General features: G+C 43.9%; 2 protein-coding genes and 1 non-coding gene across 3 annotated transcripts; 2 read left to right on the top strand and 1 right to left on the bottom strand.

Moving 5' to 3' along the window:
- Nucleotides 1–17504: 17504 nt before the first annotated feature.
- Nucleotides 17505–17576, top strand: TRNAP-UGG. Its single transcript has one exon. It is a non-coding gene; the product is annotated as a tRNA-Pro (tRNA).
- A 16956-nt stretch (nt 17577–34532) lies between these two features.
- Nucleotides 34533–46655, top strand: LOC124684857 (jasmonate-induced oxygenase 4-like). Its single transcript, XM_047219109.1, has 3 exons — nt 34533–35002; nt 35294–35615; nt 46316–46655. Exons 1-3 carry the CDS (start codon nt 34533–34535, stop codon nt 46562–46564), a joined length of 1041 nt encoding a protein of 346 aa, XP_047075065.1. The 3' UTR covers nt 46565–46655.
- Nucleotides 46656–48945: 2290 nt separating this feature from the next.
- LOC124666638 (putative 12-oxophytodienoate reductase 5) lies at nt 48946–50564 on the bottom strand. The gene is made up of 3 exons (XM_047203979.1): nt 50469–50564; nt 49951–50396; nt 48946–49594 (listed from the first exon to the last, which is right to left on the bottom strand). The coding sequence occupies exons 1-3, from the start codon at nt 50525–50527 to the stop codon at nt 49011–49013; spliced, it is 1089 nt and encodes a 362-aa protein (XP_047059935.1). The 5' UTR covers nt 50528–50564; the 3' UTR covers nt 48946–49010.
- Nucleotides 50565–72089: the final 21525 nt, after the last annotated feature.

Raw genomic sequence — 72089 nt, 5'->3', positions numbered from 1 at the left:
TGAATAATACTTTCAAGACAAGCATCAATAAGTCTTGCATAAGAGTTACTCATAAAGCAATAAATTCAAAGTAAAGGCATTGAAGCAACACAAAGGAAGATATAAGTTTCAGCAATTTCTTTCAACTTGTAACATATATATCTCATGGATAATTGTCAACACAAAGTAATATAACAAGTGCAATAGGTAAACATGTAAGAATCAATGCACACAGTTGATACAAGTGTTTGCTTCTAAGATAGAAAGAATAGGTAAACCGACTCAACAATAAAGTAGAAGATTGGCCCTTCGCAGAGGGAAGCATTGATTACTATATTTGTGCTAGAGCTTTTCATTTTGAAAACAAGAAACAATTTTGTCAATGGTAGTAATAAATCATATGTGTTATGTATAAGACATCCTATAAGTTGCAAGCCTCATGCATAGTATACCAATAGTGCTCGCACCTTGTCCTAATTAGCTTGGATTAACATTGATTATCATTGCATAGCACATGTTTCAACCAAGTGTCACAAAGGGGTACCTCTATGCCGCCTGTACAAAGGTCTAAGGAGAAAGTTCGCATTGGATTTCTCGCTTTTGATTATTCTCAACTTAGACATCCATACCGGGACAACATAGACAACGGATAATGGACTCCTCTTTAATGCATAAGCATTCAACAACAATTAAAATTCTCATAAGAGATTGAGGATTAATTGTCCAAACTGAAACTTCCACCATGATTCATGGCTTTAGTTAGCGGCCCAATGTTCTTCTCTAACAATATGCATACTCAAACCATTTGATCATGAAAATCGCCCTTACTTCAGACAAGACGAACATGCATAGCAACTCACATGATGTTCAACAAAGGTGAAATAGTTGATGGCGTCCCCAGAAACATGGTTACCGCTCAACAAGCAACTTATAAGAAATAAGATACATAGCTACATATTCTTCACCACAATAGTTTTTAAGGCTATTTTCCCATGAGCTATATATTGCAAAGACAAAGAATAGAATTTTAAAGGTAGCACTGAAGTAATTTACTTTGGAATGGCGGAGAAATACCATGTAGTAGGTAGGTATGGTGGACACAAATGGCATAGTTTTTGGCTCAAGGATTTGGATGCACGAGAAGAATTCCTCTCAATACAAGGCTAGGCTAGCAAGGTTGTTTGAAGCAAACTCAAGTATAAAACGATGCAGCAAAACTTACATATGAACATATTGCAAGCATTATAAGACTTTACATCGTCTCCTTGTTGTTCAAACACCTTAACCAGAAAATATCTAGACTCTAGAGAAACTAATCATGCAAACCAAATTTTAACAAGCTCTATATAGTTCTTCATTAATGGGTGCAAAGTACATGATGCAAGAGCTTAAACATAAGCACAACAATTGCCAAGTATCAAATTATTCAAGACATTATACCAATTACCACATGCAGCATTTTCTGTTTCCAACCATATAACAATGAACGAAGCAGTTTCAACCTTCACCATGAACATTAAAAGTAAAGCGAAGAACACAAGTGTTCAAATGAAAAAGCGGAGCGTGTCTCTCTCCCACATAAGCATGAATTTATTCAAACACAAACAAAAATAAAAGCAAACAGACGCTCCAAGTAAAGTACATAAGATGTGACGGAATAAAAATATAGTTTCACTAGAGGAACCTGATAAGTTGTCGATGAAGAAGGGGATGCCTTGGGCATCCCCAAGCTTAAATGCTTGAGTCTTCTTGAAATATGTAGGGATGAACCACGGGGGCATCCCCAAGCTTAGACTTTTCACTCTTCTTGATCATATTGTATCATCCTCCTCTCTTGACCCTTGAAAACTTCCTCCACACCAAACTCGAAACAAACTCATTAGAGGGTTAGTGCATAATCAAAAATTCACATGTTCAGAGGTGACACAATCATTCTTAACACTTCTGTACATTGCACAAAGCTACTGGAAGTTAATGGAACAAAGAAATCCATCCAACACAGCAAAATAGGCAATGCAAAATAAAAGGCAGAATCTATCAAAACAGAACAGTCCGTCAAGACGAATTTTAAAGAGGCACCAGACTTGCTCAGATGAAAATGCCCAAATTGAATGAAAGTTGCGTACATATCTGAGAATCACTCACGTAAATTGGCAGATTTTTCTGAGTTACCTACAGAGAATCATACCCAAATTCGTGACAGCAAGAAATCTGTTTCTGCGCAGTAATCCAAATCTAGTATTGACTTTACTATCAAAGACTTTACTTGGCACAACAATGCAATATAATAAAGATAAGGAGAGGTTGCTACAGTAGTAACAACTTCCAAGACTCAAATATAAAACAAAAGTACTGTAGTAAAATAAACACATGGGTTATCTCCCAAGAAGTGCTTTCTTTATAGCCATTAAGATTGGCTCAGCAATTTTAATGATGCACTCTCAAAAATAGTAGTTGAAGCAAAAGAGAGCATCAAAAGGCAAGTATGAAACAAATTTAAGCCTAACCCACTTCCTATGGGAAGGAATCTTGTACACAAATAAATTCATGAGGAGCAAAGTGACAAGCATAGGAAGATAAAACACGAGTAACTTCAAGATTCTCAACATAAAGAGGGGAAACTTAATATTATTAAGATGCATATAACCGTGTTTCCCTCTCTCATAATAACTTTCAGTAGCATCATTGATGAAATCCACAATATACCCATCACTTAAAACATTCTTATCATGGTTCATATGCATAAAAGTATCATTAATTTTGGCATAAGAAGAGTTCTTCTCATTAATAGTAATTGGAGCAAGATTATTATCAAGAATTTGAACATGGTAAACAAGTTGCATATTAAGGGAATTGTTTTTAGCAATCCAATCATAACTATGACAAGTTTCATAAGGATAGTTATAACCTATATCATAGCATTCTTTATAATAATCATCAAAGATTGGAGGCATAGTGTCATCATAAGAAATAGAATAGTTATCTTTCACGAGTATGCTCATCCGTGACCATACCATCGTTGTTACTAGAAGGAGATGTATCAAACATATAATGATCAGTAGCAAAAGGATTTTCAAACACCTCATCCCCAAGCTTAGAGCTTTCTATATCATTATGGGAGGAAGCATGGATAGTACTGATACTATGGTAATTATTAACATCGTCATTTTCAGAATTAGTTTCCCAGAGATTTCCAATATGAAAAGTAGTGTGCTCTTTCAAATCATGATCACTAATGTAGGTAAAGGGCATAGGAAGATCATTGTACTCAGATTCATTATCATAATAATCATTAGGAGCAACATACTTACGGTTACCTATCGTTACCTCATGCACGCAGGGATATGCCGTTACCTCTTTCTCTTTATTCCCCTTCTTCTTCTTCTTCTTCTTCTTCTTCTTCTTCTTTGTTCCCTTCTTCTTCTTCTCATTCTCTTCCTTCTCCTCGTTCCCTTCTTTAGGAGGAAGAGGCTTGAAGGGAGGCTTCTCCACATAACCTGATTTATTTCCAGAAACAATAGAAGAAACTTGGGAGGATTCCTCCTTTTCATTAATAAGTTCAAAACACACAGAGGTCCTATCATATTTTGGCAAAGTGTCATCTTCTAAAATATTTTGTATGTAAGTATTTGTATGGCAATTATCAATGCAATAAGAAAAACACCCACGCAGGACATCATCAATATCAAGATCACTCATATGTAACAAAGAGATTTTTCTTGATAGCTCTTCACACCACAAAAATAAAGTAAGTTCGTCATGCTGATTAGGAGTAATTTCATCATCACAATACAAATTTGCAGCACTCACGGGGTTCGAATTATCATTGGAGGAGCATTGAAAATTAAAATGACCCACTATATGGCAAAGTTCACAAATAAAAGGATAGCGGGCACAAACTTTTTTACCAAGATCATCTAGACCCCTAGACCACTTTCTAGTTTTTTCATTCATATGGTGGATACAATATTCATCTTCGATTTGATTAATTCCACAGGGTCTATGCATTCCACAAAAATTAACATGCTTATAAGAAACAGAAGTTTGGGCATGTTCATTGCAATCATTAATAACAGTTTCATCCTTCATGCAAGTGTCTTTAAAAGGTTCATGATACTTATCAAAATTCTTCCTAGGCAATTCAAAATGAGAGGCAAAAGCTTTATAAAGATTTGCAACAACTTGAGAGTCAAGACCATAAGTAGCACTCATACTTCGAATTTTATCAGTATCCATAAAAGTTTCAATGCATTCATAATCATAATTTATACCTGACTCTTTACCTTTGTTGTTCTCCCATCCTTCGAGTGTTCTCCCGAATCCGATCAAGAAGGTCCCTTTTAAACTCTTCTTCATTGCGTGTAAATGATCCGAACAAGTAGTATCCAGCAAGGTTTTATCTTAAAAAGAAAGTCTTGCATAGAAATTATCAATGATGATATTACCAGGAAGCTCATGATTGGGGCATTTGAGCATTAAAGACTTCAATCTCCCCCATGCTTGGGCAATACTCTCTCCATCATGAGGCCAGAAATTAGATATGCGATTCCGGTCTTTGTGAATTTCACTCGGAGGATAGAATTTAGAGTAAAATAGAGGCACAATATCCTTCCAATCAAGAGAATGCCCATCCTTCAGCAGTTTGTACCAATGCGCCGCTTTACCAGACAGCGACATAGAAAATAGTTTCTTCTTCACTTCATCCATAGAGATACCTGCACACTTGAATAACCCGCATAATTCATGCAAAAACAGTAAATGATCTCCGGGATGGACAGTTCCATCCCCTTCATAGCGGTTATCCATAACACGTTCAATAATTTTCATAGGTATTTTATACGGAATACTTTCAGCGGGTGGATTTAAAATATCAGAAGCATCATTAGAGTTATCGCATATGGGAGATAAAGTATTATCATAGCAAATTGTCTCCCCTAAAGATGGGAAGCTAAAAAGATCACAAAAACTAGCTTCCCCAAGCTTAGACTTCTCCATAGCATTAGCAGTAATTGCATTCATACTAATAACATTGCTACTATCATGCAAATAAGGTTCCATAGGTTTTTTAATTTTCACATCAAACAATTCATATATTAACTCAGGAAATAGATTAAAAAGCTCATTGTTGTTTTCCATTATGCCTAACTAGTGAAAAATAAAAACAAGAAACAAAAAGATGCAATTGCAGGATCTAAAGGAAATAGCTTCGAGCACTTACAACGGCAACAGAAAATAACTTAGTTACCTGGGACCGGAGTGTGAGTGCCTTTTACCTTTCCTCCCCGGCAACGGCGCCAGAAAAGTGCTTGATGTCTACGGGTGCTTCTATTCTTGTAGAGAGTGTTGGGCCTCCAAGAGCAGAGGTTTGTAGAACAGCAGCAAGTTTCCCTTAAGTGGATCACCCAAGGTTTATCGAACTCAGGGAGGAAGAGGTCAAAGATATCCCTCTCAAGCAACCCCGCAATCACGATACAAGAAGTCTCTTGTGTCCCCAACACACCTAATACACTTGTCAGATGTATAGGTGCACTAGTTCGGCGAAGAGATAGTGAAATACAAGTAGTATGGATGTATATGAGTGGCAATAGCAATCTGAATAAAATATGGCAGCGAGTAAACATGCAATAGAACAGTAAATAAACGGAGATTCGATGTTTGGAAACAAGGCCTAGGGATCCTACTTTCACTAGTGGACACTCTCAACATTGATCACATAATAAAACCACTCTACACTCTCTTGTTGGATGATGAACACCACTAATTGTGTAGGGCTACAAGAGCACCTCAATGCCGGAGTTAACAAGCTCCACAACATTCGATATTCATATTTAAATAACCTTAGAGTGCATGATAGACCAATGCAGTTACACCGAGTACTAACATAGCATGCACACCGTCACCGACAGACTATGAAAGGGGGAATAGATTGCATCAATACCTTCATAGTAATAGTTAACTTCATAATCTACAAGAGATCACAATCATAAACTACGCCAAGTACTACACGATGCACACACTGTCACCATTACATCTTGGAGGAGGAATAGTCTACTTTAATAACATCACTAGAGTAGCACATAGATGATATTTAACTAGATCACAAAGAGAGAGATGAACCACATAGCTACAGCAGATCCCTCAGCCCCGGGGTTGAATTACTCCCTCCTCATCATGAAGACAGCGATGGCGGTGAAGATGGCGATGGAGATGGCGGTGGAGATGACTCTGGGGGCAATTCCCCGTCCCGGCAGGGTACCGGAACAGAGACTTCTGTCCCCCGAATTGGAGTTTCGCGATGGCGGCGGCGTCCCTGGAGTCTTTTTGGAGTTTCGTCAATCCGTGTCGAGTTTTTAGGTCTCGAGGGATAATATAGGCGAAGAGGCGGCGTCGGAAGGGCTGCGGTGGCTCCACACAATAGGGTGGGGTGACCACCCTCCAGGCCGCGCCGGCTTGTGGGGAGGAGGCCCTGGGCCTCCTCTGGCCTGGCCCTTCTGGCTTCGTAAGTCTTCCGGCGAAATAGAATTTTCGTGATTTTTCTGGATTTTTCCGAGCACTTTGGTTTTTGGGCCTTTTCTGCAATAAACAGACATAATAAACAGAAACTGGCACTGTGGCATCTTGTTAATAGGTTAGTCCAATAAATGCCATAATATGATATAAAGTGCATATAAAACATGTGAGTATTGTCATAAAAGTAGCATGGAACATAAGAAATTATAGATACGTTTGGGACGTATCAAGCATCCCCAAGCTTAGTTCCTACTCGCCCTCGAGTAGGTAAACGATAACAAAGATAATTTCTTAAGTGACATGCTATCATAATCTTGATCAATACTATTGTAAAGCATATGAGATGAATGAAGTGATTCAAAGCAATGATGAAGATAATGAGTAAACAAATGAATCATATAGCAAAGACTTTTCATGAATAATACTTTCAAGACAAGCATCAATAAGTCTTGCATAAGAGTTACTCATAAAGCAATAAATTCAAAGTAAAGGCATTGAAGCAACACAAAGGAAGATATAAGTTTCAGCAATTGCTTTCAACTTGTAACATATATATCTCATGGATAATTGTCAACACAAAGTAATATAACAAGTGCAATAGGTAAACATGTAAGAATCAATGCACACAGTTGATACAAGTGTTTGCTTCTAAGATAGAAAGAATAGGTAAACTGACTCAACAATAAAGTAGAAGATTGGCCCTTCGCAGAGGGAAGCATTGATTACTATATTTGTGCTAGACCTTTTCATTTTGAAAACAAGAAACAATTTTGTCAATGGTAGTAATAAATCATATGTGTTATGTATAAGACATCCTATAAGTTGCAAGCCTCATGCATAGTATACCAATAGTGCTCGTACCTTGTCCTAATTAGCTTGGATTAACATTGATTATCATTGCATAGCACACGTTTCAACCAAGTGTCACAAAGGGGTACCTCTATGCCGCCTGTACAAAGGTCTAAGGAGAAAGTTCGCATTGGATTTATCGCTTTTGATTATTCTCAACTTAGACATCCATACCGGGACAACATAGACAACAGATAATGGACTCCTCTTTAATGCATAAGCATTCAACAACAATTAAAATTCTCATAAGAGATTGAGGATTAATTGTCCAAACTGAAACTTCCACCATGATTCATGGCTTTAGTTAGCGTCCCAATGTTCTTCTCTAACAATATGCATACTCAAACCATTTGATCATGAAAATCGCCCTTACTTTAGGCATAGATGCATGCTGGATAGCGGTCTATGTACTTTGTCGTAATGCCCTGATTAAATCTCATAGTACTCATCACTATATATGTATGTGCATTGTTATGCCTTCTTTATTTGTCAATTGCCCAACTGTAATTTGTTCACCCAACATCTGCTATCTTATGGGAGAGACACCGCTAGTGATCTGTGGACCCCGGTCCTATTCTTTACATCTGAAATACAATCTACCGCAATTGTTCTTTACTGTTCTTTGCAAACAACCATCATCATCCACACTATACATCTAATCCTTTATTTACAGCAATCCGGTGAGATTGACAATCTCACTGTTACGTTGGGGCAAAGTTCTGTGATTGTGTTGTGCAGGTTCCACGTTGGCGCCGGAATCCCTGGTGTTGCACCGCACTACACTCCGTCACCATCAACCTTCAACGTGCTTCTTGGCTCCTACTGGTTCGATAAACCTTGGTTTCTTTCTGAGGGAAAACTTGCTACTGTACGCATCACACCTTCCTCTTGGGGTTCCCAACGGACGTGTCGACTGCACGCATCAAGCTCTTTTTCTGGCGCCGTTGCCGGGGAGATCAAGACACGCTGCAAGGGGAGTCTCCCACATCCAATCTCTTTACTTTGTTTTTATCTTGCTTTATTTTATTTACTGCTTTGTTTGCTGCATTATATCAAAACACAAAAAAAATTAGTTGCTAGTTTTACTTTATTTACTGTCTTGCTCTCTATATCAAAAACACAAAAAAAAATTAGTTATTTGCATTTACTTTATTTACCTTTAGTTTATTTCATCATGTTTCCTCCTAAGTTCACTCTGAAAGACATACCGGTAGGACGAGGGTCTATAATTGGGAGAGATAATATAGAAGATTTTTTCACTCATGTTAGTACCGCTGAAGATTTTGAAGATAGACACTTGGTAGAACTTGCTCCTACTTATGAAATTGTTGTTGCTTCTTTAGTACACATGTTGGAAACTAAATTTGTTAATCTCAATCCTATAATCCAACACATGTTTCTTACACTCAGTGATATGGAGGAAGGGGAAAAGAAAGATTTTGTTTTAGAAACCCTTCTTAAAGAATTTGGTGGTGTAGCAAGAGAGGCTAGAAAGGTCTTTGTTAAATATAAGATGCTTGGCTCTTACACCAATTTTGTTAGTATCCTTGAAAAGATGGACATGGAGAGAGTAAGGTACACTAATAATATTAATGATGGTGGGGAGATTAAGACAACAATACCTTGTAAGCTCCTAGGAATGAATGACGCTCTAGAAAATAACTATGGTTGGCTTGTACCTGAAAATTTGTTTGACGAGGATAGCAAACCTAAGAATAATGAAAAGGGAGCCTCTGAAACTCACATAGATAAGATAAAATGCATAGTTGAGAAAACTCCCAACACCTATGTTGATGCTTCATCTCTTGATAATACTTGATACACACTTTCCGCGCCTAGCTGAAAGGCGTTAAAGAAAAGCGCTTATGGGAGACAACCCATTATTTTACTTCTGCACTTTGTTTTATATTTGAGTCTTGGAAGTTGTTACTACTGTAGCAACCTCTTCTTATCTTTATTTTATTGCATTGTTGTGCCAAGTAAAGTCTTTGATAGTAAAGCCAATACTAGATTTGGATTACTACGCAGGAACAGATTTCTTGCTGTCACGAATTTGAGCAGTAGTCTCTGTAGAAAAATTAAAAAAATCTGCCAATTTACGTGCGTGATCGTCAGATATGTACGCAACTTTCATTCAATTTGGGCATTTTCATCTGAGCAAGTCTGGTGCCACTTTAAAATTCGTCTTTACGGACTGTTCTGTTTTGACAGATTCTGCCTTTTATTTCGCATTGCCTGTTTTGCTATGTTTGATGGATTTCTTTGTTCCATTAACTTTCAGTAGCTTTGTGCAATGTCTAGAAATGTTAAGAATGATTATGTCACCTCTGAATATATGAATTATGCACTGACCCTCTAATGAGTTTGTTTCGAGTTTGGTGTGGAGGAAGTTTTCAAGGGTCAAGAGAGGACAGAGGAGGATGATACAATATGATCAAGAAGAGTGAAAATTCAAAGCTTGGGGATGCCCCCGTGGTTCATCCCTGCATATTTTAAGAAGACTCAAGCGTCTAAGCTTGGGGATGCCCAAGGCATCCCTTCTTCATCGACAACTTATCAAGTTCCTCTAGTGAAACTATATTTTTATTCCGTCACATCTTATGTGCTTTACTTGGAGCGTCTGTTTGTTTTTATTTTTGTTTTTGTTTGAATAAATCGGATCCTAGCATTCTTTGTTTGGGAGAGAGACACGCTCCGCTGTTTCGTATAAACAAATATGTTCTTAGTTTTATCTTTAATGTTCATTGCGAAAGTTGGACTACTTCATTCATTGCTATATGGATGGAAACGGAAAATGCCACATGTGGTAAATGGTAAAATGTCTTGAATAATGTGATACTTGGCAATTGTTGTGCTCATATAGATCTTGTTTAAGCTCTTGCATCATGTACCTTGTACCCAATAATGAATAACTACATAGAGCTTGTTAAAATTTGGTTTGCATGATTGATCTCTAGAGTCTAGATATTTTCTGGTTGAGGTGTTTGAACAACAAGGAGACAATGTAAAGTCTTATAATAGTTACAATATGTTCATATGTGAGCTTTGCTGTACCTTTTGTACTTGAGTTTGCTTCAAACAACCTTGCTAGCCTAGCCTTGTATTGAGAGGAATTCTTCTCGTGCATCCAAATCCTTGAGCCAATTACTATGCCATTTGTGTCCACCATACCTACCTACCACATGGTATTTCTCCGTCATTCCAAAGTAAATTACTTGAGTGCTACCTTTAAAATTTCTATCCTTTGCCTTTGCAATATATAGCTCATGGGACAAATAGCCTTAAAAACTATTGTGGTGAAGAATATGTACTTATGTGTCTTATTTCTTAATAAGTTGCTTGTTGAGCGGTAACCATGTTTCTGGGACGCCATCAACTTTTACCTTTGTTGAATATCATGTGAGTTGCTATGCATGTTCGTCTTGTCTCGAAGTAAGGGCGGTTCTCACAATCAAATGGTTTGAGTATGCATACTCGTTAGAGAAGAACATTGGGCCGCTAACTCAAGCCATGATTCATGGTGGAAGTTTCAGTGTGGACAACTAATCCTCAATCTCTTATGAGAATATTAACCGTTGTTGAATGCTTATGCATTAAAGAGGAGTCCATTATCTGTTGTCTATGTTGTCCCGGTATGGATGTCTAAGTTGAGAATAATCAAAAGCGAGAAATCCAATGCGAGCTTTCTCCTTAGACCTTTGTACAGGCGGCATAGAGGTACCCCTTTGTGACACTTGGTTGAAACATATGCTATGCAATGATAATCAGTGTTAATCCAAGCTAGGATAAGGTGCGAGCACTATTAGTATACTATGCATGAGGCTTGCAACTTATAAGATGTTTTATACATAACACATATGCTTTATTACTACCGTTGACAAAATTGTTTCTTGTTTTCAAAATGAAAAGCTCTAGCACAAATATAGTAATCAATGCTTCCCTCTGCGAAGGGCCTATCTTTTACTTTATTGTTGAGTCAGTTTTGCCTATTCTTTCTATCCTGAAGCAAACACTTGTATCAACTCGTGTGCATTGATTCTTACATGTTTACCTATTGCACTTGTTATATTACTTTGTGTTGACAATTATCCATGAGATATACATGTTAAAGTTGAAAGCAACCGCTGAAACTTATATCTCCTTTGTGTTGCTTCAATGCATTTACTTTGAATCTATTGCTTTATGAGTAACTCTTATGCAAGTCTTATTGATGCTTGTCTTGAAAGTATTATTCATGAAAAGTCTTTGCTATATGATTCATTTGTTTACTCATTATCTTTATCATTGCTTCAAATCGCTGCATTCATCTCATATGCTTTACAATAGTATGATCAAGATTATGATAGCATGTCACTTAAGAAATTATCTTTGTTATCGTTTACCTACTCGAGGGCGAGTAGGAACTAAGCTTGGGGATGCTTGATACGTCCCAAACGTATCTATAATTTGTTATGTTCCATGCTACTTTTATGATGATACTCACATGTTTTATACACATTATATGTCATATTTATGCATTTTCCGGCACTAACCTATTGACGAGATGCCGAAGAGCCAGTTGTTGTTTTCTGCTGTTTTTTTGTTTCAGAAATCCTAGTAAGGAAATATTCTTGGAATTGGACGAAATCAACGCCCAGGGTCCTATTTTTGCACGAAGCTTCCAGAAGTCCAAAGAGGAGACGAAGTGGGGCCACGGGGCGCCGCCACAGTAGGGCGGCGCGGCCAACAGGGGCCCGCGCGGCCCTGTTGTGTGGGGCCCCCGTGACGCCTCCTGACCTGCTCTTCCGCCTACTTAAAGCCTTCGTTGCGAAACCCCCGAGCATCGAGAGCCACGATACGGAAAACCTTCCGGAGACGCCGCCGCCGCCAATCTCATCTCGGGGGATTCGGGAGATCGCTCGCGGCACCCTGCCGGAGAGGGGAATCATCTCCCGGAGGTCTCTTCATCGCCATGATCGCCTCCGGATCGATGTGTGAGTAGTCCACCCCTGGACTATGGGTCCATAGCAGTAGCTAGATGGTTGTCTTCTCCTCATTGTGCTATCATGTTAGATCTTGTGAGCTGCCTATCATGATCAAGATCATCTATTTGTAATCCTACATGTTGTGTTTGTTGGGATCCGATGAATATTGAATACTATGTCAAGTTGATTATCAATCTATCATATATGTTATTTATGTTCTTGCATGCTCTCCGTTGCTAGTAGAGGCTGTGACCAAGTTGATACTTGTGACTCCAAGAGGGAGTATTTATGCTCGATAGTGGGTCCATGCCTCCATTAAATCTGGGACAGTGACAGAAAGTTTTAAGGTTGTGGATGTGCTGTTGCCACTAGGGATAAAACATCGATGCTTTGTCTAAGGATATTTGTGTTGATTACATTACGCACCATACTTAATGCAATTGTCTGTTGTTTACAACTTAATACTGGAAGGGTTCGGATGATAACCTGAAAGTGGACTTTTTAGGCATAGATGCATGCTCGGATAGCGGTCTATGTACTTTGTCGTAATGCCCCGATTAAATCTCATAGTACTCATCATGATATATGTATGTGCATTGTTATGCCTTCTTTATTTGTCAATTGCCCAACTGTAATTTGTTCACCCAACATCTGCTATCTTATGGGAGAGACACCGCTAGTGATCCGTGGACCCCGGTCCTATTCTTTACATCCGAAATACAATCTATCGCAATTGTTCTTTACTGTTCTTTGCAAACAACCATCATCATCCATACTATACATCTAATCCTTTGTTTACAGCAAGCCGGTTAGATTGACAACCTCACTGTTACGTTGGGGCAAAGTTCTGTGATTGTGTTGTGCAGGTTCCACGTTGGCGCCGGAATCCCTGGTGTTGCGCCGCACTACACTCCGTCACCATCAACCTTCAACGTGATTCTGGTTCGATAAACCTTGGTTTCTTTCTGAGGGAAAACTTGCTACTGTACGCATCACACCTTCCTCTTGGGGTTCCCAACGGACGTGTCGACTGCACGCATCAAAGACATTCGTACAGGAGCTGATGGATTGGTGAGATTGGCTGGTGTTACTATTGCTCCTGGAGGTAATTCAGCAACAACAGATGGCCACCGCCCTCTCCGTTTGAAGGATGTGGTTAGAGAAGAAGAAAGCGCCAGGAGGATGGAAAAAAGATGATCAAGATGGTGGTGCGGCGTGATTATTGCCTGTCTCATCTCTTAGAGCATCTCTAGTTGCGTCCCCCAAACCGTCCCCAAAACGGCGCCGGATTGAGCGTTTGGGGACGTGTTTTGTTTGTGCCGCGTTTGGGGGACGTCGCTCCCCAGTCGTGTCCCCCAAACGTCAATACAACAAACAATAAAACAACTAAATAAATGTAATAAATAGGGCAAGATTAAGGTGCCGCAGCATTTGTTGATAATCCTTTGATCCTCCACAAATGCTCAAAGAGATCAGCTTGAGTTGATCATGAACATTGCTATCACGGATCTCTGCGTGCTGCATGGCGAGGAAATCAGCAAAATCTACAACGTCGTGCTTGAGCATGAAGTAGAGGGTTCAACTCTCGAACGCCGTGGAGGATATTCATGAACAGACCCTTGCTCATCCTATACCGGCGCCGAAAATTATCGGCATGTGTTGCCTCATCTGTAAAGTAGTCGTTGTGCAGCATGGTATGCCCCTCCATCCTCTGCCGGGGCTTCGACTTCTTTCTCCCCGGCCTTGATCCTCCGCGGCGCGGCCTCTTCCTCTTCTCCGCCTCGGCGTCAAGTACGTCCTGGAGGGACGCGATGATCAGCAAATGCTCCCGGAGGTCGTCGTCGAAGGCTTGCTCATCCTCCAGTAGTAGGGCAAGCATCTCGTCATCGCTTTCCATGTCTGAAGCAAAATCAATGGTTAAAATTACGCCGCGGCAGACGATACAACGAACATCGACCAATCGCGCGTACCTAGCAAGTCGTCGAGCACCTTGTGTGCGCGGAGGTGGGGCGGATTTGACGCCGCGTTTTGGGACGCGCTGGCGAAGCGGCGGCGGCGGCGGAACGACTGGCGAGAGTGCCAGCCGCGATGATGGTGATGTCTCTCAGAAGAGATCAAACGCCGAAATTGCCGGCAAATCCAGCGACGGCGGAGGGGTGGGAGGCACGGGAGGGAAGGAGCGATGAGAAAAAAAGGCACGAACCAACGGTTTATGGAAATAGTCGTGGACATGTGTGAGCCCGCCTTGCTTTTCGTTGTGTCTGGCGTGCCTGGAGCATCCCCTGTGGGGCGGGGACGGACTCGAGGCGCCGGACACCGTATCGGGGCGCGCCGGGGACAAAAATAGGGTTTGTGGAACGCGGCTGGGAATATTTTTTTGTCCGGCGCGCCCCAAATCCCTTTAGGAACGGTTTGGGCGTCGCGAGTGGAGATGCTCTTAGTTGTCTGGCTCATGCTTTTGCTGTTTGCATGTAATCCGCTGAAGGAGTGTTTGGTTGTCTTTACCTTGGTAGGATAGTGGCCTTTATCTTTCCTTTGGTGTTGTAAAGTTTAAACCTCTAAGTCCTCTTGAACGCTAGCTAGCAGTAGGTGGCGCCCCTCCCCTGCTTTTTGTTTTGTTTTGTTTTGTGTTCTTGCTCGTGAGCGCTAACGATGTATTTCGTTATCTAATGATAATGCGATCCAATGGGATCGCTTGGAAAAAAAAGAAGGTCATTTATGCACGTATTATTGTTTTCTTGCATTGTACATTAGCTATTTTTCTTGGTATTATTAGAATAATTTATTTTGCAGAACTGTGAGGTTTAGATACATTGTGATCCTTAACGTTGGCGAACTAAGAAAAATGGAAAGAGAGGGATTCGAACCCTCGGTAAACAAAAGTCTACATAGCACTTCGATCAAAATTATAAGAAATCCTATCGAAGCTACAAGTGCAGAATTTGTACCCTTCCAATTTAGATTTGTTCTACTATGTAAATAAATTGCAAATATGGTCCAAGTTTTTGTGTTATAAATTCTTTGGGTTAACTTGCTATTTTCATGAGAAATAAAATTGACAAGTCGAGGTTGGAGATTATCTTCTTCTTGCAAGAGATCTTGCGGCAAAATGTTGCTATGGAAATGGAAAATAAATGTAGCCCCAGTTCCTTAGGAAATGGTAAGATTTTTGACGCATGAAGAAGGGGCGACCCATAGCATCTTGACTTGGTTCTGCTTCCCTTTTTTTAAGAATACCGAGTCGGGTTCTTCTCCTGCCAGTATCGAATAGAACATGCTCAACAAGAGATCTTCTTCACAGAAACCCTGGAATCAGAAAAGGGCAATCCTGAGCCAAATCCGTGTTTAAGAAAATATAAAATTTCTAAGATTTCCGATCCTAACGGGAAAAGAAAGGGAATAGATACCCAATACGATTTTTTGGGGGGCGCTTTTTTGTTTTGTTTCCATGGATCTCTCCGACCTTGAAAGAAGATCAATAGAAATTTATCAAAGGATCTATCTACAGAAAGATCTAGATCCCTGTCATCATCTACCTCTATATCTAGATATGGAAGAACCCTCGAGGATTAGGAAAGTCCTATCGATTGCTACTTTCTCCAGACCGCCGGGAAAAGCATGAAAAAAAGGCTCTCACAAGATCTTCTTCAGTCTTACTCAGAAGGTCCAATAGCGAATGTATATTGGCCCTTTTGAGACAATTATACGTTCTAGAAGGCAATTCTATTTGATCAGTAAAAATACAATTCAATACAATTCCTTTTTTTTTGTAGTTTTAGATCAGGTAATCTTTTTTGAAAAGTAAAAAGGGGTGGAGTAAACCTCTTTTTATTTTCTTCAAAACTAGTGCCCTCTTCTTCCGCATGGCGAACGACGGGAATTGAACCCGCGCATGGTGGATTCACAATCCACTGCCCCGATCCAATTGTGATCTTATCCGCATATGTTCGGTAAAACAACAATCCACTATACCCCTCATCTTCTAATTCCTTCCATTCGACCAAGGAATTCTTTTTTTTTGAAGTAATTCGACCAAGGAATTCTCTATAATGGTTGTTCTGCTTCGAGTGATCTTCTTTGGCAAGAAATACATGTTGGTATTCTAGAACTGTCTATGCAGAATGAAGTTACTTTAGATACTATTTGATGTATGGACATGATATTTGGAGTCTTGACTCAGTGGACTATTATTCTTATTGTGAATTTAACAGTCTTCTTGGAAAGGGTGAAGAAACATGTCATAAGTGGCATATTCATATTTGCACTACTGTCCTTTTCAAATAGTCTAGTTTGTTCATTTGGTACAGTTTACGGCTAGTACGAATAATGGGACCTAGAAAACCAAACCAGCTCAGTCATCTCATTTCACCCTCGTAGAGATGATACTAATTATCCGATACAATATGTGAACGGAATTCAGGTTGTATCCCACAGTAGTACATCAAAGCTTAATTAGTTTCTGCACATCTTTTTGCGAAAGTAGTTTCTGCACATTATACTATCTTCAGGATTTATCTTGTTGATCTTGTTATTGTTTTTTTTGGGTTTGTTTTGCAAAGCTCTTAGAATTGAGGCTATTGATTTTCTGTCTAACTGCCTTACTGTGTTATGCTAATTCAGCCACCGATGAGTTGCGACACCCCAGACGTCGAAACAGCATAGAGAAAGATCAGAGCGGATCTTGACAGTTCGCCTCTTCAGAAGCTTCGCCTCCTCGGACATGACACCAACAGAAGTGGGCGCCTACTATTTCATATAGATGGATATAGGTTCAGAACACTTAGCAGCTAGCGTGTTTCCTCTGCCAGCTGACTTAATCTACTCTCCTGTCAGGAGGATCCAGGCTGTTTTGGCCTCGTGACACTAAGATTTAGAACTTCTGAAAGCGTTTGGTGCAATGGCTGAACATTTTTGTAGTGGGACTTGTTGTAATTGCTGCTGCGTTGATGTTCTGGCCTCCATCTATGTGATGTGGTTGCTAGCTTCCTGGATGAAGCATTTCATTGCAGGGGTTCTTGCAGCGATTTGATGATTATGTACTACCTATGAATGAATTATGTGCGGCGTCTACCAGTGCGTAGATTATTGAGTTCCCAACTACTGTGTTGAGTTTTGGCCAAGGAGCAGGAAAGAATTTGTTATGCATGCCATTTTAATTGAAACTTTGTTTATATAGGGAAGACAGCAAACTGTACCAAACGAGGGCGTTTGGTCTAGTGGTATGATTCTCGCTTTGGGTGCGAGAGGTCGCGAGTTCGATTCTCGCAACGCCCCTTTCATTTTGTTATTTTTGTTATATAAAATCACAAAACTTGAATTACTAATACTGGAAGAACGCAAGAAAAACATGCAGTAACTTACCAAAGATAACCATTTTGGAGTACTTGCAAATAATTTTAATCTCTTACCTTGCTGTGATAAAGTTGAGTCATCCTCTACTTCAACCAGAAACAAAAGAGATGACTTACGGTACTATACAGGAAGAACACCTTTCATTTTGTTAGTTTTGTTATATAAAATCACAAAACTTGAATTACTAATACTGGAAGAACATAAGAAAAACATACAGTAACTTACCAAAGATAACCATTTTGGAGTACTTGCAAATAATTTTAATCTCTTACCTTGCTGTGATAAAGTTGAGTCATCCTCTACTTCAACCAGAAACAAAAGAGATGACTTACGGTACTATACAGGAAGAACACAAGAAAAACAGAACTTACTAAAGGTCACTGCTGAATTCCCGTGTTTCAAACAAGACTCGGAGTTGCACATATTCTATCTCTTGTATGTTCATCGCTGAATGCTAATGAGCTGGTGGTATATGTTTTGTACAATGTTTGCTACACGCGGTGGCATCCTTCGCCTTGTTGATGAGGACGGCTTGCGGCTTGGTCGATTGCCTGGTAACAAAGATCCCTTCTCCTCTTCCGGCGCTCCTGTCTGCTTCCAGTGCCACCAAGATTTCTCTGGATGCTTATGTCGCTATTATCGATCAAGTATGGTGAATCCCCCGCGTCTACCGGCGGAACAGCTATTGTTGGGATTGAAGTCCTTTCCAAACCTGGCGCGCCTGAGCCCGAAAGTCAAAGGAAACCTCCAGAGTCGATGAAGAAGTGAACACCGCCGAACGTTGTGTCCATGTCGCCGCGTAACCCCGAAGGAATTGGATGCGATGCATCGTTGCGTGGAGTAAACTCGAAGGATCCGCAATGGACCGGGTACCTTGAGCCTGAAAGCGTAGGTGACGATGGTGTCGGTGAGGTCAACAAGAACGCAGTCGATGTGACTGGAGCAGCCGATGACATGCCTTGTGCCGACATATTTCCCAAAGACAGCGTCAATTGTCGGGGGTGCTCCCCGACAATGCCCAACATGAGGGGCTTAGGGTTGATGGAATCCTGCAGGCTAGCATGAGACATCGATAACCACACAAATGGAGAGAGATATCGATAACCAAACAAACAGGGAGAGCTATTTACCCAGGTTCGGGATCCTCGATGAGGTAAAACCCTTACTTCCTGCTTGTCTGATCTTGATTATCGAAAGTATATTGGGTTACAATGGGTTAGTCGATGGGCTATGGTGGTCTCACCGAGAGGCAAGGGCTCTATGTTCTGGTTTTTGATCTTGCGGTGGTTCTACGTGTGTAAGTTATGTTCCGGCAGATCCTCTCCTGGCCTTTATATAACAAGCCAGGTCCCAAGAGATCTGTCCGGACTCGACTATGGTACAAAGAGGTATAGTCTAACCTTTCCTTGTATCGCATCTTCTTCCCTTGTTCATCAAAAATCTTCCTTCGGATGAGTCTCCTTTTCCAACATCGACGCATGGGCCCACCTCGGATGTTAGGCAACCTTCATGGGCCCCAGTTGGGCCGGTGGAGGTAGCCTAATGTTGGTTACCCCAAGGGTAATGCCCACATCACCGTGGCTCCGACGAATGTTCTCGTTCGGTGGGACGCGTTTCCTACACAATTGCAAGAGGAACATCCTGATTTTGAGATGGACATTGACATGCCAAATCACCCCATAATCCTTGCTTGGAATGACCGAGCATAGCTTGCGGTATAGGGAGCGCACCCAGAACCCCCTTAGAGGTTCTAGGCCCAAGAGACCGGTCTATCAGCGAGTTGGTTGCCATTAGTATATGTTGGGAGGTTATTCCACTCGACGCGCTTAACCAGACCGAACTAGCTCCCGTCAGAATGGAATGTTTCAACCATCCCATGTTTTAGCCTGCACCATGGGATCATCCGACTCCACAGCCAAAGCAAAAAAGGATGGGGAAATTTGTCTTTCGGAGGCCCGAGCCCCTGCCACTAGTCTAGCCAAAACTTGGTGAAAGTATCGTTCCGCTATGAATGTCCCCCCATGCAGAACATATGTTTTACTCTCTAAATGGTGTTCCAGAATTGGGATCCATGCCGATGGTTGTCCACCAGAAGGCCCTTATACCAGAGGTACTCGTCCTAATGATGCCGGCCCATATACCCTATGCTCAGGAGTAAAGTTTCCAAGTCCACTTGTCCATTAAGCAAGTGTTCATATGATTTGTGTCAATGATTCCTAGTCCCCCCTAGGCTCCAGGTTTGCACATTGACCACCACCTTACCTAATGAAATTTACGCTTAGCCCCATTGGCCTCCTAGTAGAAGCGGGGCCAGGGTTTGTCTACAATCTGGTGGACACCATCCCCTAGCATGCAAACTCCCATCAAATGAAGGGGCAGGCTGGCTAGGCATGCATTCATAAGCGTGAGTCTTGCCCCCGAGTACAAGCCATTTCCCATCCAGGGGTCTGCCCGTTTAGCCACCTTGTGTGTCACCGGACCCCAATCCAAAGCAGACGGCCAAAACATTTCTTTAAACACCTATCAAATAACAACCTTGCAGAAAGTACTTAGGTTGAACAAACTGGGCACAAAGTCTGTGTCTAACCTCAAGCTTATCATGAAGCACCAGTTGATCAAAGAGTTGTATATATCTGAAATCCCATCCGACCATGAGACTTGGGCATGATCATCTTATCCGTGGGTATTCGATGCCCACAAGTATAGGGGATCGCTGAAATCTTTAATGGGAAATATTACCCAAATTTACAGTTCGACTCAATGGGAACACACGAATACCAATAGACTAGCAATTGAGACGTCACTCTCAACCACAATTGTATATCAGTAAACTCACAAAGCAAGTGGTGATTTATAGCAGTTAACTCAAATAGTAAAAAAACAAATAGTAAACAGTAGCAGTAGATTTCCATGTTTCACTGGAAATAATATTATGTAACTTTCAGTGGCTAAAATCGTAGGCATGGGTAGTAGTAGGGTGTTGTATGAATGATATTGACCATATAATTTAATTCAACTAACATAGCATTCATCTCTAATTCAGTTGTCTGTAGGTGTGTGCTCCAAACATAGTTATGCATACTAACAAAGAGAATTTGCATAACATGTTTTATCCTGCTTTCCCATTTTACCGGGGCCAACTTGGAACTACAAAAAATTAAGTTCTATCCATTCGAATAGAACAGAACAAAGCATTAAGATTCACGAACACACAATATTCTCGAACTATCACATATTCCCCTTGTTTTCCCCTATCTGTCACCTTAGGGATTCGTAGGGTCAAAATAATAATAAGCAATAAACCTTGCAAATAGATATCAACCTCATATATATGATAAATTCATATAGGTTCAGTACTGAAATCATGTCACTCGGGCCCTAGTAACAAGCATTAAACTTAGCAAAGGTGTACCACTCATACACGAATATCTTCAAGACAAACACCTCAAATCTCAATACATATGGATGATTACATGATCAATCTCATCCAAACCCCGCCCACCTGTTAAGCCTACAGAGAACTACTCATACATGGTGATGGAGAGTGAGTCCATGGTGGTTGGTGATGACGTTGGTGGCGGTGATGATGAAGAAGGTCTCGAAATACTGGCTTTTTGCAAGTAGATTTGAAATTCTGCACTAAGACCCTCTCGAAAGTTTCCCAACCATCTATCGACTCCTTCGGAAATTTCCTCATCCATGAGCGTGCAGCTCCGCTAAGGTACGCTTGAATGTTTTGAATCGCCGTTGCTTTTGTGCCTCCCATTAGTTTTACTGTTTCCACGTAATCGACCAACAAATCCTCTGGGTCCTGGAGCCCATCGAATTTTTTGTAATTATCGGGTAGCTTGAAACTAGAGGGTGCTCGAGTCAACCCTACGCGTAAAGCAAGGGAGCCCGCAATATTCTTCCTCACTTTCTTCGATTGTCTGGAGATGTTCTCGACCTCTTTCTTCTCGTGCTCTATCGACTCGTGCTTGTACTATATTGTTTCTCGCTTTGTCTTCTCTATGATTGTTTCGGGTTGTCGCTGCTGTCTACCGTGGGCTGCGTTGCCGATGTGGTGACCTTAATCTGCGGTTCGCCACTGGCCTTGCACTATTACGACGTGGAGATCTTGCGGGTTCCGGGGCAGCATCCCTGTCCCTATGACACCGATACCTGCCATAGCAGTTTCATACAAAGACACTCGAGGGTCGCCAGGAGGTGGCCTGGTCGCCGTGTGTCGCCATGTAAGCTGCTTCGGGCGTCTTGGGTGTTATGTGCCCTCTCGAATCTATGGATATGAAAGACATGTCGAGATTTTGCACCAGATGCTCTTCTCGTGCGGCTTCGGGTATTCCTGCCATCCGAGACCTGACTCTTCCTCCGGGTGCTCTGTTGTTATTTGCCGAATTCCCCGACTGTGCGCTAAGATTTGCTCTACGTTCGCTAGATGTGTGCGCCGCGCACTTTGTTTGATCTAACTTCTCATGCATCTTTTCTAACTCACGCCTCGTGCGATTTAATTAGTTTATACTGATACGCTGTTAGCTCTTCCCCTGATGCTTGCGATGTCATTGGTTCTCCGTTTAGATCCCTTGTAGCTCTGTCCCATGTAGTTTGAGACAGTTGCACCTGCTCTCTTGGCTGAGCTCGAGCATACTTGTTTCCCGTTCCTCTAGTAAGATCTGCGGGATCGACCAATGGATTACCCAATGGATCGAAAGCCTCAGAATGCTCATCTTCTTGTACCTCGCGACCCGATGCTGTGAGAACGCATATATAATGATATATCAACTCTATGCTATCTCCAAGCTTAGGATCCTGAATCCTCGGGTTCCTTCGTGGTACTGGGCTTGACACCCTCATGTTGTGCAAAGGATAGGTGACACCATCATATAGATTGGCGAAGACCTCCTCGCTCTCACTAGAAACATCACTATTGGTGAAGTCAAAATGGGTGAAGCTGTCGGAGACGTTCCTCCAACATAGGTTGGCATCAGCAGCCGACCCGAAGGTTAACCCGCCGAATTGGTTGGCGACCTTGCCGCTGTCAGCGGGCTTGGTGATGCGTGGTGGCGAGACCTCCTCGTCGCCTGACTCAACGGATGACGCTGATGATCTCGAGTAATCAGGCTCGGCCGCCAACGGTCCCGAAAAAATCGGTGCCGAAAAACGGTGCGATCCCTCTTTCCCGACGAGGAAACGGAAGCTTCCGAACATCATCTTCATTGCTTCTTCCAAGTTACCATATGCATGCAAACGGGCAGGAACAAAATCGACAAGGCCAGATTGGATCTATTTACTGATGTCTACGGGTGCTTCTATTCTTGTAGACAGTGTTGGGCCTCCAAGAGCAGAGGTTTGTAGAACAGCAGCAAGTTTCCCTTAAGTGGATCACCCAAGGTTTATCGAACTCAGGGAGGAAGAGGTCAAAGATATCCCTCTCATGCAACCCCGCAACCACAAAGCAAGAAGTCTCTTGTGTCCCCAACACACCTAATAGGTGCACTAGTTCGGCGAAGAGATAGTGAAATACAGGTGGTATGAATAAATATAAGCAGTAGTAACGGCACCGTAAAAGTGCTTGCCGGCGTGTAGTTGATGGTGGTAATATTGCGGACAATACAGATGCAAGAGAACAAGAAACAAGCAGCGATAGCGTATTTAGGAACAAGGCCTAGGGATCATACTTTCACTAGTGGACACTCTCAACTTTGATCACATAACAGAATAAATAGATAAATGCTAGACTCTACACTCTCTTGTTGGATGATGAACACCACTAACTCGTGTAGGATTACACGAACCCTCAATGCCGGAGTTAACAAGCTCCACAATATTCGATGTTCATGTTTAAATAACCTTAGAGTGCACGACATGATCAACACGACTAAACCAAGTACTAACATAGCATGCACACTCGTCACCTTCACACTATGTAGGAGGAATAGATCACATCAATACCATCATAGCAATAGTTAACTTCATAATCTACAAGAGATCATAATCATAGCCTACGCCAAGTACTAACACGGATGCACACACCGTCACCATTACACCGTGCGGGAGGAATAAAACTACTTTAATAACATCACTAGAGTAGCACATAGATAAATTGTGATACAAAACACATTGCAATCATAAAGAGATATAAATAAGCACTTCACTATGACATTCATAACAGTGAATAAGTATTCTGTGAAATATAGCCTAAGAGACCCACACGGTGCACACACTGTCACCTTTACACACGTGGGACGAGGAGTCTCCGGGAGATCACATAAATAAAACCCACTTGACTAGCATAATGACATCTAGATTACAAGCATCATCATATAAATCTCAATCATGTAAGGCAGCTCATGAGATTATTGTATTGAAGTACATATGAGAGAGATGAACCACATAGCTACCGGTACAGCCCCGAGCCTCGATGAATCATGGCTTTAGTTAGCGGCCCAATGTTCTTCTCTAACAATATGCATGCTCCAACCATTAAGGTGGTAGATCTCTCTTACTTCAGACAAGACGGACATGCATAGCAACTCACATGATATTCAACAAAGAATAGTTGATGGCGTCCCCAGAAACATGGTTATCGCACAACAAGCAACTAATAAGAGATAAAGTGCATAAGTACATATTCAATACCACAATAGTTTTTAAGCTATTTGTCCCATGAGCTATATATTGTAAAGGCGAATGATGGAATTTTAAAGGTAGCACTCAAGCAATTTACTTTAGAATGGCGGAGAAATACTATGTAGTAGGTAGGTATGGTGGACACAAATGGCATAGTGGTTGGCTCAAGGATTTTGGATGCATGAGAAGTATTCCCTCTCGATACAAGGTTTAGGCTAGCAAGGTTTATTTGAAACAAACACAAGGATGAATGGTGCAGCAAAACTCACATAAAAGACATATTGTAAACATTATAAGACTCTACACCGTCTTCCTTGTTGTTCAAAACTCAATACTAGAAATTATCTAGACTTTAGAGAGACCAAATATGCAAACCAAATTTTAGCAAGCTCTTTGTATTTCTTCATTAATGGGTGCAAAGTATATGATGCAAGAGCTTAAACATGAGCACAACAATTGCCAAGTATCAAATTATTCAAGACATTCTACCAATTACTACATGTAGCATTTCCTGTTTCCAACCATATAACAATTAACGAAGCAGTTTCAACCTTCGCCATGAATTAAAAGCTAAGAACACATGTGTTCATATGAACCAGCGGAGCGTGTCTCTCTCCCACACAAGCATTTATTCAAACAAAAACAAAAACAAAAGCACACGTACGCTCCAAGTAAAGTAAATAAGATGTGACGGAATAAAAATATAGTTTCAGGGGAGGAACCTGATAATGTTGTCGATGAAGAAGGGGATGCCTTGGGCATCCCCAAGCTTAGATGCTTGAGTCTTCTTGAAATATGCAGGGATGAACAACCGGGGCATCCCCAAGCTTAGACTCTTCACTCTTCTTGATCATAGTATATCATCCTCCTCTCTTGACCCTTGAAAACTTCCTCCACACCAAACTCGAAACAACTCATTAGAGGGTTAGTGCACAATAAAAATTAACATGTTCAGAGGTGACACAATCATTCTTAACACTTCCGGACATTGCATAAAGCTACTGGACATTAATGGATCAAAGAAATTCATCCAACATAGCAAAAGAGGCAATGCGAAATAAAAGGCAGAATCTGTCAAAACAGAACAGTCCGTAAAGATGGATTTTATTGAGGCACCAGACATGCTCAAATGAAAATTCCCAAATTGAATGAAAGTTGCGTACATATCTGAGGATCACGCACGTAAATTGGCATAATTTTCTGAGCTACCTACAGAGAGGCAGGTCGAAATTCGTGACAGCAAAGAAATCGTTTCTGCGCAGTAATCCAAATCTAGTATTCACTTTACCATCAAAGACTTTACTTGGCACAACAATGCAATAAAATAAGATAAGGAGAGGTTGCTACAGTAGTAAACAACTTCCAAGACACAAATATAAAACAAAGTACTGTAGTAAAATAAACACATGGGTTATCTCCCAAGAAGTTCTTTCTTTATAGCCATTAAGATGGGCTCAAGCAGCTTTAATGATGCACTCGCAAGAAATAGTATTTGAAGCAAAAGAGAGCATCAAGAGGCAAATTCAAAACAAATTTAAGTCTAACATGCTTCCTATGCATAGGAATCTTGTAAATAAATAAATTCAAGAAGCATAATGTAACAAGCATAGAAAGATAAAACAAGTGCAGCTTCAAGATTTTCAGCATATAGAGAGGTGTTTTAGTAACATGAAAACTTCTACAACCATATTTTCCTCTCTCATAATAAATTTCAGTAGCATCATGAGCAAACTCAACAATATAACTATCACATAAAGCATTCTTATCATGAGTCTCATGCATAAAATTATTACTCTCCACATAAGCATAATCAATTTTATTAGTTGTAGTGGGAGCAAATTCAACAAAGTAGCTATCATCAAATATAGGAGGCATATTGTAATCATAATCAAATTTATCCTCCATAACAAAGTGGTACTAAAAGACTACTATCATTATAATCATCATAAATAGGAGGCAAAGTATCATCAAAGTAAATTTTCTCCTCAATGCTTGGGGGACTAAAAAGATCATGAAAACCAGCTTCCCCAAGCTTAGAACTTTCTATATCATTATCAACAATGGTGTTCAAAGCGTTCATACTAATATTACTACCAACATGCAAATAAGGTTCCATAGGTTTTATAATTTTCGCATCAAACCATCCATGTCTTAAATCAGGAAATAGAATAAGAAGCTCATTGTTGTCCATTATGCCAAACTAGTGTAAACAAGAAACAAAAAGATGCAATTGCAGGATCTAAAGGAAATAGCTTCGAGCACACACACAACGGCAACAGAAAAGTACTTTACCTGAGAACGGAGTAAGAGTGCCTTTTACCTTTCCTCCCGGCAACGGCGCCGTGAAAAGTGCTTGATGTCTACGGGTGCTTCTATTCTTGTAGACAGTGTTGGGCCTCCAAGAGCAGAGGTTTGTAGAACAGCGAGCAAGTTTCCCTTAAGTGGATCACCCAAGGTTTATCGAACTCGGGGAGGAAGAGGTCAAAGATATCCCTCTCATGCAACCCCGCAACCACAAAGCAAGAAGTCTCTTGTGTCCCCAACACACCTAATAGGTACACTAGTTCGGCGAAGAGATAGTGAAATACAGGTGGTATGAATAAATATAAGCGGTGAGTAACGGCACCGGAAAAGTGCTTGCTGGCGGGTAGTTGATGGTGGTAATATTGCGGACAATACGGATGCGATAGAACGAGTAAACAAGCAGCGATAGCGATATTTAGGAACAAGGCCTAGGGATCATACTTTCACTAGTGGACACTCTCAACTTTGATCACATAACAGAATAAATAGATAAATGCTAGACTCTACACTCTCTTGTTGGATGATGAACACCACTAACGTGTAGGATTACACGAACCCTCAATGCCGGAGTTAACAAGCTCCACAATATTCGATGTTCATGTTTAAATAACCTTAGAGTGCACGACGGATCAACACGACTAAACCAAGTACTAACATAGCATGCACACTGTCACCTTCACACTATGTAGGAGGAATAGATCACATCAATACCATCATAGCAATAGTTAACTTCATAATCTACAAGAGATCATAATCATAGCCTACGCCAAGTACTAACACGGATGCACACACTCGTCACCATTACACCGTGCTGGAGGAATAAAACTACTTTAATAACATCACTAGAGTAGCACATAGATAAATTGTGATACAAAATACATTGCAATCATAAAGAGATATAAATAAGCACTTCACTATGCCATTCATAACAGTGAATAAGTATTCTGTGAAATATAGCCTAAGAGACCCACACGGTGCACACACTGTCACCTTTACACACGTGGGACGAGGAGTCTCCGGAGATCACATAAATAAAACCCACTTGACTAGCATAATGACATCTAGATTACAAGCATCATCATATAAATCTCAATCATGTAAGGCAGCTCATGAGATTATTGTATTGAAGTACATATGAGAGAGATGAACCACATAGCTACCGGTACAGCCCCGAGCCTCGATGGAGAACTACTCCCTCCTTATGGGAGACGAGCAGCGTTGATGGAGATGGCGGTGGTGTCGATGGAGGAGCCTTCCGGGGGCACTTCCCGTCCCGACGGCGTGCCGGAACGGAGACTCTGTCCCCCGGATCTTGGCTTCGCGATGGCGGCGGCTCCGGAAGGTTTCTCGTACCGTGGCTTTTTCGTATCGAGGTTTTAGGTCCGGGGGCTTTATATAGGCGAAGAGGCGGCGTCGAGAAGGTCGAAGGGGCGCCGACACTATAGGGGGCGCGGCCCCCTTGGCCGCGCCGGCCTAGGGTTTGGTGGGCCTGTGCCCCCTCTCGGCGGTTCTCGTGTGTTCCGGATGCTTCCGGGCAAAATAGGAACCTGGGCGTTGATTTCGTCCAATTCCGAGAATATTTCGTTACTAGGATTTCTGAAACCAAAAACAGCGAAAACGACAACGGCACTTCGGCATCTTGTTAATAGGTTAGTTCCGGAAAATGCACGAATATGACATAAAGTGTGCATAAAACATGTAGATATCATCAATAATGTGGCATGGAACATAAGAAATTATCGATACGTCGGAGACGTATCAGCATCCCCAAGCTTAGTTTCTGCTCGTCCCGAGCAGGTAAACGATAAACAAAGATAATTTCTGGAGTGACATGCCATCATAAACTTGATCATATTGTAAACATATGTAATGAATGCAGCGATCAAAACAATGGTAATGACATGGGTAAACAAGTGAATCATAAAGAAAAGACTTTTCATGAATAGCACTTCAAGACAAGCATCAATAAGTCTTGCGTAAGAGTTAACTCATAAAGCAATAAATCAAAGTAAAGGTATTGAAGCAACACAAAGGAAGATTAAGTTTCAGCGGTTGCTTTCAACTTGTAACATGTATATCTCATGGATAATTGTCAACATAGAGTAATATAACAAGTGCAATATGCAAGTATGTAGGAATCAATGCACAGTTCACACAAGTGTTTGCTTCTTGAGGTGGAGAGAAATAGGTGAACTGACTCAACATAAAAGTAAAAAGAATGGTCCTTCAAAGAGGAAAGCATCGATTGCTATATTTGTGCTAGAGTTTTTATTTTGAAAACATGAAACAATTTTGTCAACGGTAGTAATAAAGCATATGAGTTATGTACATTATATCTTACAAGTTGCAAGCCTCATGCATAGTATACTAATAGTGCCCGCACCTTGTTCTAATTAGCTTGGACTACCGGATCATTGCAATACACATGTTTTAACCAAGTGTCACAAAGGGGTACCTCCATGCCGCCTGTACAAAGGTCTAAGGAGAAAGCTCGCATTTTGGATTTCTCGCTTTTGATTATTCTCAACTTAGACATCCATACCGGGACAACATGGACAACAGATAATGGACTCCTCTTTAATGCATAAGCATGTGGCAACAATTATTATTCTCATATGAGTTTGAGGATATGTGTCCAAAACTGAAACTTCCACCATGAATCATGGCTTTAGTTAGCGGCCCAATGTTCTTCTCTAACAATATGCATGCTCCAATCATTAAGGTGGTAGATCTCTCTTACTTCAGACAAGACGGACATGCATATCAACTCACATGATATTCAACAAAGAATAGTTGATGGCGTCCCCAGAAACATGGTTATCGCACAACAAGCAACTTAATAAGAGATAAAGTGCATAAGTACATATTCAATACCACAATAGTTTTTAAGCTATTTGTCCCATGAGCTATATATTGTAAAGGCGAATGATGGAATTTTAAAGGTAGCACTCAAGCAATTTACTTTGGAATGGCGGAGAAATACCATGTAGTAGGTAGGTATGGTGGACACAAATGGCATAGTGGTTGGCTCAAGGATTTTGGATGCATGAGAAGTATTCCCTCTCGATACAAGGTTTAGGCTAGCAAGGTTTATTTGAAACAAACACAAGGATGAACGGTGCAGCAAAACTCACATAAAAGACATATTGTAAACATTATAAGACTCTACACCGTCTTCCTTGTTGTTCAAAACTCAATACTAGAAATTATCTAGACTTTAGAGAGACCAAATATGCAAACCAAATTTTAGCAAGCTCTTTGTATTTCTTCATTAATGGGTGCAAAGTATATGATGCAAGAGCTTAAACATGAGCACAACAATTGCCAAGTATCAAATTATTCAAGACATTCTACCAATTACTACATGTAGCATTTCCCGTTTCCAACCATATAACAATTAACGAAGCAGTTTCAACCTTCGCCATGAATTAAAAGCTAAGAACACATGTGTTCATATGAACCTGCGGAGCGTGTCTCTCTCCCACACAAGCATTTATTCAAACAAAAACAAAAACAAAAGCACACAGACGCTCCAAGTAAAGTAAATAAGATGTGACGGAATAAAAATATAGTTTCAGGGGAGGAACCTGATAATGTTGTCGATGAAGAAGGGGATGCCTTGGGCATCCCCAAGCTTAGATGCTTGAGTCTTCTTGAAATATGCAGGGATGAACCACCGGGGCATCCCCAAGCTTAGACTCTTCACTCTTCTTGATCATAGTATATCATCCTCCTCTCTTGACCCTTGAAAACTTCCTCCACACCAAACTCGAAACAACTCATTAGAGGGTTAGTGCACAATAAAAATTAACATGTTCAGAGGTGACACAATCATTCTTAACACTTCTGGACATTGCATAAAGCTACTGGACATTAATGGATCAAAGAAATTCATCCAACATAGCAAAAGAGGCAATGCGAAATAAAAGGCAGAATCTGTCAAAACAGAACAGTCCGTAAAGATGGATTTTATTGAGGCACCAGACATGCTCAAATGAAAATGCCCAAATTGAATGAAAGTTGCGTACATATCTGAGGATCACGCACGTAAATTGGCATAATTTTCTGAGCTACCTACAGAGAGGCAGGTCGAAATTCGTGACAGCAAAGAAATCTGTTTCTGCGCAGTAATCCAAATCTAGTATTCACTTTACCATCAAAGACTTTACTTGGCACAACAATGCAATAAAATAAGATAAGGAGAGGTTGCTACAGTAGTAAACAACTTCCAAGACACAAATATAAAACAAAGTACTGTAGTAAAATAAACACATGGGTTATCTCCCAAGAAGTTCTTTCTTTATAGCCATTAAGATGGGCTCAGCAGTTTTAATGATGCACTCGCAAGAAATAGTATTTGAAGCAAAAGAGAGCATCAAGAGGCAAATTCAAAACAAATTTAAGTCTAACATGCTTCCTATGCATAGGAATCTTGTAAATAAATAAATTCAAGAAGCATAATGTAACAAGCATAGAAAGATAAAACAAGTGCAGCTTCAAGATTTTCAGCATATAGAGAGGTGTTTTAGTAACATGAAAACTTCTACAACCATATTTTCCTCTCTCATAATAAATTTCAGTAGCATCATGAGAAAACTCAACAATATAACTATCACATAAAGCATTCTTATCATGAGTCTCATGCATAAAATTATTACTCTCCACATAAGCATAATCAATTTTATTAGTTGTAGTGGGAGCAAATTCAACAAAGTAGCTATCATCAAATATAGGAGGCATATTGTAATCATAATCAAATTTATCCTCCATAACAGGCGGTACTAAAAGACTACTATCATTATAATCATCATAAATAGGAGGCAAAGTATCATCAAAGTAAATTTTCTCCTCAATGCTTGGGGGACTAAAAAGATCATGAAAACCAGCTTCCCCAAGCTTAGAACTTTCTATATCATTATCAACAATGATGTTCAAAGCGTTCATACTAATATTACTACCAGCATGCAAATAAGGTTCCATAGGTTTTATAATTTTCGCATCAAACCATCCATGTCTTAAATCAGGAAATAGAATAAGAAGCTCATTGTTGTCCATTATGCCAAACTAGTGTAAACAAGAAACAAAAAGATGCAATTGCAGGATCTAAAGGAAATAGCTTCGAGCACACACACAACGGCAACGAGAAAAGTACTTTACCCGAGACCGGAGTAAGAGTGCCTTTTACCTTTCCTCCCCGACAACGGCGCCGGAAAAGTGCTTGATGTCTACGGGTGCTTCTATTCTTGTAGACAGTGTTGGGCCTCCAAGAGCGAGAGGTTTGCGGAACAGCAGCAAGTTTCCCTTAAGTGGATCACCCAAGGTTTATCGAACTCGGGGAGGAAGAGGTCAAAGATATCCCTCTCATGCAACCACCGCAACCACAAAGCAAGAAGTCTCTTGTGTCCCCAACACACCTAATAGGTACACTAGTTCGGCGAAGAGATAGTGAAATACAGGTGGTATGAATAAATATAAGCAGTAGTAACGGCACCAGAAAAGTGCTTGCTGGCGTGTAGTTGATGGTGGTAATATTGCGGACAATACAGATGCAGTAGAACAGTAAACAAGCAGCGATAGCAGTATTTAGGAACAAGGCCTAGGGATCATACTTTCACTAGTGGACACTCTCAACTTTGATCACATAACAGAATAAATAGATAAAGGCTAGACTCTACACTCTCTTGTTGGATGATGAACACCACTAACTGTGTAGGATTACACGAACCCTCAATGCCGGAGTTAACAAGCTCCACAATATTCGATGTTCATGTTTAAATAACCTTAGAGTGCACGACAGATCAACACGACTAAACCAAGTACTAACATAGCATGCACACTGTCACCTTCACACTATGTAGGAGGAATAGATCACATCAATACCATCATAGCAATAGTTAACTTCATAATCTACAAGAGATCATAATCATAGCCTACGCCAAGTACTAACACGGATGCACACACTTGTCACCGTTACACCGTGTGGGAGGAATAAAACTACTTTAATAACATCACTAGAGTAGCACATAGATAAATTGTGATACAAAACACATTGCAATCATAAAGAGATATAAATAAGCACTTCACTATGCCATTCATAACGAGTGAATAAGTATTCTGTGAAATATAGCCTAAGAGACCCACACGGTGCACACACTGTCACCTTTACACACGTGGGACGAGGAGTCTCCGGAGATCACATAAATAAAACCCACTTGACTAGCATAATGACATCTAGATTACAAGCATCATCATATAAATCTCAATCATGTAAGGCAGCTCATGAGATTATTGTATTGAAGTACATATGAGAGAGATGAACCACATAGCTACCGGTACAGCCCCGAGCCTCGATGGAGAACTACTCCCTCCTTATGGGAGACAGCAGCGTTGATGGAGATGGCGGTGGTGTCGATGGAGGAGCCTTCCGGGGGCACTTCCCCGTCCCGACGGCGTGCCGGAACAGAGACTCTTGTCCCCCAGATCTTGGCTTCGCGATGGCGGCGGCTCTGGAAGGTTTCTCGTACCGTGGCTTTTTCGTATCGATGTTTTAGGTCCAGGGGCTTTATATAGGCGAAGAGGCGGCGTCAGAAGGTCGAAGGGGCGCCGACACTATAGGGGGCGCGGGCCCCCCCTTGGCCGCGCCGGCCTAGGGTTTGGTGGGCTCGTGCCCCCTCTCGGCGGTTCTCGTGTGTTCTGGATGCTTCCGGGCAAAATAGGAACCCGGGCGTTGATTTCGTCCAATTCCGAGAATACTTCGTTACTAGGATTTCGAAACCAAAAACAGCGAGAAAACGACAAGCTGGCACTTCGGCATCTTGTTAATAGGTTAGTTCCAGAAAATGCACGAATATGACATAAAGTGTGCATAAAACATGTAGATATCATCAATAATGTGGCATGGAACATAAGAAATTATCGATACGTCGGAGACGTATCATTTACCTCCATCCATCGCGTTGCTTGCTACCGATGATGATGATGACGATGCCATCGAGATCAGGACCTTGCTACCTCCAATTCCCACAGATGTCGCCAATTGACAAGTGATTAACTTGTCAATGCCTACAGATTGTAGACTTAGGGTTTCAGAAAAAAAGAGGGCAAGTAGAACTCGAAGGTTGCGAGACGGACAAAGACGTCCAACTCGAAATATTACGGTGGCTAGGGATTCACAATGATTCGATCTTTATTTAATTTTTACCTCAGATTTCCCTTTATATAGGAGGTGAAGCTGAGGGTTTTCCGTGTCGTACAAGTATATATTATCAGGCCGCGCTGGGCCTTTTCCCTATATTGATACAAGTTTCCTATAATAACTCTATCTTCCTAATCCGAATATCTTCAACCTTCTAGGCCTTCAAGTCTTCGAATCCATGGGCCTTCTATGCCAATTATGAACCAGGGGTATTCATGTGACCACTTAGGCATACCTATGTCACCCGACGACCGTGGATCCGGTTGCAGCGATGGAGGCCGCCGGGGCTCACCGACGATGAGGATGTCGTCGAGGTTGAGCCGCCCTTGACCCCCTTCATCTGATCATTTGGCCTGCAAGCCAAAGTTGTTTTTTGCAGCCAAACTATAATGACGATTCGGTGGCTGTATATTGACCCAAACTTCATATTTAAAAACTTATTTGAATTTGGTGGCCGAGTGTTGGCCTAAACTTTATATTTAGAAACATATTCAAATTTCTATGCATTTTTTCAGTTTTTAATTCAAATGATCTATCGGAGCTATCGTATGAGCGGTATCGGTGTGGAAGAAGCACCTTCAAAAGAGGATGTTATGCCGGCATCCTCATACACCAGAGTCGACGCTCCTGCCGATGTCTTAGTAACATTTAGGGGAGCGGCCGTGGAGATGCTCTAAGTTTGTGATTATCTATTTCAGTAGCAGTCACCACCACGCCCCCGCCTAGTCGCTCGGCTCAGCTCGCCTCCTTGGATGGATACCGCCGCGGCGCCTCGCGTCCAGGCGCTCGCCGACGCCGGCGTGCCCCACCTCCCGACTCAGTACATCCAGCCGCCGGACCTCCGCGCTGACCCCTCGCACCTCCGCCCGTCCCTCTCCTTCTCCGTCCCCGTCGTGGACCTCTCCGCTGCCGTCACAACGACCGACGCCGTCCGCCGCGCGTGCGCCGACTGGGGTGCCTTCCACGTCGTCAACCACGGCGTCCCCCCGGGTCTGCTCGACGCGATACGGGGCGCGGGGCTTGCCTTCTTCCGCGCGCCCATGGCCGAGAAGCTCCGGTTCGAATGCGACCCGGCCAGGGGCGCCGCCACCGAGGGGTATGGCAGCCGGATGCTCGCCAACGACGACTCCGTGCTCGACTGGCGCGACTACTTCGACCACCACACCCTCCCCGAGTCCCGCCGGGACCCCGCCCGGTGGCCCGACTTCGTCCCCGGATACAGGTGCTTGGCCCGACACCCAAATATTTCCCCATCTTCAGTATCGACTCTTCACTGGATGAGTTCCTTTGACCAGTTTATGAGCACTCTAAGAAATATACATTCAGATTCAGGGATTAGTAAAAATTGACAACACATGACATACTGATCCTGCATTTGCATGCTGTAGATCCATGTTCAGGTCCAAGCATGTCTTGCTAGTTATTGCTAGTTGTACAACTTATTTCTATCAGTCCTACCACATGAGCTATCTTTGCTAGAACAAATAACCTGATATATCTGCAATGTCTACAGGGACACTGTTGTTGAATATAGCAACAACATGAAAGCCTTGGCCGAAAGATTGCTGTGCATAATATCCGAGAGTCTAAACTTGCCACCCCCTTATCTAAAAGAGGCGGTGGGAGAAGCTTATCAGAACATCACCATTAGCTACTATTCCCCTTGTCCACAACCAGATCTTGCTCTCGGATTGCAATCTCATTCTGACTTTGGTGTAATAACACTCCTAATACAAGATGACGTGGGTGGGCTCGAGGTATTGAAGGATGGGATGTGGATACCTGTGCCTCCTTTGCCTGATGCAATCCTTGTTATTTTGTCTGACCAGACAGAGGTAATATACCTTTACATCCTTCATGTGTTCGTTACTTAAGTTATATATGCCTTCTAAAATCCGACTAACATATATTTACAATTCCTTGATAGTTTCTTGTTCTATTCTGGACGACTCAATTCAGTATTCTCGTTTATGTTACAATTGCATTAACAGATCTAAACCAGCTTGTATGAATCTGATGAAAATCTGCAGTTGTAATAATACTGGTAGGAATAAAACCAACTAGTTACGAACTTACAATGTGCTGCTTGGTATTCCATTAGTCAAAACTTAGTAAACTATCAGAAACGATTTGTCAGTTAACTCCAGTACACCAATCACCTCAATTGTCTGGCTTGTCACCACATAATCTAATGATTCACAATCATGAAAGTTTCCTTCTTCTGGTTAGATGCCCTAAACAGTTCGAGTTTCTTTACTGTTCATTTCCGATGCTTCGTGTCCACTATTTTGTTGAATAAGCGCAAATCACATCATACTAGATTTAGATGTGCGCCTTGGCGCACGACCCTGTAAAATTTACACCAATTTGCACTTTGTATAACGATAATAAAAATTTGGTGGGAAGATGACAACGGTTTTTAGGTATTACAAAACAAATGCAGCACGATAAAGCACACCAATCTCAGTTTGCACAATCATGAAAATTTTGAGAAGGGAGCAGGAGATGAAAAGAATTCCATTTCTATGGTAAAAAGAAGAAAATAAAAGGTAAACCTTTGGACAGACGCTATTCTACAATTATGCTTGTGAGTGTTTATCCACAAGCAGTGTCACAAGATGCTGCCTACCGACCAAGAATGCAGGGACCCAATACACAAGACTCCTAGGCTCGCTCGTGGCCTGTTCATGATAATACAGGCACATAAGACTAAAATCAACAGCTTGCGTATATGTAATATGCAGTACTCTCATTCCAACACAGCCATGAGAGTCGTCAATGATGAGAAACAATCAACCAGGATAATGTGGGTAGCAAAAGGTTCTTTGTTTCCTCTTTTGGAATGAATCTGATCTGGCACACATCTGAACATAACTGTTTTTTCCAGACAGTACGGAAAAAGAGGGGGGCACTACTAAAATCATATCTACTGCATCTAATAGCTAAGGTTCAATTATGTAAGTTATTTGGTTCATGATAAGTCCAGATAAAACACCAAACTCAGATTGAGTTTGTGCTAAGAAAAATGAACAAAAAAGGAATAGGAAACACATATCTTTTTACTCGACTATATATTAAAATGAAAAAGAAAGAAAAGGCAAAGGTTCAATATTTGCAAAGTTATGCCTTTTGGTTCTCCCAGCACCTTCTGAATTGTAGTAGCATTACTTGTTGATCTGGAAATAGCTTTTCAGATGCCATCAACTCCGTCAACAATGTGCTTTTCTTGTGCTGGAATCAAGCCAGACATATGTAGTGATTTAATACACCCTGCAAAACAACAAACGTGGCACTGTTATTCAACACATAAATTTTTTAAGCAAAATAACTCAAAATATGGCTAATGTTATATTGTTATCTTTATTATCCGAATCATGTGCAGCAATTAGTCGTTCAGACTCTGTTCCCATACAGACCACGTGAGATAACACCAGCAGTGTCTGGATCAAATCTGCGATGGCAAGTGCAGGTACCGCAACCATCCATCCGGCCAACGGTTACGCCAACCTGCAGATTAGGCCATATCCCTCCACAATAGATTTGTGTGATATGTCCAACTACAACCCTGGATCTCTCTTTCAAGCTCATGTTAGTTTAGTATATGAATTTATTGGTAACTTTATATTACTTCATATGATTGTTTTGTAGAAACGGGGGATATTCTTGTTCAATTTCAAGTATGCCATTCGCTTGACAGTATCATTCGACTCTGAATACCATGGGGTTGATCTAATACATGAGACTGATACAATTGAATGACTGCTATTTGTTGTTCTTCTACTGTAGGGTTCTACCATTTCACAAATAATCATATACGGAGTACTTACTTAAATCTACGGAAATATGAAGCGACTCTTATGAACAGACTTGCATTCTATCTACAATTCAGGATTACCGTGGTGCTGTTTCCCTAGAGGGCGTGCTTGCTAAAAAAAATATTTGATTGAAACTGGGGGCATGCTTACTGTTGGATGAACATATAGCCAGACATGGAAACATCCATACCTTTAGGTATGTGATACTATACCTCATTATAAAAATATGTACTTCCTTATTTTTAAGGGTTAGTTTTTATTCCTTTAGTTTGCTGATATATTGCAAATTACAGAGATGCCTCAAGGTATTACTGTTTGGCACTTGAATGTGAAGCCTAACTACACCTTGATTCATTTGTGTCCTATTGCATTGAGAATACAGTACTCCTGAATTCTGCCCCCTGGGATGTTCAAGGTTGAAGACAAATAAGGGCACCAATGTGTTTTTGGTTTGAACATAGATGCTATCATTTCATCGTATGTCTATACTGCAAGAAACTGATGTTCAGTTTGCAAACTTACATGGGCAAACAATCTTCTCCAAGGTTAAGCACTTGAATAGTATCTCTTCAAACCTACAGCTTGACAAATGTAAGATTCTAATTAAATACTGCTGACCAAATGTTTTATCCAAGTACTGAGTTTTATCTGAAGTTAAAACTTAAAATACCACTACTTGATTATGCAGGTGATAACGACAATTCTAGCATCGATGAGAGAATCCGGCATGGCCGGTTCTTACTGTCTTCATGTTTAATATTGTTCTATGCAGGCTTGCAGACTGTTGAATAAGATTTAGTAAATGTTTACAGGTTTTCCAACTCAGGAACCATCTCATTTTGTATACATTGGTTATTCTTCCGCTCAAAATGGTTCAAGGTGACACTAATTCCTATCCACGCGCATTTATGCTGCAAGGTTCTCATTGCATGAAATTTCTAAGTCTGCTGCTCCAGTGCATCCACAATACAGTTAAGTTATAATATGTTAAATTATTGTGAAAATAATATCGTCAACCTATGTTCTTCTCTCATGTTGGCTGTGTGTATTAATAATTAAAATATGGAGATACTATAATTATGTATACACAACAACTCCCAATTAATGTCCCACTGCAACGTGTAGGGTATCATCAAGTTCACATAGTAAATTCAGCTCTGGAAACACAACTAATCCACCATAGTAAATTCATCCTTGATTCCTCAATATTTATAAAACATACTTTTCGTTTGGGAATTGAACATTCTCAAAGGGAAAACACACATTTAGACACAGAGAAAAGGTATAATCTGGAAAGTAGAGTCCCTGATCTAATTGCTCATCTTGTGAAGTAATCACACGTAGTATACTTCAGAAGCCAAACCAGATGCTGCAGCCGTTCGTAAAGTCAAATATTCAAGGAGGGACTGAACATATAAGTATATGTTGCTCTAATCCATCATCAGAAATATTGTAGTGGTACCTAAAATTATAACAAAGTAAAAAGTGTAAATCTCTCTGTGATATTTACCTCCATAAAGAAGATAATTGTGGCACAACGACAGTAGAAGGAAGGGATTATGGGTACGAACATGAACTGGCGTTACGAGCCATGCTAAATCTACGGTTGACCACCTAGATAACCACCCGTGTATATAAGAGTGAAGGGACTTGCCGAGAGGTATCTCAACTTACCACAATCTCTCTCGTCCATTAAGTTTTTCAAAACTGAACATTCCATCTACCGGCATGAAAAATAATGGATTCCAGCTGAAAAACTGTCACTGATCTAGCTTCTAGTACATCTTGAAGTTATGCACCTTCTTTACATGTGCTTTTTCAGACTTATATTATCAAGAATTTTCTTGTAAAGTAAAAAACTAACGCTCAAAAAAAACCTGACAATAATTTTTCAGATTATGTATGTCGATGCCAATCCCTCGCATGGCAGTTTATATCACTAAATAATTATAAGCAACACATATGCATCAACTCTCACGGTACTCATTGGATTACATAGATAACACTGAAATACACATTAAAAGGTGGAAATGGGCATGCATGACCATGCTAACAGAGAATAAAATTGCAAAGAAACCAACCTCAAACTTCTCTGCAGTTTGCAAACAGAGTGATGGAAGGTAGCGTGCAATCAGTAATTGCAAACCTGCGCAAAGTTATGACAGTCAAATCCCATAAACCTGAAAGAATATAAAAGGCAACAGAAACTATTCTGATTTTCCAATTAGTGTTCATTTGATGAATGAATCAAATTGTCCACCTTTTAGAATGTAGTGCGTAGTATATGAAATGGCAGTGTCCAGAGGGGTTCATTCCCCTCCTCTTGTATTCTGATGAAAATGTGATATAAAATCAATGATTATACATAATACAATCCAATATAATATACACATGATACCCTTAACATACAAATATAAATATGAGCTCCTTTATAGAAATTAACTTTGCAAAAAGCCATATCTCAACAAAATGCCAAAATGGAGAGGTAAACCAGATCCTATTTCAGATCACGGCCCAAGAAACAACATCGATATCATAAAGAATTTCAAGACAAAGAAAAACCTACCCTATTTCATTATTCAGTATGAACCATAGCTGATCAAAAAAAAATTATGCTCGTTATATATTTAAAATTATGCCAAAGTTCACAGGCAAAACATAAGCATTTTCCATAATTCAAAATTTACCGGATTACACTTTCTAGGATGGAAAACAGTACGTGATCCTTTCAGATTATAGTCTAACTTCTTGTTAAACAAACTAAGACATTCATCAGAACTATCAATAGAGGAATCCTTCAATTCTAGGTTTTCCCATTGTCCATTTTATGAATAATACATATATAAAGAATGGTGTAGAGGTGTAGATAAACCAACATGGACAGAACATCAATATTACTATTTTTTTGAGGGAGAATATCAGTTAACTAAAGAACACCAAAGAGTTAAAGAAGCAACTGGAGGAAAGAAGTAGCATATGTATGTCATAGAAATGGTGAAAAAAAAATACAAACCAAACAGTTATATATGGCTGGCCAGTAGGACTGAAGTCAAGTTCAAGAAATTCACATGCCTGCCTAATAATCAGCACAATTTTCCCAGGCTCAGATCCTTCTAAATTTTAATAAGCAGTACCTCTTATCCATACATACAGCTCCAGCCCCCATAAACTTAACCTAGGGTACCAATCACTATTCAGTGTAAAAAATTGAAATACAAACCGTTCACTTCCCTTTATAGTTCCTACACAATGCATAAAGCCCTCCACGCTCTAGGCTACGTTTATCTTGTTCTAAGCACATAATTTATGGGTTACCGCCTTGTTAGCTTTGTTGTTTGCATTAAATAGCAGCATCTCTCAAAATAACCTTGTTTTGTAAGATTAGTATTCAATAACCTTACATGATATATATAGAGTTTTATCAGATTCATTCAATACAACATACAACAAGTATATTTAGCCATAACACCTGAGTGAACCAGTGAGTTTACGTAAAAGAATTAGCAGATAAAATAGTAACACATGTCAAAACTGCATTGAGTGAGATGTTATAACATGTGAATGAATGAAAAGGACAGGAAAAAGATGCTTAGGTGTGACATCCTTAGTCAACTCCATAGGCTGACATGTCTTGCTATAAAATTAGAGGCTATCTTGATACATGTAACTGTTCAATAAAAGATAATGAAAGCTAAAAACAAAGCTGCAAAAAATAACAGATAACCATTGCTTACCTGCTGCTTTAGGGGAGGAGTGAACGTTGAGCCATGCCTCCATTGCTTACCTGCTGCTTTAGGGGAGGAGTGAACGTTGAGCCATGCCACAAACGCAGAGCCATAGAGGAAGGACCAAGCCATGGCTGTGCTCCAGCAGTAAGCTCGCTCCTTGCTAGAGTTATGAAAATCAATTTCATTCATAAGTAAGCCAGTAGTACTTTTCCTTCATCAGAAAACCATTCATCATTCAACTTGCTGATGTTCCTAAATAAAGAACCAAAATACATTAACATAGAACAAATACAAACTTACAACATTACTTCTGTATACCAAAATATCCAACTTTGCCATCCCCAACTATCAAGCAAGAAAAGTGTGTCCTGTGGCTTATGTGGAACTTCATAATGAAGGGGAATTTTGGTAAACGCAGAGTATGTAAAGCACATTAATTGACTGAATTTTTGACCTTGTGTTCAGATGCAAGCTGTATGGATTTTTAAAAAAAACTACGAATAGCACAAGATGCTTAGGACTGTTCCTGGGATGATACTTTGCAGGAACAACTATATGTTGTATCTAAAACTACATAACAAACTTTTGAATTACTAATCAGGCAGTAAGCTTGTAGCTAACATTTTGAGAAGTGGCACGTGTATTGCATAGTGCAATCCGATTTCCGTAAATGCAATCAGAAATATTATTAGGAATTATTGGCTGTTTGCTGAGATAGCAAACTAACCATCAATAGTGGTGAAGAAGAGCACGTGCTTCTTTCCATGAAATCAATAGTAATGCAGATACCTAGGTCATATGTTTCTTCCCATGAAATAAATAGTAATGCGGATACCTTGGTCATATGCTTCTTCCCTTGAAATTAATAGTAATAGTAGACTGCAATAATCGCTTGGGTGGATGGTTCTCATGTTTACCTGCAAAGAGAAGGGTAAATAATCAAACCTTACCAATAAGATTTATCAAATGCAAAGCTAAACATATTGAGCCCTACATTTAAAAAAAGGAAACACCATGGACCAATTAATACGTATGCAACATGGTGCTGTTAATCATTCGCTGCCTTGAGAATGCACTATAATTTTAATGTATGCAAATAAGAACTTAATCAACCTAGAAAATTCTGAGTTATGCTTTCATACGAACACAAATAGAAGAGCATAATACAGGAGATAGTATCACATATAAATATTCATTTTTGCACCATGATAATCTTCAATAAGCACATGCGAAGTAATATTATTTTCTCCATTGAAGGTACATCAGTATCATCACTAAGCGCAGAACAAACATCCATATATAGAGATGTACCTTGTTGCCATTGTGAAGAGCAATAAAGGAGGAGAGCAAATGTGGAGATGTACCTTGTTGCCTTGGTGGTGTTTGGCGAGGAGGGTGACATGATGGCCCTATATATAGATAAAAGTCAAACTTATTCTTCACAATGGTCCTCGGCATAGATAAAAGTTAATGCTAGGGAGGCAAGGATTTAAGAATCAATCGTCCGTGCCGTGTAGTATACCAGTTCAAATACACTAGCTAAGAAGAGACCATATGCTTCAACAAATTACCTAGGATAGTACGTTCCCACATGTTCTAGGTGTTTAAGGACTTGGTTTTGATCAGCACAACAAACACAGCTAGTGCCATCACAACACAACTAATCACCACAGAACGAAACCAGGACCATTTGCATATATTGAAGGCAAAGATTAAATAAGCTTTAGGTGCTTGCAGTTTAGATATAAGAAGCCATTTCTCTAGCCATTTCTTGGGCCATTTCTCCAGCCATCTTTGCAGGAAGATAAGAATAATTATTAAAAAAAGCAAAGGTACTAACCAAGTGCTTTGATGTACTAACGGGATAAAACATGAGCAGGAGAGATGGGAGTGAGAGAGAGAGAGACTCACGTGTATTCTGGAAACCTCATGCTCATGGCTGGTGTAATCGTTAGAAATCCATATAAAAGGCAATGGTATTGCTCTTGTTGTAATTATTAGAATGCCATAACCATGTCCAAAGGCCATCCCCGCCCATAACCATATCCAAAGGTCATCCCCGCAATCCACAATACACTTGGTAATAAAGCGGTTGCGTCGAAACATATCAGGGCAATAGAAGTAAATTTCTCTATTTCCATTGGCTAAAAAAACATCAATGAAGGATAACCAGTAATTAATCTGCAGAAGAGGTAAACTGGTATTCAAGAAAAGAAAGAAAAGATATTCAAATAACTGTACTTATCTAGCTAAAGGCTAAATACATGTGAGCAAACTAATGGTAGTGACAATAAAATCATATATTTCTATGCTAGGACTGCATTCACCGGCCACCAGCGGGGCACCATCCCGCGTTTCCCCAAGAGAACGGGAAGAACAAACAACTAATCATGAAAAGAGGTAGTTTCATCAAGAGATAATGATAGCCAAACCCAAAAATAAAATAAAATTTCCAGCGGACAAAATCAAATTGCAGGCAATCAGAGAGTACGAACAGAACAGGAAGCCACCATCAAAGGACACACGTGAGTGTGTGATCAGAGAACACCTCACCTTTGCTACGTCAAGACGCTGGCAGTCCATGGCTGCCACCGCCACCTGCTCGTAGTGCGTCCACTCTGCACCGAAAGAAACTGATCTCATGTTCAGTAACACAACAAGGAGCGCGGCGAGAGATCAACAGGCGCAAACGCTGCCAGCATCCCAGGTGGTAGTAGAAGGTGCTGTAAGTAAACTCATTCCATAATACATGGAATATTTTTGACATATTGGGAATGATCCATCCATCAGGAATCTATACATGTGCAATACTGCAACGGAACCTTGACCGGAGCTGGAGAGAAAGCCACTTTTTTTGGGTTGTGTGTTGAATTTGGGATATGCAACCCTATCCTAGAACTTCGGAGTGCACTTGTATCGAAATAAGTATAGTGTCATATGATTTGTTTACTTCATACTCAGCCAACTATATATATTCCGTTCCATAAGGCCTGATTTCAAATTTAAAAAGTACCAACTTAATTGCAATAGCGTTGCAAATTATGACATGCTTCGGCGACATCTCCGCGATCGACAAAACCGCAGCTGCTTGCAGGCGACAGACAAACAAAAAAAAGCACGAAAACCAGAAGGCTCCGATTCAGCGGCAGATCCCACAGAGCCACGGTCTGAAGCGGATGGGACCGAAGCACAGGCCAGCAACCGGCACCTGGACATACCGCGGGGCAGATCGGAGCCGCGCGGGAGAGAGATCTAACCTAGGCGGACGGGCCACGAGATCTACCGAGCAAACCGATCGCGGCGGCAGCGCGTGCGAGAAGGGGAGGGGTGAGAGAGGAGGAGGGGCGTTACGTTCAGCGGAGAGGCGGGAGCGGGTGGACGCGTCGTTGAGGAGGGCGAGGCCGAGGCGGAGGACGGGGGCGGGGCGGCGCGCGCGGAGCCTGCGGGCGAGGGAGAGGTACTCCCAGGCGCCGCCGCCGCCGTACTCCGGCTGCTCCTCCAGCCGCAGCAGCCGCGCCTCCTCCTCCGCCGCCGTCGCCGTCGCGGCCGCCATGGGGACGAGGGGGTCGGTTGGCTGGTTTCGCTTCTGTGCTGCCCCGGAGCCGCGAAACCACCGGCGGCGCCGCGCCAGCGCCTCCACCTGCGATGCTATTTCCGCGGAAGGGGAAGGCAAAGCTCAAGGAGGGAGGCAGCAGGTCAAGGCAGAGCTCGAGTGGGACGCGGACGCGAGCGATTGGAGAAGGAGGCGCAAGTGAGGGGATTGGGGAGGACGAGCCCGCTCGGGGATTGGCGGGCCGGCGGCTAGGGTTTCCGTCGGTCTGATGTCTCCTTTTATACCGTTGTGACGTGTTGCTGGCCCGAATGAGCGGACGAGATTCCTGCTGACAAGATCCAATGGCCCAGAAGCGCTAATCGCTGTGAAGCCCCCGTTGGGGGGCAAATTATGACATGCTTCGGCGACATCTCCGCGATCGACAAAACCGCAGCTGCTTGCAGGCGACAGACAAACAAAAAAAAGCACGAAAACCAGAAGGCTCCGATTCAGCGGCGGATCCCACGCAGCCACGGTCCGAAGCGGATGGGACCGAAGCACGGAGCCGGCAACCGGCACCTGGACATACCGCGGGGCGGATCGGAGCCGCGCGGGAGAGAGATCTAACCTAGGCGGACGGGCCACGAGATCTACCGAGCAAACCGATCGCGGCGGCGGCGCGTGCGAGAAGGGAGGGGTGAGAGAGGAGGAGGGGCGTTACGTTCGGCGGAGAGGCGGGGAGCGGGTGGACGCGTCGTTGAGGAGGGCGAGGCCGAGGCGGAGGACGGGGGCGGGGCGGCGCGCGCGGAGCTCGCGGGCGAGGGAGAGGTACTCCCGAGCGCCGCCGCCGCCGTACTCCGGCTGCTCCTCCGGCCGCGGCAGCCCGCGCCTCCTCCTCCGCCGCCGTCGCCGTCGCGGCCGCCATGGGGACGAGGGGGTCGGTTGGCTGGTTTCGCTCTCGTGCTGCCCCGGAGCCGCGAAACCACCGGCGGCGCCGCGCCGGCGCCTCCACTCGCGATGCTATTTCCGCGGAAGGGGAAGGCAAAGCTCAAGGAGGGAGGCGAGCGGGTCAAGCGCGAGCTCGAGTGGGACGCGGACGCGAGCGATTGGAGAAGGAGGCGCAAGTGAGGGGATTGGGGAGGACGAGCCCGCTCGGGGATTGGCGGGCCGGCGGCTAGGGTTTCCGTCGGTCTGATGTCTCCTTTTATACCGTTGTGACGTGTTGCTGGCCCGAATGAGCGGACGAGATTCCTGCTGACAAGATCCAATGGCCCAGAAGCGCTAATCGCTGTGAAGCCCCCGTTGGGGGGCATCATATATACCCCTGGATGGCCACACTTCTTTTATATACACATTTTGTTATCTTATCACTATATTCACTAGGTATGTGAACAAGGAATTCATTCAAAATCTGAAATTTCCTCCTGCACATGTTCCTCATTTTTAGTACCCTTTGTCAGATCATGACTAACGGAAAATACAAGAGCGTTGTGCATCGAGCTGTTGTGAATGCCAAGCATGCCCGCTTGTCGGTAGCGACATTCTATGATCCACCTAAATCTCAGAAATTATGTACCGGTCCCCAGCTTGTGAGCAAGGACCATCCACAAAAGTATCGGGACGTGATCTATGGTGACTACGTCTCAACCTGGTACAGGAAAGGGCCAGAGGGCAAGCACAACATTGACGCCCTCCTGATTGAGCAATAAACAGGCCATTGATGAGCGCTGCAAAGCTCGTACTAATACATGCTGGGCGCTGACAAACTTGATCAATAAAGAGAAGAAAAACAAATGTTGTTCATAATGTGATTTGTTGGAGTGTGAAACTTCATTCCAGACTTTTCCACAATCAGATGAGAAAAACCTAAGGCATTGTTCAGTCAATGCACTTGGACAACCCGGGCTGGGCTGCAATCCAAGGCATTGTTCAGTCAATGCACTTGGAAGGGATTGGGGAGATTTTTGACTTTGGCCTCGTTTGTTTAAGTCCTCGTAGGCAGGGATTGCTCTGGATTGCCTTGGATTGCAGCCCGATCCTGGTTGTCCAGCCCGACGAGGTAAACTTTCCAGACCATCTAATTTGAGGTCTTCGTTTGTCCCCTGGCGGGATTTTGATCCAGCCCATCCGGTTCACCTTGCACTAGTTTGGTCTGGAAAAATATAGCCCCATCAGACTCGTGAAAGATTTTCCACAGCGCACACGGCCAGAGAGAGAAAGCACGCAAAGTCAAGAACACGGAGTCATACACTCATACTTGCCAGCAGGGATTAATCAAACGGCTCCAATTTTGAAGGGATTATGCGCAAGGGATTAATATGTTTGGATATGGTGGAGGCAGGTGGAATTTAATCCCCATCAAAGCATGCCAATCCCCTCCAAAATCTGTCAAACCGAACAATGCCTCTAGCATATTCGTGCAGTAGAACGATATGAATAATGCGTGCCCCTTTGGACGAGGAGTGATATACTAGAGGAGATCGGAAAAACGTTCGTCCCTGCCCTCTCCTGTGAACGGCAGGGAGAAACCCTAGATCGCGCGCGCCGCCAGGCCTCCCCTCGCCCTTTCCCCTCCCTCGCCTCCACCAGTGGGCGCACCGGGGCGAAGCCTCAGGGGCATCGGCGGCGGCGGGGACTCTCCTCCCTCTCGCTCGGTTGTGGTGGCGCGGGCTGCGGTGGTTGGCGGGGGCGTGGTGCTGGTCGTGCGGCGGCGTGGCGGCTTCGAGATCCAGGCGTACTCGTCGTGGGGGTGGTGCTGTCGGGCGCTTCCCCGGTGGCCGGTGACGCGCGCGGACGCCCCTCCGGTGGATGATGGACAGGGGTGGCGCTGTGCGGGGCGCCAGCGACGACTTTGTGGAGGCGTGGAGGGTGGGCTCGGGCCGGGGCAGGGGCCCCTGGGCCTTCCGAGCTCCGATCTGCCCCCAGATCCAAGGGCGCTGGCAGCCAGTGGCTGCCGGCAGCCGATCTGGCTGATGGAACTCCCTCTCGCCGCATCTCGTCTCGGGAACATCGCTACGGTGTGGTGCCTCCTTCGTCGATCTGAGGTGTGTGTGCTTGGACGCCGGGGCGGCGGCCCTGGAAGGTGGGAGCTTGCTGGTTGGCAGGCGTGCCAGAGGCTCGGGTGCTGGCCAGTGTCCACGGCCGTGAGGGCGGCGTGGCGCCGGCGAGCAGCGTGTTGCGGTGGTGGGTAGACCTTTTGGGTGGCCCAATATGTAGATGGTGGAGGGATTTTGCCGAGGGGAAACCCTTGCCCTCTTAGGCCATGACGGCGACGTCCGCGGACGCTGTGACCTTCCTGAAGACGTCGCTGGGGCTTCTCTCTGTCCATCTACGGGCTCTAGGTGAAAACCCTAGATCCTCGGATCGGGCGGTGGCAGCACTCCGGTGTTGTTCTCTTCTTGAAGACACCGTCTTGGAGCCCACAACACGAGGCTCTCCGATGGTTGTGACGAAGGTGATTCTTCCGCGATCATCGGCAAGGCTTGCTCTGTGCCCTTCCCTTGTCGAGCTTCCTTGGTGCTACTTCTCGGTCTGTGAGCAATACGGGTTGGTCCCCGGTGGTGGTCGGCTTCCGGTGGAGTTTCTGCGACGGAGGGGCGCTGTCGACGGCACGCGTGAAAATGGCTCGCTCTTGAGTGAGCTCCGGCCCGACACTGTAGCTTCCAGCTCTGCTCCGAGTCCTTGTAGGCGTTTTGGCTGAGCCCGTTGGTCGCGCTTCCGGTTGTAGCTTCTTTGGTAATTCGTGTGGGTGTGTGGTCTCGATCTATAAGCTGGGTTCAGCACTGTGTATCGGTTGTCGCCATTGGTGGCTTTGTTAATTTAATGTTGGGCACTTGTGCCTTTTATCTAAAAAAAATATACCCGACAACCCTTGCTTTGGTTAATTAGCTAGAGAAAATAACTAGACATCCTCCCAAAAATGAAATGCAGCTACAAGCTACCAGTAAGAACAAGTCCAGGTGAGCTCCTAAACCACTCCCAATATATTTCTTTCAACTCTAGCAGGACCCTCAACATGATTTCACTGATTTAATCATTTGAAACGGCAATAATACTTTTGTTTATTGTTGGAGAATATAAAACACTCACACATACTTCATTATATTGACACACAATACAACTGATCGTGTCAAAGAAAAAAGCTACACCCAATGATTATTCGAGGAATGGGTAGTCCGTGTAGCCGACAATAGGGTCCGAGATGTAGAAGGTCATCCTGTCGTAGTTGTTCAGCTCTGCCCCGACCTCAAACCTCTTTGGCAGGTCTGGGTTTGCCAGGAACAGCCGCCCGAATGCCACCAGGTCAGCATACCCCTCAGTGACCACCTTGTTCCCTTCCGCATATTCAAACCCACCATTGGCGATGAAAGTCCCCTTGAACGCCTCCCTATACGGCAGCAACCGCTTCGGCACCACCCGCCGTCCCTCCACCATGGCCAACCTTGGCTCGATCATGTGGATGTAGAGGATGTCGTGGTCGTTGAGCTTGGTGGAGATGTAGAGCGCGACGGAGTGAGGGTCCGAGTCGTGCGACTCCATGTAATCGGTGAAGGGGGAGAAGCGGATGCCGACACGGTGGCCGCCAATCTCCTTGGCTATGGCGTCAACCACCTCGAGCGCAAAGCGACACCGGTTCTCGAGGCTGCCGCCGTACTCATCGGTGCGGTCATTGACGCCGTCCTTGAGGAACTGCTCGATGATGTACCCGTTGGCACCGTGAATCTCCACGCCATCAAAACCTGCCACACCCAGCAAAGCAAATGAATTTGCTCTATCATGTTCGAGAATACATAACCTTTTAAATGTGGGTATGGTCTTTGAGGCCATGCTTTGACCGTTATTGTATTTTGTACACAGAGTTGTTAATTTGTTATAATTAAGTTGTTAATTTTGTACACAGACTTTATTTTGTAATCGCTGAAGACAGCTCGTGTATCTCTACCATGTACTATTTATTATTATGAATATATGTGGTATTGATTGTTAAAAAAAAAGTTGTTCAAGAACTGATGTTTGACTGAACATTTCTTTCGGAAAACTATGCATCTTGGAGCCTTCCTGAAGTCATCAGCGTACCGGCGTGTGTGGTACGTACCGGCGTCGATGGCGTTCCTGGCGGCCTTCCTGAAGTCATCGACGATCACGGGAATCTCCTCCACCGTGAGCCTCCTCGGCGGCGAGAACTCCTCGAGCCTCCCATCGAAGCTCATCTGTGGGCCCACCCCCTTGTCCGTGCTGGACACGGGCGCCATCCCGCCGGGCTGGAGCTCGCAGCTTGACACGCGGCCGCAGTGCCAAATCTGGCAGAAGATCACGGCGCCCTTAGCATGGACGGCGGCGACGATGGGCTTCCACGCCTCGACGTGCTCCGGCGTCCAGATACCCGGGGTGTCGCGGTACCCCTGTGCCGTGTCGGAGACGCCCGTGGCCTCAGTGATCAGGAGGCCGCCGGCGGTTGCCCGCTGCGCGTAGTACACGGCGGCGTGTGGCTGCGGGACGTTGCCGTAGGAGCGCTGGCGGGTGAGTGGGGCCAGCACGACTCTGCATTTCATTTTAGTAAAATTTGAGTTGTTACACATGTGGCGGGGAAGTGGACTGAAATTGGATCTTTACCTGTGGGAGAGGTCGAGCTGGCCCATCTTGTATGGCGTGAGAAGAGGGATGGGCTCCATTGTCGCACTAGCTTCTTGAGCTTGAGCTCTGACCAATGGCAGCAGCTGCTAGCTAGCTTGAGTGGGCTGCAGGAGGAAAAAGGTGAGTGGGGTGGTGGAATGAAGGTTATGATGAGGCAGCACATCCATTTATAGATGATATATATGGATTCGTGTGAGGTCGATGATATGATGCCGTAAGGGGTTATACTAATATGAAGGTGATGTACTGTGAGTGGAGATCCGGCTGCTAAGCCGCCTTGATTTGTTTATCACAGACACCGTGTAGGCAAGGTAAGCATGGAAGAGAAAGGGCATTTCACATATTGTAATGGATTGTGCACCGATCAGGATGCAGCAACAATTTGACAAGGGGACATCAAGTTACGTTTTTTCTTTACCGTTTTAGTTTATGAGGTAAGACTGAGAGAGACAACCACCAAGTGCTCGATTGTTTTGGGGGAGTTAATGACAGCTAATTAATATCAAGCTGGTGTAAAGTAGACTCAGTGTCTACAACAACGCGACAGCTCATACTAACCTGATCTCACTTACTGACTTACTCCCTATATTATTGTTTGATCTAAGGAAACTAGCAATATATACCTACCAGAAGGAGAAAAATGGAAACGCACAAATAAATAAGAGTTACTGAATTGGCGATTTTGACTATCCATGTCTTCCCGAAATCAGTGCTCCGTTCGATGACTTGTCCGCGAAGGACACGCAGAGTCATCGTGGCGGGGCTCACGTCTCCTAACCCCGGTCACACAATGTATCGTGTCACCACAAGTGTTCTTCCATTGTCTTCATCACTTTGCCCTCGTTCTTCTTCTCAGATTTTTGTTTGGCATAAATGACAAATAATTCTTACCAAGCTGATGTCAAGTAGCCCAGTCTCTATGACAACATGACAACTTATGGAAACTACAATAGTGATATTATCTCATTTATATTTATATTTTTAATATAAAAGAACTACTACTCTTATCCATAATAACCTAGTAAGTACTAAGTTAGTACAACTTTTATACTTTCTCCGTTTCACGGAGACTGTCTAAGATTTATTAATATTTAGATGTATCTCACGGACCAAGTTTGAAGATATGTCGGATGCTTGTTCCAATCAGTCTGGGTGGATTGTCGTGTTCCGGAAGGCCCTGCCGGCGAAATTCATTGTGCGAATAATGCCTGAAGATTGCTGGATTGGGTGGTTTTGGTCGTGCGCACCCATGTTTTTTATCTGGCCGTTTGGTTTCAGAGGGGCGCTTCAAAGCTCTGCTGGTTGTTAATATCATGGAGCTCGTTTTCTTTCCATGGTGCTAGCGGAGAAGGTCATCAAGCCGAGATCGATGGAATAGCAATGATGGTCGGATCTTGGTGCTGAGGTGGAATTGGCTTGGCGGTTCGTGACTTGTAACAACGACTGGTATGTGGGGGCGACTGCACATGAGAAGTTCAGAGTCTTATCTTTTAGGGTGAAAATCTAAGGTCTGGCCTTAATTGGTTGTGCCTGGCAATGTTCTTGTTGAAGGCATTGTTTTGAGAGAGATGACTTTCTTTAGGGTAAAAACCTAAGATCTATGATCGGGCAACGACAGCGTTTGTGCACTGTTTCCTTCTTGGAGGCGTCGTTTATGGAGAAGCTGAGCTTCTAGTGTTGTTGCTGCTTCAAGTTGTGGATCTCTGTAACGGAACCTTCTTTTCTGTAATTCTTTTTCTCATTTTTGGTTGTGTGCATCCTTTATGTCATTAGGTCATGATGTTCTTACAAAGGCTGGGTGTAATTGGTATCTCCGCGATATTAATATATGCTTTTTACCGAAAAATAGCATATAAATACATTTAAATTTTAACAAATATCATACAACCTTCATAAGACGGAGGAGTACTAAATTTCCAATACTTATTATGGATTGGAAGGAGTACAATATTTCTACCAACACAACAAAAACAATTGCCATAAGCTAACAATTATTATCACGGATGACAATGGGACATCAAGTTATGCACACATAACACCAATCAGGGCGCAACAACAATTAGTATCACACTTGACAACAAGGCATCAAGTTATGTATTTTTTTGGTGTTAGTTTACCATCCGAGAGAGCTAGCCAGTAAGAGCATCTCCAACAGTCGTTGTATCTAGCGATGTATCCAAAAAAGCGACTAGTTTAGCGCGCGAGAGGTGCAAATTGTTGCTCCAACAAATGCTGCAACCGGAGCTTTAAAGTGGAGTGCACTGCAAAAACGCTCTCTCGTGCACTATATCTATCGCGCCGGAAAGAGCGCGCGGTACAAATAGTGCGCAAAAATAATTACCTAGTTTTACAGCTCCAAAATTTAGAGCTTCTGTTGGAGGTGAATATGGCCTCACGCGCGAAACACGGATGAAGCACGCTGCAAAGTGCTTTTATAGCGCTAAAATTTAGCGCGACTGCTGGAGATGCTCTAAGTGTTCGCCCTAGTCGTCTTTATCATCCTCTACCCTTGTCTTTCGTCTTTCAAGCTTTCAAGAAAACTCAGTTTCTACAACATGATACTGCTATTATTTATTCATTCATGTTATTGTTACCCAAGTATCCAAGGAAACTATTACAACTCCTGCTAAAGTAAAATACTGGAAGCCTATATATGCATGTATAACAAGGACCTTGGAAGTAAGTACAATGCCTACAGGATTTTCGGTTCATGGAAATGTGTTGTAAAACGTAATCTTCGCAATGAGTAGACATATTTCAATTTATACTAGTACAAATAACCGTGTGTTGCCACGGGTCCTTAAATTTTATTTCTCTATATACACATATAATTCACAGTTCACTATCAAAATTAAAAACAAGTCAAGGATATCATCATAATACCGAACACAATAACAAGACAATATTATTGTACATCTGCGTAGTTTCAAGTTCTTAGTCTTCTTGTTACTCTTGCGCAGTAAGTCTCACACATGTGTTCTGGGCCATCATAACTGTCAACTGAATAACCTCTGCTTTTGGATGTATTATTGTTTCACAAAACATGTGTGCTTCAAACACATGTATAACTGAAGAAATACTTCGTTTTTTATTGGTCCAAACAACAATTGATATTCATAAATATCGGGAGACAACCCTAGATTTTAGCCTTCTACGTCATGCCCGTGGCGTTGTCACTGAAAACAGAACATGGAGAATGGTGATTTCATTTTGTAACAAGCATCATGACTTATCCTTCTTACTAACACTGACTGTGAGGACAACCAACATTTGCTTTTTCTCTCCTTTTCTTTCTTCCTTTTCACCATTCATGTCTCTACTTTCATGGTGATTTTCTACCATGTTAGCTATATTTCCATAAGATAATGCCACTTTCATTATTTAAGTATGTCCATGATAAACATAGATGTGTTGATCCTAAATCGATTCTTTTCTTTCTTCCTTTTCACCATTCATGTCTCTACTTTCATGGTGATTTTCTACCATGTTAGCTATATTTCCATAAGATAATGCCACTTTCATTATTTAAGTATGTCCATGATAAACATAGATGTGTTGATCCTAAATCGATTCCAAAAAAGTGCAACCGAACATAAAATGCGAAGGAAAAGAAAATATACAGTCTCTCTTTTTTGACAGCATGTTTTAATAAGAAAATATTATGTAAGTAGCGTATACAAAACTACATTGACAATTTCTTGCAATGCATATGATAGTTTGTTCTAAAACCTATCATTATTCCTCGTTTCTTTCCTCCCATAAGTGGCATTTGTTATGTGGCTCATTCTGTAGGGTAGCTAGAAGCTTAATAAGATGGCTTCAATAAAACACTTGACTTTCATGGACAATAAAACTAAATGCACATGCATCTGAGCGGAAAGGCTATCCAGACACTTCTACAAAAAATGCTTATAAAATTTTATCATAAAAATTAAATAAGATATGATGTAGCCAGAAGAATAAGATTAGCTCCCGCAACTACAGATGCAACAAAAAAAAATATTATTCGATAAAGGAGCATAGCCTCAACCTCTGGATCAATGGATGTACACGGCTTGCTTTATTAATATCAACGTATCAATTCATGAAGAATCCAACATCACTTATTACAGTCACGGATAAGCTAAGGTCGATACATGAATCAACCAAATGAAAATGTGGCAAACAGAAAAGCTATGCATTTGCTATTCTATTAAGATGCCGCCACCCAGTAGCCTGGAGTCCTGAGCAACTACTAGCATCCGGTTGCATCCAATAACCATATCCTCCCGCTGCTTCAACGGGAGAAGGAAAACCCATTACTGAATCAAATGATCAGCTCGCCGGATAACCTGCAAAAAATTAGTTCCACTTTATTTGTTAAAAATAATATCATTTCTACTCCTCCAAATAGCCCAACAAAGAGCTGAAACTCCAATCCGAATTTTCTGTTTATCATCCTTCCTCACACCATTTAGTCATCTACCAAACATATTAGTAATATTAGCTAGTGGAGGAATGTTATATGTAATGTAAGGTACATCATACGTCATATTATCTTCGCAAAAAGGGTAATCAATAAACAAATGATTAACGGTTTCCGTGGAATCACAAAGACAAAACTTTTGACATCCCTTCCACTTCCGTTTAGCTAAATTGTCTTTAGTTAGAAGCACCTTATTGCTAAGGAACCACATAAAAATTTTAATTTTTAAAGGGATCTTTAATTTCCATAGATACCTGCGAAGGTAAATAGTATGCTCATTCATCCAATCAAGGTACATAGACTTGACTGAAAAAATACCTGAATCAGTAAGTTTCCAAACAAACTTATCCGGTTCAGACATTAAGTTTATTGTAATTAACATAGATGTAACCATTTATTATCATTCAAACCTCTTCTAAAAGAAATATTTATAGGTTCAGTAGCAAGCATTGTCGATAGTAGCACATTCTTTATGTTGAACAATATTATGAAGTGTCGGATATCGATGAGATAAAGGCAAATCTCCGATCCACACATCTTCCCACAACCTAATAGTTGTTCCATCCCCAACTCTGAAATAGCCTCTCTTGAAGAAATCGTCTTTAACATGCATAAGACCTTTCCAGAAAGGTGAATCAGTAGGTTTAACTTCTACTTGTGCTAGCGTTTTATTTTTGAGGTATTTGTTACATAAAATTTGCTGCCACATACCCTCCTCCGAGAGGAGTTTAAACATCCATTTGCTAAGTAAGCATTTGTTTTTTAATTCCAACACCTCAATTCCCAACCCAACTTGATCCTTTGGTCTACATAAAATATTCCACTTAGATAATCTATATTTCTTCTTGTGCTCATCAGATTTAGAAAAAATTGGATCTATAATAGTCTAACCTCTTCCTCGCCCCAATTGAGATTTCGAAGAAGGAGAGCATAAACATATGAAGACTTGTAAGAACCGAGTTAATCAGAACCAGAATGTCTCCATAAGACAACATTTTGCTCCGCCGGCACCCTAATTTGGATGCAAACCGATTCTCAATAGGGTTCGACTCCGCATTCCAAAGTTTCCTATAATGTACAGTAATACCCAAGTACTTTAAAGGTAAGGTTCCAGATGCAACAAAAATCATATTTTACGCTAGCCAAGTTAGTATATTTTGAATGTGTAGGTGTGTTACTCTTACCAGCTGACATAGGTATGCCGAATAAAGCACCCGAGTTATCTGGAGAAGACGTGAGGCCCACAACCCAAAACTTTGGAGGCCCAGAAGCCCCCAGAACTTCGGATAGGGAAAGTAGAGTCGTATTAGGAGTAATGTAGCAATATAGGAAAGGCCCAATGTGCCTCTCGCAGTTTGTAACTTACACGGCATGAAAAGCCTCGGCTCCACCTCCTATATAAAAGGGAGCCGAGGGAAGAGAAAAGGATCGATTCAATTGTCAACAAAGACACCGTAACTTTAGTCGAAACACCTTTGTCGGCTAAAACCTTCGAGATCTACTTGCCCTCTATTTCTTACGAAACCCTAAGTCTACAATCCGTAGGCATTGACAAGTTAATCTCTTGTCAATTGGCGCCATCTGTGGGAATTGGAGGTCGCAAGGTCATGATTTCGATGGCATCGTCAACATCATCGTGCATCGGAATGCCTTGATGCTGCTTCAATGCAATCGTCCAGGATGCCAGCTTAGGACGAGGCAGAAAGAAATATGCACAACATATGCGCGGGCACGCAGGGGCAGACGGCCGTGTCTTGGTACGAGCGAACGACAACAATCTTAGATGTGTCGGGGGAGGGTAGGGGCTGACGAGAGGGTGGAGACCGCGCCGCCGCTGTGAGCTGGGAGATGGGATTTATGTTAGCTAGGGTTTGTGAGGAGCGGGGAGAGGCAAACTGAGTCTTTTATACGGCGGCTGTGGTGGGATTTGCGGGACGAGGCCTACAAGATCTGCACGGAGTGGAATAGTCGGGCCGGGCCGGACTAAATTTGGGCCGAAAATGGAAGCCCGAGCCCGGCCCGATTGTTGCTTCGGGCTATAAAATGAGGCCCAAGCCCGGCCCAAGGTGCAAGTTTAGACCGGCCCAGCCCAGGATTTTCGGGCGGGCCCGGGCCGGGCCGTCGGGCCGGGCTGCCCATGCCCAGGTATGGTGGAGATAGCCTCACGTCACCAAAGACTGTAGGCCTGGACCGACCCGGCCATCAGTAGGCCAATTTTGTTCGTTCGACTTTGGCACGTTGCGCACTTGTACACGGCCTCTGAGCACGAGTGTGTTGGCATTTTGCGCCTTTGCGGATGCTATTTTTGCGAACCTCGATTGTTACCAATGACCGCATATATAGCCGTTAATTTATTCCACGCCGCTAGTGTTCTTTCTCCATCGATGTCGCTATGAGCTTTGCAGAGGTCGCACGTCGCTGGCTGGCGAGTCGCTAGCTGCTTTTATATTTGTCCATCGATGTCGCTATGAGCTTTGTAGTGGTCGCACGTCGCTGGCTGGCGATTCACTAGCTGCGTCTCTATATATACACTGCGACACACTGATACACTACAAGCAACGCGATGGACGGAGGTAAACGAGTTCAACCTGATCTTGCCGATTTTGTTCCTCACCCTCCCACCCGTTTGCATGCATATGCCGATCTGGAGGAATCAACGGAGATGACGTTCGGGAGCTTTTGCCTCCTCGTTGGAAAAGAAGGATCGCATAGTCTCGCGGCACTGATTTTTTCGGGACCGTCAGCGGTCGATTCTGATTTCTCGAAATCATCAGCATCATCCATCGAGTCAGGCGACGAGGAAGTTTTGCCGCCATGCTTCACCAAGCCCGCCGACGGCGGGGCACTCACCTATCTGTTCGATGACATGACTTTCGGATCTTTCACGGACTCTGATCTGGAAAGCGACTCGGAAAGCTTCAATAACAACAACTTTACCAACCATGGCTTCACCAACTTCGACTTCATCGACAACTCTGCTGATAGTAGGGAGGTCTTCGCCGATCTATACGACAGTGTCACCGATCTTGAGGCTGATGAGAAAACAACTGCAATATATCACCAAATCTGCGCGATTGGGGGAACAAGCCGACAAGAGGATGAAGCGTCTGAGGCTTTCGATGATTTGGGTAATCCTTACATCGATCCCGCAGATCTCACACGTGGAACTGGCAACAAGTACATCGGAACCATGCCGCGAGAAAAAGTGCAGCTACCGCAGGAAGCGTGGGATAGAGCTCAGGGAGCCATGGATGGCACGGAGCCGATGACCACTACAGCTACGCCGCAGGCATTGCAAGCTTATCAATATAAAATCGCTCGTTCTAAACGAGATCTAGAAAAACAAATGGCAATACTCGACGAACGAAGAGCTGCATCTGCTACGTCAAGCGAGCGCAGAGCCAACCTGAGTCGGCACTCGAGGACTTCAGGAGATAGTCACAGGAACACTCGTTCAAGAGCAAGATCTCGACTGGCGCAGACGTGCCTAAGCAAGATCAGGAGAACTTGATCCAAAATCTCGACATGTCCTTTATGTCAATCGACACGAGAGGGCACAACATCCCAAAAACCCCGGAAGCAGGGTATATGGTGACACACGCTTATATAACTAGATGTTTCCCCGCGTGTTGCTGCGGAAATGCTTCTAAAACTGTAGCTATGAAATACTTTTACTGCATGTTAAATAATAATTATAGTAGTGATATTTTCCAGCCTAATTGTCTTTGAGAAATTTTGGGGATGTAAACCTCTCTTGTGGTGGTGGGGAGATGGGGACACCCGAGCACACGCTCATACACTTATTGCAGGTACCCGGTGAAAATAGTACTACCCAATGGTATAATTACATTAACAGCTTAGAATATTTTCAACTAAGTTTATAATATAGTAGTATGACCACCCAATGGTACAATTACATTAACAGCTTAGAATATTTTCTTACATTAGTAAATAAAAAACTTTGAATGAAAGACAATCGAGAAAGAATGATGTTGCTTCATCAGACCCTTCAATAACAAACAAAAATGATAATTTGCTGCTAATAAAGACAATTTTTTTGCAGATGTAGCCAAATGAGTTGGTGGAAATCATATATTTAGCTAAACATTATATGATGAGCACCGACTACGACATGGTTCGTGAAGGCAGCGTTCAAGGACCATGGGAATTCTGGGAAGCCTCATTCCTCGCCAATGATTTACCATCACACCTAGCCAACGAATTCATGAAAAAAAAAGTTATTGTATATAGTAAATCTGGACACAAAGAAAGAAAAAATAGGACTACAATGTAATTCATGGTTAAAATATCTAACCTTAAATAGTCAGGGCCAGAAATGTATTGCTGACGATCCGGTGTTATTTCCTCAAGGTTTCTAAACTAATCAGATCTGTAAGCAATTATTGGTTTGAGAAATTAGAAAACATGTCGCCATAAACTATAAAATAAGTAATATACATAAATTAGAAAAGAGAAACTTGTCAGATGGAGTAGTTTCGGTCGATGCAAGCGCTACTATATTTTTGCAGCAAGAGAAGTCTAGATTCAAGGTGACATGCATAAGGTAAAAGTCTACAGTTGTATTTCTATCACGCATTTAATCAAACAGTCTCATTGCACCTTCCTACCAACAGCAGGTCCCTGCAATTCTACACGAAAACAAAGTCAGGACTCAGCACCAAACCTCATGCGATCATCATGGGAGAGAGATAGAGCTTGTACAAGCTGAGAACAGGTAAAGGGCACGACAATGTGAATTCCGGAAACGCAGCTAGTGGACCTGGACATGATGTCTTCATAGGCTGGATCCGCGAAGTTAGAGTTCGGAAGGAATTCGACCAAAGAGAGTCTGGACCTGGACTGGATAATTGGAACGGAGAGACGTCGATGTGGTGGCGTATGCGCTGTGCAGAGTTGGGAGCTCGCGTGGATGAGGATTTCAGGCAATGTCTGGTGGAGGTGTGGAGGTGGAAGGAGAATACTATATGGAGGCATGCAGCTGCCCGCTGGCCTGCCTCGTCGGTTACCGACGTTAATGAGTTCTTCATTACTGCCGGTAGAAGAAGCGTCTTGAGGAGACGAAAAGTATACGGCTTTTGTGTGTTTCAGCTAGGACCAAACAGAACTGACCGAACCAAGCGAGAGATTGCTGATGTGGCAAATGGTACAGAATGAGGTGGATGTGAAACTGATGAAATGATGTGGCATGCTTGCATGTTAAGAGAAATCAACTTATAGTGGGTTGCTCCTATTTAGATATTATAGATGGCATCCAAACCACCTCAAGAGGATCCTAGGGAGTCACTGTACCAGATGGCTATGGCAGGAGCCGGTATTATGGGGGCAGGAATAGCAGGAAGAGAAGTTGCACCACAACCCGTAAGTGCTCCACGCAGAAATAGTCCAAGACAAAATAATCCCCGGCCCGCTACGGTGGCGGTGCGAGACGCTCCAAGAGATGGTGACGCGAGGAACACGTTGACCCAGGCTCGAGTCGACAGAGCACGAGAGGAGAGGAATCACGAAAATAGAACATGAGAACATCGACATTCACCAGAAGTTAATGATGACGACTTGTGCGGACTCCCTTGCTTTACCTGATGGGTTCGCAAAACTCGAGTGCCCTCTAGCTTCAAGTTGCCTGACAACTATAAAAAGTTCGACGGACTGCAAGATCCAGAGGATTGGCTAGTCGATTACCTAGAGACAGTGAAGCTGATGGGCAGAACTAGGGCAACGGCCATGCAGAGCATTCAGGTCCACCTCAGCGGAGCCGCAAAATCCTGGATGAAGAAGCTACCAGAATGATCCATCGACAACTGGGAAACTTTCGAGGACTTGTTTGTGAGGAATTTACGTTCCACGTGCAAGAAACCTGCATCAATAGAGCAGTTAAGGACTTGCAAGCAGAAGTCGGATGAATCGATGAGGATGTACATTCAAAGGTGGAGCATCATAAAAAAATCAGTTGAGAACGTGCTCGATCAAAGAGAAATCGACGCGTTTGTTGCGGGAATCTGAAGAATAGATCTAATCGAAGAATTGGGTAGGTCCAACCCAAGAACAATAGTAAACCTCATGGAAATAGCGAATCGCTGGGCTGATGGGGAAGATGTTGTTCATAACAAACAGCAGAGGTCACCCGAGGAGGACCGCAACAGAAATAACAATCAAAATAGGCGAAGTTTTCGCCACTTCACAGATTATAACGGTCTCAACCAAGTAGTGGCTGGCTTTTGAGGAAACAGTGGAGGAAATCATCGGGACGATTACCAAAGGAGCAATGATCAGTGCAACGATCATAGAGATGCACCGAGTTCCAGCAGGCAAAATGGTCGGCCAAGGTTTCCAAGGCCATACAAAATGTCACCCGAAGATCTGCTGAATGCGCCGTGCCAGATGCACTTTTTGTTGGAGATATGCCCGAGAGGCAATAATAAAATAGTTATTGTTATATCTTAGTGTTCATGATAAATGCTTACACCCCATGCTATAATTGTATTAACCGGAAACATTAATACATGTGTGTTCTGTAAACAACCAGAGTCCCTAGTAAGCCTCTCGTTTAACTAGCTTGTTGATTAATAGATGATCATGGTTTCCTGATCATAAACATTGGATGTTATTAATAACAAGATCATATCATTAGGTGAATGATGTGATGGACACACACCCATAGTAAGCATAGCATAAGATCAAGTCATTAAGTTCAACTTGCTATAAGCTTTCGATACATAGTAACCTAGTCCTTCGACCATGAGATCATGTAAATCACTTACACCGGATGGGTACTTTGATTACATAAAACGCCACTGTGTAAATGGGTGGTTATAAAGATGGGATTGAGTATTCGGAAAGTATGAGTTGAGGCATATGGATCAAGAGTGGGATTTTTCCATCCTGATGACGGATAGGTATACTCTGGGCCCTCTCGGTGGAATATCGTCTAATTAGCTTGCAAGTATGTAACAAGGTCATAAGAAATGACATACCACGGTACGAGTAAAGAGTACTTGTCGGTAATGAGTTTGAACTAGGTATGGAGATACCGATGATCAAAGCTCGGACAAGTAAAGTATCGCGCGACAAAGGGAATCGGTATCGTATGTTAATGGTTCAATCGATCACTAAGTTATCGCTGAATATGTGGGAGCCATTATGGATCTCCAGGTCCCGCTATTGGTTATTGATCGGAGAGGAGTCTTGATCATGTCTGCATAGTTCACGAACCGTAGGGTGACGCTCTTAAGGTTCGATGTCGTATAAGTAGATTCGGAATATGAGATGGATACCGAATGTTTTTTAGAGTCTCGGATGGGATCCAGGACATAACAAGGAGGTCCGGAATAGTCCGGAGAATAAGATTCATATACGGGAAGTCATTTTCAGGGTTACCGGAAAAGTTCAGGATTTTTCGGTATTGTACCGGAGGTTCTAGAAGGTTCCGGAGGGTACCATAGTGGGGCCCACCTATCCCGGAGGACCAACATGGACCGGAGGGGTCGCATAGGCCCACAAGTCCCATGTGGCTGGATCAAGTGGATAAGATCAAATCCCTTGAAAATATGGACTTAACTTGGGGGGGGGGGGAGTTTCCCCCCTTGTTTTGGCTGACCCTAGGGCTTGGAGGAGGGGCCAAGGCAGCCCCCCACGCCTATATATGAGAGAGGGGAGGGTTGGGGTGCAACACATCATTCCCCAAACCCTAGCCGCCCCTCTCTCCCTCCTCCTTCTTCCTGCGCAGGCTTGGCGAAGCCTGCAGGAATTTCTCCTCCACCTCCACCACCACGCCGTCGTGCTGCTGGGATTCTTAGGAGATCTACAACACCTCCGTTGCCCGCTGGAACAGGGAGAGGAAGGACTTCATCAACACCGTACGCACGACCGAGTATGGAAGTGCTGCCGGATTGCAGCACCGAAACTATCGTCTACATCAACCACGAGATCTGATCTCGTTAAGGCTTTGGATCTACGAGGGTTAGTTCCCATCTATCTCGTTGCTCCGATCTCGTAGATTATATCTTTTCTTTTCCATAGATTGTATCTTGGAAATATTCGTCTTTGCGATAGAAATTTTTTGTTTTCCATGCATCGAACCCATCACTTTTACCTTCATAACGATGGAAAGAGACAGTCGGGTCATCTTCAGAAGGACTGCCGAACTTTCCAAGCTCTGCGGAGATATATGGAGAACACAAACACGCAAGCAGCAACCAGAGGATACGTGCAGGGGCCAAGGAGTGAAGTTTACCTGCCGCCACGACCCGCAATTACCAGCGCGAATCAACATGAGCTGCAACTTGCGGCACCTCCGGGCAATAATGGCGACTTCATAGACACTACGAGAGCGGTGTCGATGATACAGAAGGGCAGACCTTCGAATAGAGCGCAGAAGGTAATTTCATGACAGGTGTACATGGCAGAAAAGTCGCCTCCACCAATCGTTGAATACCTCAATTGGTCGGGACAGCCAATAGAAATCACTCAAGAGGATCATCCACCTCAAGTTCCACGACCAGGGCAATCAGCTATGATCCTACCGGCAGTGATTGCAGGGTTTGAGGTCTCCCGCATATTCATAGACGGAGGAAGCAGTCTAAATCTCATATGCGGAAGATGAATATTTCTCTAGCAAACTTGACACCAACGGACACGTGTTTTCACGGCATCGCACCCGAGAAACCAAATTATCCTTTGGGTAAGATTGCACTAGACGTACTGTTTGGAACACGAGAAAATTTCAGGAAGTAGAAGCTGGAGTTTGAAGTTATCGACTGGCCGTCGCAATATCATGCCCTCTTGAGACGACCCGCATATGCCAGATTTATGATTGTGCCGCATTATACATTATAAGACAACATTTTTCTCCGCGAGCACCCTAATTTGGATGCAAACCGGTTCTCAGTAGGGTTCCCCACTCTGCATTTCGAAGTGTCCTGTAATGTACGGAAATACCCAAGTACTTTAAAGGTAAGGTTCCAGATGCAACAAAAATCTTATTTTACGCTGGCCAAGTTAGTAGATTTTGAATGTGTAGTTGTCTTACTCTTTTTTTTTGAAATAACCAGCACGCTGGATTTCATTGATTAGCAGGGGGAAAAACTTTACAAGTGACCCATCGATGTGTAACTACACGATCAATGAGGGCAGGGAAAACAAGAGAAAAAGAAAAAGGAGAAAGGAGAAGGAGCCACCCGATGTTCAAGGGGGCTCGAAACACAGCTTTCTAAGGGCCTTAGCGTTAGCGAAACTCCATTCGCGCGCCTCATCACGTATCCAGGCGATGATCAGCTGGAAGGTCGCTGATTTGTGACGAAATATTCTCGCATTCCGTTCCTTCCAAACGTTCCAGCAGACCAGCGTAAAGAGCGAGCTCAGCCCTTCCTTATGTGCAGCGGTCGATCGCTGCATCATAAGCTGCCAAATGTCTTGAGGCGTCGTCGCTGCTTCCCAACATGGAGGAGCGAGGGAGGAGCAGTGCGTCCAGTTTGCCACCGCCGCCCAAATCCTCCTGGTGAAAGGGCACTCGAAGAAGAGGTGCTGTGAAGTCTCCAAGCTTCTGAGGCAAAGAGGACAGAAATAAGCATTGGGCAAACGTCGACGTTGGAGACGATCAGCACACCAAAGGCGATTGTGGAGCAACAGCCAAAGGAAAAATTTGCACTTGGCCGAGGCCCAAGGAGACCAGATCATCTCCGGCGCCGGGGAGAGCGTTCGTCCCTCGAAGAGCAGACGATAGGCCGAGGCAGAAGAGTAGACGCCGTCCGCTGTGAGAATCCACCGTATGGAGTCAGGCACGCCTGGACGTAGTATGATAGACTGCGCGAGACGCCATAGATCGACGAACTGGGTAAGCAGTGTGGCTGGGAAATGCTGTCCCAGGTCAGCAACCCAACTGTCGTTGAGGATCGCGGCCGCTACGGTTTTGTTCTTCCTTCTTGATCTGGCGTAAATCTATTGAAATTGGATTCGAAGGGGAGTGTCACCATGCCACGGGGAGTGCCAGAACAGGGCCCGATGCCCATCCCCTATGGTAACTCTAGTGGCCTCGTGGAAAAATTCTTGGTCCTTTGCGTCGCATGGCGTTGGTGTGCCGACCCAGGGGCGAGTCGGCTCGCTCCACTCATGCCACAACCAGCGTAGGCGTAGGGCACGGCAGAAGAGCTTCAGGTTTGGCAGCCCTAGGCCTCCCACCTCCTTGGGGGAACAGACGGTGAGCCAACGCACTTTGCACTTGCCTCCTGGATTGGTTTCTTCATCGATGTCCCAGATGAAGTTGCGCCTGATTCGGTCAAACTCGTGGATGAATTTAGGCGGAAGCTTGAGAGCCGTCATAGCGAAGATTGGAATGGCACTGAGCACGGAGGAGGCCAGTGCTTGACGACCGCCTGAGTTGATCCAACGGCCCTTCCATGAAGCGAGATGTGAACGGGCGCGATCAAGCACGTGCTGGAGGTGCACCATCCTGAGCCTACCAAAGCTCAGCGGCATGCCCAGGTACCGAATCGGGAAGGATGTGCGCTCGCCAGAGAAAGACGACAGCACAGCGTCAAGGTCAATGTCATCACATCTGATCGGTGCGACGGAGCTCTTGTCGACGTTGATCCGCAGGCCCGTAGCTTGCCCAAAGGCATGAAGAATCCGCAGAACCGAGTCCACCTCGGCACGAATGGGGTTGAGGAAGAGAACAGCGTCGTCAGCGTAAAGGCTAGTGCGCAGCTTGGCTTCGCGGATCGGCAACCGCGAGAGGATCCCCGCGTCGGTGGCCGCCTGAAGGATCTTTTGTAGAGGGTCGAGGGCTAGGATGAATAGCAAGGGCGAGAGGGGGTCGCCATGGCGCAAGCCGCGGCGGTGTCTAACGGGTTTGCCTTCGGTGCCGTTGAGGAGAACGGCGGAGGTGGCTGACGACACAAGCAAGGAGATCCAGTCCCGCCACCTAGCAGAGAAGCCCAGGCGCTGCAAGAGCTCGAGCAGAAACTCCCATGAGACTGAATCGAAAGCTTTGGCGAAGTCGATTTTGAGAAGTAGCGCTGCTTTCTTCTTCCGATGGAGGGCTCGAGCTATGTTTCGAACGTAGACGAAGTTATCGTGCAGAGTCCTTCCCTTGAGGAAAGCGCTTTGCGCCGGCGAGACCATCCTCCCGATCACCGGCGAGAGGCGCCTAGCGAGCACCTTAGCGAAGATTTTCGCCATCGAGTGAATTAGGCTAATGGGGCGGAACTCCGAAACACGCGCCACATTTGCAGTTTTGGACGGCAGGCAGACAAAGGCGCGGTTGAGCGACGCGAAATCGCCTCCGGCGATGTTGTAGACGTGTTGGAAGAAGACCATGATCTCGGGTCTGATGATGCCCCAACATCGTCTGTAGAAAGTGTCGTTGAAGCCGTCGGGGCCGGGCGCCTTCTCCGCAGGAGAATCCATGATTGCATCCCAGATCTCTTTGGCCGTGAAGGGATGTTCAAGGCCGTTCACCGGCAGCGTCGGAAGGTTGAGGGCCTCCCAGTCGAGGGAGCGCGAGCAGGGGACAGAAGAGCCCATGATCGCCGAAAAGTGGTCGAAGAGGACCCGCTCCTTCTCGGGATGGGAGGTGGCGATGGTGGTGTCTGTCGTAAGGGTGTGGATGAAGTTCTTTAGTCGGCGGGAATTCATCTTGACGTGGAAGTAGCGCGTATTGGCGTCTCCCTCCCGCAGCCAAGAGACGCGAGAAGCTTGGTGTCGGCGAGAGCGCTCGATCGCAGCGAGGCCCAAGACCCGAGCCTTGAGGGACTTGCGCAGGTGGAACTCGTGATCAGACAGGCCACGGCTCTCCTGGGCAAGATCCAGACGCAGGATGAATTCGTTTGCGAGGTGGAGTTGGAAACGTGCATCACCGAAGAGCTCCTTGCTCCAGGCGCGCAACGCCCGCGCCGTGCGGGAAAGCTTGACCCGCAGACGAGTGAGCGGGTTCGTGGAACGAAGCTCCAACATCCAAGCACCCTTGACGATGTCGATGAAGCCGGGCTGCCGGGACCAGAAATTCTCGAAGCGGAAACGGGCTTTACGCGGCTGCACGCACGTGCTGAAGAGAAGCAGGGGGCAGTGATCGGAGTGTGACGACGAAAGGGCTTGCACCGAACAGGACGGGAAACAAATGTCCCAAGGCACGTTGAAGAAGAAACGATCCAGGTAAACCAAGGTGGGGTCAACACGTTCGTTTGACCAGGAGAAGCGCCTGTTGGAACATCTAAGCTCCAAGAGCTCAGACTCATCGAGGGCGGCACGGAACTGCCCCATGAGACGTCGACAGAGGTTGGAGTTGCTTTTGTCTCTAGCTTCATAGATCATGTTGAAATCGCCGACGATGAGCCAAGGTGTGCCGTTCTGCGGTTTGATGCTGATGAGTTCTTGGAGAAACGCCGGTTTGTCGGCGTCCACGGACGGGCCGTATACCACAGTGAGCGAGAAGGAAGTGGAGGTGTGCAAGATGGTCGTCGTCGCGGTGATTGAGTGGTTTCGAATGACCGCGTTCGAGATTGAGACTATCGCCAAGTTCCAGAAGATGGCGATACCGCCACGCGTTTCATCGGCCGGCAGGAAAACGAAGTCCTTGCGTGCGGCTCCGGCAATCTCAATAGCAAGGGAGCAGTCGATGTGCGCCAGCTTTGTCTCTTGAATGCAAAGGACGGCAACTTTGGCGGCAGCAGCAAGCTCCGCAACGGCGGTTCGTCGCGCGGGCATGTTGAGGCCACGGGGGTTCCAGGACAGGATGGGGCAAATGGCTTCACTCATTGGGGAACAAGAAGTGCAGCACAACTGGAGACAGGCAGAGTAGACGACGCGACGAAGAGCAGCAGCAAACAGGTTGAAAAAGGAAGAACACCACCAGAGCATACATGGGGCGGGACGGCACCCAACTACACAGCCTCAAACAAGCCGTCCCGATGAAGAACGCGCCTCTAGCCCAACACAAGGATCTAAAGCATCGGTTTAAGACCGATACCTGCTGCAACAAAGCTAAGTAACCTAACATTGGAAACTAAATGGCCACCGTGGCGGCTCTCCCAGCGGCTGCCTGCTTGGCAGCACGGTGAACGGCGTCGCGGTCGATGCGGGTCAGCTTCGCGAGTCCGTCAATGTCGACCTCAGTGAGGGGCTCCTTGAAGCGCTCGACGAGGCCGGCCGCAGCGACCTCCGTGCGGCGCTCCTCGCCGCTGATGACGTGCATCTCCTTGGCCAGGCGCAGGGTGGCGCGCTGCGCCACCGGAATGGAGCACGCAGACGAGGCCTGGCGCTGGCTGCGCTTGGGCGCCGGGGATCTGGACCTTGGTGAGCCAGGCTGCGCCGTCTTGGGCGACGCGGGGTTTAGCGGTGAGGCCCCCAGGACCGACACCGGCGGTGCCTTGAAAAGCATCTGCAGGAAATCTTCGACTGGTTCTTCGCGTGCCAAGGGCACAGGCGCAGGAGCGTCGACAATGTGCAGGTCGTCCACCTGCGAGGCGACACAGGCGACCTGCTCAGGTTTATCCATGGTGGACAGACCAAAGTCTGCCGTTGCCCAGGGATGAGGCACCATCGGCAGGTCAGCAGAAGGGTTGCCCTCGAAGGAGAGCGGCAGGCAGACGGCCGCCGCACACGTGGCCTCCATCTCAATGCACATCGGGTCCACACCAGAGGGCCCCCAGGTGGGGACGTCGAGGCAGGCCGTGGGCATCATGTCCGCCAGGAGGTCCGGAGCGCCTGGGCTTGCAAAATGTTCCTGCACAGCGAGGATGACGACGGGAAGCGAGGCGTCGGGCGTCGGCATGATCAGGCGCTGTGGTGGAGGGCCTGACGTGGGCAGCGGCGGTGGTGAAGGCAGCAGCACGTCCACCATCTCGGTGGATGGAGAAGGGGCGTTGGTGGCGCACTGTCGGTGGCCTGCCGGAGAGCGGCTGCGGTGGCGTGTTCCCCCGCGCCCAGCAGCATCGGCAGCAGGTGCCCCGGAGCGGGCGGGAGCAGCGGCCACGTCGCGCCAAAGCTTGCGCTGGCCGGAAGAGTCGCCCTCATCGTCGCGGTGCCGGTATGAAGGAATGCTGTGGCAGCCATCCTGGCGGCGGCCACCGTAGCTCCTCTCCTCCCCATCAGGAACTCCGAACCGCCAGGTGAAAGGTTGCACCATGGGGTACGGAGGCACGTCGGAAGAGGTGGAGGAGGGGATCCCGCTCTGACCCGTGGAGGGGGTGCGAGACTCGTGATACGTCTCCGACGTATCGGTAATTTCTTATGTTCCATGCTACATTATTGATGATATCTACATGTTTTATACACATTATATGTCGTATTTACGCATTTTCCGGCACTAACCTATTAACAAGATGCCGAAGAGCCGATTGCTTGTTTTCTGCTGTTTTTGGTTTCAGAAATCCTAGTAAGGAAATATTCTCGGAATTGGACGAAATCAACGCCCAGGGTCCTATTTTTGCACGAAGCTTCCAGAAGACCGAAGGGGAAAGGAAGTGGGGCCACGAGGCGCCGCCACACTAGGGCGGCGCGGCCTGGCCTTGGCCCGCGCGGCCCTGGTGTGTGGGGCCCTCGTGTGGCCCCCCGCGTTGCCCTTCCACCTACTTAAAGCCTTCGTCGCGAAACCCCCAGTACCGAGAGCCACGATACGGAAAACCTTCCAGAGACGCCGCCGCCACAAATCCCATCTCGGGGGATTCAGGAGATCGCCTTCGGCACCCTGCCGGAGAGGGGAATCATCTCCCGGAGGACTCTTCATCGCCATGATCGCCTCCGGAGTGATGAGTGAGTAGTTCACCCCTGGACTATGGGTCCATAGCAGTAGCTAGATGGTCGTCTTCTCCTAATTGTGCTTCATTGTTGGATCTTGTGAGCTGCCTAACATGATCAAGATCATCTATCTGTAATACTATATGTTGTGTTTGTTGGGATCCGATGGATAGAGAATACTATGTTATGGTGATTATCACTCTATTACTTATGTGTTGTTTATGATCTTGCATGCTCTCCGTTATTAGTAGAGGCTCTGGCCAAGTTTTTGCTCTTAACTCCAAGAGGGAGTATTTATGCTCGATAGTGGGTTCATGCCTCCATTGATACCTGGGACAGTGATGGAAAGTTCTAAGGTTGTGGATGTGCTTGTTGCCACTAGGGATAAAACATTGATGCTATGTCTAAGGATGTAGTTGTTGATTACATTACGCACCATACTTAATGCAATTGTCTCGTTGCTTGCAACTTAATACTGGAAGGGGTTCGGATGATAACCTCGAAGGTGGACTTTTTAGGCATAGATGCATGCTGGATGGCGGTCTATGTACTTTGTCGTAATGCCCTGATTAAATCTCACTATATTTATCATATCATGTATATGCATTGTTATGCCCTTTTCTATTTGTCAATTGCCCGACTGTAATTTGTTCACCCAACATGCTTTAATCTTATGGGAGAGACACCTCTAGTGAACTGTGGACCCCGGTCCTATTCTTTACATCGCATACAATCTATTGCAATTGTTCTTTACTGTTTTCTTCGCAAACAATCATCTTCCACACAATACGGTTAATCTTTTGTTACAGCAAGCCGTTGAGATTGACAACCTCACTGTTTCGTTGGGGCAAAGTACTTTGGTTGTGTTGTGTAGGTTCCACGTTGGCGCCGGAATCCCTGGTGTTGCGCCGCATCACATTTCGCCACCATCAACCTTCAACGTGCTTCTTGGCTCCTCCTGGTTTGATAAACCTTGGTTTCTTTCTGAGGGAAAACTTGCTGCTCGTGCGCATCATACCTTCCTCTTGGGGTTCCCAACGAACGTGTGAGTTACACGCCATCAAGCTCTTTTTCTGGCGTCGTTGCCGGGGAGATCAAGACACGCTGCAAGGGGAGTCTCCACTTCCCAATCTCTTTACTTTGTGTTTTGTCTTGCTTTATTTTATTTACTACTTTGTTTGCTGCACCTAAACAAAACACAAAAAAATTAGTTGCTAGTTTTACTTTATTTTCTGTCTTGCTCTCTATATCAAAAACACAAAAAAATTAGTTACTTGCATTTACTTTATCTAGTTTGCTTTATTTACCGTTGTTAAAATGAATACCCCTGAAAATACTAAGTTGTGTGACTTCACAAACACAAATAATAATGATTTCCTATGCACACCTATTGCTCCACCTGCTACTACAGCAGAATTCTTTGAAATTAAACCTGCTTTCTTGAACCATGTTATGAGAGATCAATTTTACGGTGTTAGTTACGATGATGCTGCTGCCCATCTTAATAATTTTGTTGAACTTTGTGAAATGCAAAAATATAAGGATGTAGATGGTGATATTATTAAATTGAAATTGTTTCCTTTCTCATTAAGAGGAAGAGCTAAAGATTGGTTGCTATCTTTGCCTAAGAATAGTATTGATTCATGGACTAAATGTAAGGATGCTTTTATTGGTAGATATTATCCTCCCGCTAAAATTATATCTTTGAGAAGTAGCATAATGAATTTTAAGCAATTAGATACTGAACATGTTGCTCAAGCATGGGAGAGAATGAAAACTTTGGTAAAGAATTGCCCAACCCATGGACTGACTACTTGGATGATCATCCAAACCTTCTATGCAGGACTAAATTTTTCTTCGCGGAATTTATTGGATTCAGCTGCTTGGAGGTACCTTTATGTCCATCACTTTGGGGGCGGCTACAAAGCTTCTTGATGATATGATGATAAATTACTCCGAATGGCACACGGAAAGAGCTCCACAAGGTAAGAAGGTAAATTCTGTTGAAGAAACCTCTTCCTTGAATGATAAGATTGATGTGATTATGTCTATGCTTGTGAATGGTAGATCTAATGTTGATCCAAATAATGTTCCTTTAGCTTCATTGGTTGCTCAAGAAGAAATGTTGATGTGAATTTCATTAAAAATAATAATTTCAACAACAATGCTTATAGGAACAACTCTGGTAATAACTATAGGCCATATCCTTCTGCTAGTGGTAATGATTATGGTAATTCTTATGGTAGATATGAGGAAAAGATGCTAGAAATTGAAAGATCCACTAAAAACTTTATGCAATCACAATATGAGCAAAATCAATTGTTTACTAAAACTATGAATGAACAATCTACCTTGTTGAAAAATATAGGAAATCAACTTGAAAACTT

The sequence above is a fragment of the Lolium rigidum genome, chromosome 1 (genome assembly GCF_022539505.1).
Source record: "Lolium rigidum isolate FL_2022 chromosome 1, APGP_CSIRO_Lrig_0.1, whole genome shotgun sequence".
Classification (NCBI taxonomy): Eukaryota; Viridiplantae; Streptophyta; class Magnoliopsida; order Poales; family Poaceae; genus Lolium; species Lolium rigidum.
The sequence above is the reverse complement of the archived record's forward strand: the minus strand, read 5'-3'. Positions and strand labels throughout refer to the sequence as shown.

Coding starts and splice junctions, on each gene's coding strand:
- LOC124666638 (XM_047203979.1), bottom strand. CDS start 50,527: ATGGAGCCCATCCCTCTTCTCACGCCATACAAGATGGGCCAGCTCGAC. Junction 50,397..50,468: donor CAGCTCGACCTCTCCCACAG/GTAAAGATCCAA, acceptor AATGAAATGCAG/AGTCGTGCTGGCCCCACTCA. Junction 49,595..49,950: donor CAGGAACGCCATCGACGCCG/GTACGTACCACA, acceptor TGGGTGTGGCAG/GTTTTGATGGCGTGGAGATT.
- LOC124684857 (XM_047219109.1), top strand. CDS start 34,533: ATGGATACCGCCGCGGCGCCTCGCGTCCAGGCGCTCGCCGACGCCGGC. Junction 35,003..35,293: donor GACTTCGTCCCCGGATACAG/GTGCTTGGCCCG, acceptor CAATGTCTACAG/GGACACTGTTGTTGAATATA. Junction 35,616..46,315: donor TTTTGTCTGACCAGACAGAG/GTAATATACCTT, acceptor ACCCTTTGTCAG/ATCATGACTAACGGAAAATA.